Source organism: Papio anubis, chromosome 3, assembly GCF_008728515.1.
Source record: "Papio anubis isolate 15944 chromosome 3, Panubis1.0, whole genome shotgun sequence".
Classification (NCBI taxonomy): domain Eukaryota; kingdom Metazoa; phylum Chordata; class Mammalia; order Primates; family Cercopithecidae; genus Papio; species Papio anubis.
In genome coordinates, this window is record NC_044978.1 from 179,255,150 (window position 1) to 179,325,384 (window position 70,235).

The window sequence follows — 70,235 nt, forward strand, 5'->3', positions numbered from 1 at the left end:
TAATTCCAACACTTTGGGAGGCTAATGTGGGAGGATCGATTGAGTCCAGGAGTTCAAGACCAGCCTGGGAAACATGGTGAGAACTTGTCTCTGAAAAAATAAAAAATTAGGCAGGCATGATGGTGCACACCTGCAGTCCCCGATGCTCAGGATGCTGAGGTGGGAGGATCACTTGAGCCTGGGAGGTCAAGGCTGCAGTGAGCGTTGATGATGCCATGCCACTCCAGCCTGGACAACAGACTGAGACCCTATCTCAAGGGAAAAAAAAACGATTTGGGGTGTCATGAACACAGCACTAGATAACTGAAATATATAACTTATTTGTAAGTCATATTTATCATTACACAATGCTCCTCTTCTTTGTTTCATATTTTAACCTTAAATTCTGCTTTATCCCTTAATTTTTATACATTCCTTGCCACTTCATTATAGGTGTGTTTCTTATATATAACACATACCTTAATTTTAGATTTTAACCCCAACTGCCAGTTGCTATCTTTTAAGAAAAGTTATTGTGCTCACTGACTGGATTTTATTTTATTTTATTTTATTTTTTGGGACAGAGTTTCACTCTGTTGCCCAGGCTGGAGTGCAGTGGTATGATCTTGTCTCACTGCAACCTCTGCATCCCGGGTTTGAGCAATTCTCCTGCCTCAGCCTCCCAAGTAGCTGGGATTACAGCCATGTGCCACCACACCCAGCTAATTTTTTGTATTTTTAGTAGAGATGGGTTTCACTATGTTGGCCAGGTTGGTCTCGAACTCTTGGCCTCAAGTGATTTGCCCACCTCGGCCTCCCAAAGTGCTGGGATTACAGGTGTGGGCCACCATGCCTGGCCATGATTGGATTTTATTAAATATTTCTTCTCTTTTCTATTTATAGTTCGTTTTACTTCATTGTTTTCTCTCCTCATTTTCCCTTTTCTTTTCAATTTTCCAGAGTCCTACTTTCTTCTCTTTTTTCTCCTCATTACTTTGAAAATTCTACTAGTCTTTTCAATTTTTCTAGTAGTTTAGTTCTGGATTGTTTTGGCATAATAATTATAAATAAGCCTCTATTTCCTTTCTGGAATAACAAAATAAAATAATGATTATCTTTCACCACCACAAAGACGGCTTTGTTGCCTGCTGTCCTTCCTCTTTCTCCCATAGCAAGATAAAATCTTTGGACCGTATGTACATTCCCACTCTTCCCATCCATTTATAACTTCAGGCTTTGGTTCTGTCAAGCTGTTCAAGTCTCTGGAGAAGCAGCAAAACAGAAAGTGGAGGAAGAATGGCCGTTTACACGCTTCGGGCCCACAGCAAGCAAAGGGCAAAGGAGAGGAAGCCAGTCTGCTTATGACTTCCCTAGGGACAGACACCAGCTATTAGGCTCTTCAAGCTGATATAACAAATTACCCCAGACTGGATGGCTTAGACAACAAACATTTATTTCTGATAGTTCTTGAGCCCAGAAAGTCCAAGGGCAAGGTGCCAGCAGATCTGGAGGCTGGTGAGGACTGTCTTCCTGGTTTGCAAATGGCCATCTTTAAACTGAGTGGTTAATTTGATGAGGTCTGCCTACCCTGCTTGCTTTGGGTCACTTGCTTTTTGTTATTTTTTCTCCCTTTTGCTATGAAGCTGAAGGTCACAGTAGCTGAAGTATGCATCACTGAATGCTAAAATTTAAACCTTTACTGACTACTTGATTTTTTATTTTACTTTTTAAGAAACAGGATCTCACTCTGTTGCCTAGGCTGGAGTGCAGTGGTATGCACTCCATGGCTCACTGAAGCCTCAAACTCCTGAGCTCAAGCAAACCTCCCACCTTGGTCCCCCAAAGTGCTGGGGTTACAGGCATGAGTCACTGCACCTGACCTTCACTGGCTACTTTATAGATAACATTTGCAGGTCACCATGGTAATGGTTGCTTCAGTTATTTTTCAGGAACTTGGGCCAGCTCCTGTCCAGTTCAAACCAGCTGCAACCACCAACTCTTCAACTGGGCCTGCGCAAGTGCCTGAGAGGTGGCCTTTGGACATCAGAGGGCCAAATACTCCACCCTCAGATCATGCTAACACCACCATTTTCTGTACATATGTCCTATGAAATGTCATGAACCCTGACTACACTTGTGCAAAATGAACCTGTTACTTCATTTTTCCCCACTGCCAATCATCTTTTCCCAAGCCTTAATCCACCCCACTTCTCTAACCCATAAATATCCCTAAGCCTGATTTTCAGAGAAGTGAATTTGAGAGCTGTTTTCCCACATCCTCACCTCGTGCCCTTGAGAATAAATCTCTTTTCTTTTGCAGAACCCATGTCACAGTGATTGATTTACTGCACATGGGCAGAACAGACCTGGACCTGGCCAGTAACAGTCTTCTTGTCGTAGACTCACATAGCGGAAAGTAGAGAGTGAGAGCTCTTGCATCTTTTCTTACAAGGCACTAATCCTGTGATAGGTACCCCACCCTCATGACCAAATCTAACCCTAATCACTACCCAAAGGCCTCATCTCATTCGTGGTTAGGATTTCAACATAATTTGCAGGGGACACAAACATTCAGTCCATAGCACTAGGCTCTCCCCATCTCAGGCAGTGGCACAGCTCAGCCTCTGCATCTGCTACCAGGACCAGCAATGTTGAGCAGGTGCCCCTAGTAGGCAGGACAAGTGAGTCCCAGAATTGGGGCTGAGCCCAGGAGGATTCTTGGCTTTACCCAGAAAATAATTTCTGGGCAAGCCAGTGGTGTTAGCAACTTGTATTGAAGTGGCAGAGTACAGCAGCAGCAGCAGAGGTACCACTCCTTTGCAGAGCAAGGCTGTCCTATAGGCAATGGGCCCAGAGTAGCAACTCAGAGGCAGTTCCACGTCATATGTATACCCACTTTTTTTTTTTTTTGAGGCAGACTCGTTCTGTCACCCAGGCTGGAGTGCAGTGGCACAATCTCAGCTCACTGCAACCTCCACCTCTTGTGTTCAAGCGACTCTCCTGCCTCAGCCTCCCCACTAGCTGGAATTACAGGCACGCGCCACCACGCCCAGCTAATTTTTGTATTTTTAGTAGAGATGGGGTTTCGCCATGTTGGCCAGGCTGGTCTCAAACTCCTGACCTCAGGTAATCCGCTCATCTCAGCCTCCCAAAGTGCTGGAATTACAGATATGAGCCACGGTGCCCAGCCAATACCCAGTTTTAATTATGTGCAAATTAAGGGGGAGATTATGCAGAAATTTCTAGAAATAGGGTGGTAACTTCTGGGCCATAAGGCTGTTGCCATGGAAAGCGGCAGTAACGTCCGGGTGTTGTCATGGCAATGGTAAACTGACATGATACTCTGGTGGGCATGTATTCTGGAGAGGTGCTTCCACCTCTTCCCTGTTTTAGCTAGTCCTCAGTCTGGTCTGACGTCTCAGCCCTGTCTCCAGAGTCCCGCCTCCTGCCGTCTCACTAGGACCACAGGTGTGCAGGCAGCTCCAGTCCTTCCCCAGAGGCTGCCCAGGTGTCCAGGGGTTGTGCTGTCTCTGGGAAGCATTAAAGGCCTCCCCGCACCCCAAGCCTCTCACACTATGCCCTCAGCATCATGTCACCTCCCAAGAGGGAACAAAACAATGCTTTCTCTGCGCCACTCTTCAGTATTTACAGCTGAGCCATAGGACTGGGAGTTCCAATTCTTCCCCCATGTGGCCCTGCCTTTCCTCACCTGGTCCAGGAAAAACCGTTATCCAGTTTCCAGCCTGGGGAAAAGCAAGTTCTGCCTCATGGCAGCATTTACCAGCTGAAATACCCTGGTTTTGTTTGCACCTGTGTTTGTTCTCAGGCTACAGCTAATGAAGCCCTGGGGCTGCCCACAGTCAAACTGGTTTGCAAAACTGCATCTTTGACTTCAACAATTTCTGAAGAATTTCTAAATTTATAAATAATTTAGTCAAGAGAAAGAAAAATGAATCCAGACAAACTCTGCAATGCACCAAAGAAATGGAATCTATGTAGAGATTACGCTATAGATGAACGAGGCAAAAACAGGAAGCTATTGCAACATTGGAGGTGGGAGTTGGTGGACGTGCATAAAGTCCTGGTCCCAGCCTTACAGAATGCTCCCTCTTCTCAAACACACACATGCACAGTGTGCTGCAATTGCCCAGGCCGAAATGTTTACAAATTTCAGAGACTCACTATCAAACTGAACTCCATCTCTAAGTAGAAGACAATTAAGTTAGAGATCAGTAATAGAAGAGTATAAACAGCTCTAATGTGGTTGAAATTTTTAAAACACAGTTTGGGGTTTTTTTTTTTTTTTGGTTTTTGTTTTGTTTTGTTTTTTTGAGACAGAGTTTCACTCTTGTTGCTTGGCTCACTGCAACCTCCGCCTGTTGGGTTCAAGCGATTCTCCTGCCTCAGCCTCCCAAGTAGCTGGGATTACAGGTGCCCATCACCATGCCTGGCTAATTTTTGTATTTTTAGTAGAGACGGAGTTTTGCCATGTTGGACAAGCTGGCCTCAAATTCCTGTGATCTGCCTGCCTCGGCCTCCCAAAGTGCTGAGATTACAGGCATGAACCACTGCGCCTGGCCAAAACACAGTTCTAATGATTTATGGATCAAAAAATTATAATTGGAATAAAAGTACACTTAGAACTAAATAATGAAAATATCAGTATCAAAAGTTGTGTGATGCAGCTTGATGGGAATTTAAGATCTTAAATGCTACGTTAGAAAAAAAGAAACCATTAATGAGTTGAGTTTCACCTAGGAAATTTTAAAAAGAGCACAGAATAAATCAAAGAAAGTAGAAAGGAGATAATAAAGATAAGAACAGAAATTAATAAAAGAGGTTGGGCACAGTGGCTCACTCCTGTAATCCCAACACTTTGGGAGGCCGAGGCGAGCGGATTGCTTGAGGTCAGGAGTTCAAAACCAGCCAGGCCAACATGACAAAACCCCATCTCTACTAAAAATACAAAAATTAGCTGGGCAGGTGGTGGGCGCCTGTAATCCCAGCCACAGGAGGCTGAAGCAGAAGAACTGCTTGAACCGGGGAGGCAGAGGTTGCAGTGAGCCGAGATCACTCCACTGCACTCCAGCCTGGGCGACTAAGTGAAACTCCGTTTCAAAAAAAGAAAAAGAAAAAGAAAAAATTCAAAAGAAATAAAGAGAAAACAAAGAAACGCTAGTGATCAGCCCCCAAATGCATGTTGTGCACCTGGCATTTCTGCCCTGCACAAGAACACCTGGAGGAGTGGGGCCCAATTTAGCCTCATCCCAGGGAAGAAACGCTGTTTTTCAACTTGTGGATGAGTTCATTTGTTTTTTTGGTGGGTTTATTTCCTCCCATTTAAAAAAACTTTAAAGCAGTTTTTGGTTCACAGCAGAAAGTATAGAGGGCTCCCATACAACATCTGTCCCCCAACCTGCGTACCCTCCCCCTTCCCATCAACATCTCCCACACAGTGGTGAGTTTGTTGCAACTGATGCATCCATATTAATGCATCATAATCACCTAAAGTCCTTAGCTTACATAAGGGCTCACTCTCGGTGCTGTACATTCTATGGGTTTGGATGAATGTATAATGACATGTGTCTACCGTTACGGTATTATACAGAGTAGTTTCACCACTGCACTAAAAGTGTTGTGCCCCCCGCCATTCATCCCTCCCAATCCACCTGACTACTGATCTTTTTATCATCTCCAAAGTTTTACCTTTCCTAGAATGTCATACAGGTGGAACTCTACAATATGGAGTCTTTTCAAATTGACTTCTTTCACTTAAGTAATATGCATTTAAGTTTCCTCCATGTCTTTTCATGGCTTGATAACACATTTCTTTTTAATGCTAATTAATATTCCACTGTCTGGATGTACCACAGTTTTTGTATCCATTCACCTATGTAAGGACATCTAGATTGCTTCCAAGTTTTGTCAACTACAATGAAAGCTGGTAGAAACATTCCCCTGCAGATTTTTGTGTCAGCCTAAGTTTCCAACTCATTTGGATAAATATCAAGGAATGTGATTGCTGGATTCTATTGTAAGAATATGGTTTAGTTTTGTAAGAAACTACCAAACTGTCTTCCAAAATGGCAGCATAATTTTGCATTCCCACAAGCAAGGAATAAAAGTTCCTGTTGAGGCCGGGCGCAGTGGCTCACGCCTGTAATCCCAGCACTTTGGGAGGCCAAGGCGGGTGGATCACGAGGTCAGGAGATCGAGACCATCCTGGCGAACACGGTGAAACCCCGTCTGTACTAAAAATACAAAAAAAATTAGCTGGGCATGGTGGCGGGTGCCTGTCGTCCCAACTACTCAGGAGGCTGAGGCAGGAGAATGGCAACAACCCAGGGGGCGGAGCTTGCAGTGAGTGGAGATCGTGCTACTGCACTCCAGCCTGGGTGACAGAGCTGAGACTCCATCTCAAAAACAAACAAAAACAAAAAACGTTCCTGTTGATCCGAGCCCTCAACAGCATTTGGTGGTGTAGGTGTTCTGGATTTTGACTATTCTAATAGGTGCTTAGTAGTATCGCATTTTTGTTTGAGTCACTTATTTTTATTCATATAAAAAGTGTATGAGCTAGCTGTCTCTGATATATCAAGTGTGAACCCCAAATATCTAAGACAGGCATCAGTCAATTAAGAAAGTTATTTTGTGTAATCCCAGCACTTTGGGAGGCCGAGACGGGCGGATCATGAGGTCAGGAGATCGAGACCATCCTGGCTAACACGGTGAAACCCCGTCTCTATTAAGAAATACAAAAAACTAGCCGGGCGAGGTGGCGGGCGCCTGTAGTCCCAGCTACTGGGGAGGCTGAGGCCGGAGAATGGCGTGAACCCGGGAGGCGGAGCTTGCAGTGAGCTGAGATCCGGCCACTGCACTCCAGCCTGGGCGACGGGGCGAGCTCCCTTCCCTCAAGTTGTCCCACCAAACAAAAAGAGAAAGTTATTTTGGCCAAAGTTAAGGATGTGTGTCCGTGATGCAGCCTCAGGAGGTCCTGAAGACATGTGCCCAAGGTGGTCGGGCACAGCTTGGTTTTATACATTTTAGGGAGATATGAGACGTCGATCAATATATGTAAGGTATACATTGGTTCCGTCTAGAAAGGTGGGACAACTCGAAGCAGGGAGGGGACTTCCGGGTCATAGGTCGATAAGAGACAAACGGTTGCATTCTTTTGAGTTTCTGATTGGCCTTTCCAAAGGAGGCAGTCAGAGATGCATCTATCTCAGTGACCAGAAGGGTGGCTTTGAGTTCTGCCAGTTGTCCACAAGGAATTTCCTTGTGAGGGAGGTATGTAGCTTTTTAATCTTAGTAGCTATCTTTTTTAGGAATAGAATGGGAGGCAGGTTTGCCTGATGCAGTTCCCAGCTTGACTTTCCCCTTTGGCTTAGTGATTTTGGGGTCCCAAGATTTATTTTCCTTTCACACAAGTAAACCCAAAAGTTGAGTTTTTACAAGATCAACCAAAATATTAAGAACCTGAGAAAAGTCTAAACAAAACATACACTTTCATTTCTCTGAATCCTTAATTCTGCTATAGTCAAAACTGTGATGTGTCCCTTTAACTGGAAAATGAAAGCCAAATCCATGGGATTTATGCAAGCTGGATTTCTGAAAAGTTTATTGCTGTTTGGGAATGGGACAACAAGCTAGGAAATTAACATCTCTCTCCTCATTCTGTGTTGAGTGGATGTTAAGGCAAGTTTACCAATATGCGCCAAGCTCTGCCCAGGGCGTTAGGGTATTAGGGCCACAGAGCTAAGACCCCAAAGAGCCCAGGATCCAGTGGAAGGGCTCAGAGGCGGTGGACAGCGCCCTGCACCACGCACTGAACATGGGTCTGCTGGGGCCTCAGGACGGAGCAGCCAGGCTCCACCTTGGGGTGTGGGGAGGCCGGTTTGGTGAAAAGACACCCAGACCCTTCTGACTCTCATCCAAGGAAGAAGGAAAACTCTTTAAAAAGGCAGTGAGGGCCGGGCGCACGGCTCATGCCTGTAATCCCTGCACTTTGGGAGGCCCGAAGTGGAAGGATCACTTGAGGCCAGGAGTTCAAGGCTGCAGTGAGCCATGATCCCACCACTGGACTCCAGCCTGGGTGACAGAGCGAGACCCTGCCTCAAAAAAAAAAAAAAACCTTTTCAAATAATAATAAGTAAATAAAATGGCTGAGGGGGCTCAGGTCCCCCTGCGTGAGAGGAAGGGGCTTTAAGCGTCCAGCTGGGGTCCCTGCATCCTCATGAAGGATCCTCCTCTTCTAGTGTGGAAGGCCCTTTTAAATTTTCATTTATATTTTATTTATTTTGCAACGGTGTCTCACTGATGCGCAGGCTGGAAAGCAGTGGCGCGATCTGGGCTCACTGCAACCTCCGACTCCCGTTTTCAAACGATTGTCTCAGCCTCCCAAGCAGCTGGGATTACAGGCGAGCAACACCACGCCCAGCTAATTTTTGTATTTTTGGTAGAGACGGGGTCTCCCCATGTTGGCCAGGCTGGTCTCGAATTCCCAACCTCAAGCCATCCACCCACCTCGGCCTCGCAACGTGCTGAGATTACAGGCGTGAGCCACCGCGCCCGGGAAGTGTGGGAGGTCTTTTTTTAAAATGTAAACTCGCCGGTGAAACCCCGTCTCTACCAAAAATACAAAAAATTAGTCCGGCGTGGTGGCGGGCGCCTGTAATCCGGAGGCTGAGGCAGGAGAATGGTGTGAACGCAGGAGGCGGAGCTTGCAGTGAGCCGAGACCGCGCCACTGCACTCCAGCCTGGGCGACAGAGCCAGACTCCGTCTCAAAAAAAAAAAAAAAAAAGTAAACTCGCGTGCCCGAGAAGCCCTCTAGGAGGGAAACACCCAGAAGAGGTCACCCTCCAAACACACAGTAGAAAAATGGTGACGCATGGAGGTAAGGTGAAGGCGGGAACGAGCTAGAGCGTGTGGGCTTGCGCCCGCGCGTGCCTGCGTGCGCATCCGTGCGGCCGCGACGGTGCCCCCGGCGCCTCTCTTTCTAGACGTGCGCGCGCCCGCAGCTCGCCCCCCTGACCGTAAAGAGGCCCGGCTGTGTCGTGAAAGGGGCCGCAACGCGCAGAACGCTGGTTGACGGCTGGGACTCCATTTTGTTCGCCGTTACTCTACGCGTAAGTTGCTTCTCCGTGGCTTCTCTGAGGAGAAAAGTTGAAAAAGGGTAAAAGTTTTCAGGCATATTCGGGCTCTCTGTTGCTAAGCATAGCGAGTGTCGGTTTTCTCTCTCCAACAGACATCGCTACTGCGGTTCCGAGGCAGTGGGAAGAGATGCGGCCCCTGGACATCGTCGAGCTGGCGGAACCGGAGGAAGTGGAGGTGCTGGAGCCCGAGGAGGATTTCGAGCAGTTTCTGCTCCCGGTCATCAACGAGATGCGCGAGGACATCGCGTCGCTGACGCGCGAGCACGGGCGGGCGTACCTGCGGAACCGGAGCAAGCTGTGGGAGATGGACAATATGCTCATCCAGATCAAAACGCAGGTGGAGGCCTCGGAGGAGAGCGCGCTCAATCACCTCCAGAACCCGGGCGACGCGGCCGAGGGCCGGGCGGCCAAGAGGTGCGAGAAGGCCGAGGAGAAGGCCAAGGAGATCGCGAAGATGGCAGAGATGCTGGTGGAGCTGGTCCGGCGGATAGAGAAGAGCGAGTCGTCGTGAGCGCGGTCGGCGGTAAGTCGGGCACCCGCGCCGGGCAGAGGAGCGGCCCCAGCTTGGCTGCTCCTGGAGAGCGACGATTTCATCAAGATGCACCGGGATCGGGGGTGGGGCGGGAGAATAAAGGCGTGCTCGGGTCAGGGCGGATCTGGGCCCCGTCTTCGCGTTTTGTGTTTTGACGGTGGCGCCGTGGGATAATCAGAGTGGCCGGGTTTGGGCGTGATGCGTGTTCAGTGGAAGGATCATAAATCTCAGAGTCGCCAAGGAAACAGAAAGGGACAAGGTCCCGGGCCATCCAGCAAGCGGGGGTGGAAATAGAGGATTTTCGGGGAAGGCGTTGGACAAGTCAACGTTGCTAGAGACTGGAGGGAGTCAGGTGGTGGCCAGAAGAGGCGGCGTCCTGCACGGTGGTGGTCGTGAGGGTTTGGGGGTCGTTGTGCCCGGGATTAATCTCTCGATGATGAATTTCTTCTCATTGTGCTTTAGGTTTACAGCCAATGGATTCTGGTCAACTGGTGGAGATTGGCTGACACCCTGGAGAAACCGAAACCAGAGAGCCTTTTGTTTTCTCTTTTTTCCTCTGTCTATTGCTCTGTCTCACTTAACACTACGTTTTCTGCTATGGTCTGTGGTTGATGACCTCAATATGAGTTTCGATTGTTACGTGTTTTTGTTTGGAAAGTGATTTTGTTTGAAAATGCTCTCACATACAGGAATTAGGGCCTAGATTGTAAGCTCTTGCAGCAGTCACATTTGTTCCCGGGCTTTGGTGGTTATTTCTAAAGTTTTGAGGTGCTTTGCTCTTTCTTGTGTGACCTGATAGCTCCCTGGAACTTTGGGTCTGTGTGTGACACATGAGACTCACAGTTGGAGTTCTCCAGCTCTGGAGGTGCTGAAGGAGCTGCATTAATTCTGGAAGACGACTCCGTGCAGCAACTACTGAAGAAAGGACCAGACTTCAACGGGGAGTGCGGATGGGCCGACCTGGCTGGGACTCGTGAATCTGGAGAAGAGCTGGAGAATGGATAGTATTGTCTGTGATTGGAGACTTAATTTCTGTGTGAGACCAAAGGAGGAGAGATGTATTTTGTTCAAAGTTTAAATTTTATGTGGTACACTATCTTATGTAACCTGTCCAGTGAGTTTGTTTGGACAACCTAACTCAGCTTTACTTGACATGGAACCTAAAATAGAAGATAAGATCTTGATATTCTGTACAAGTTGATGTAATACCCTGATGCGTTTTAGGGGACTTGGCATAAAATGAAAGTTTTGCAGAGGCCCTTGAGGGGCTCGGGGATGAGAGTATGGAATTGTCTGCATTGGACCCTAAACTGGACTGGAAGAGGCATCTTCAAGGTTCATACGTTGTCCAGCTATCAGTTCATTTGAGTAGCAGACCTAACAAATATTTGAGGTCAAAACCCTACCGTGTTAAAAACAAACAAACAAAACTTACCATGTTAATAAAAGTATTCATTTGCTTGAAAAGACCGAAAGACCTAAAAGGTTATTGAGAAATGTTACTCCTTTAAGAATGAAATCTGCTGTCTCCCAGATTGTTCTCACGGTCAAATGGAGAGTGAACAACTTAACAGTTTCTGAGGCTCTTAGCCTCTAATCAAAGGGAAGCTTTATCTCTGTGTGCTGTTGGGAACTGGGTGAGGAAAAAACACACTTGGTTCTTAGTGTGGGAAGAAACCATATGTAATCCTGTGGTCCAGGCCTCTGCCTTCAGAGAGCCAAAGCACCTTCAGTCTTTCCAATTGGAACGTTGTTTTCCAGGCCTTGCACTGGGAATATAGCGATTGCAGTTGCAGGGTGAGGGATGACATAGAGTGGATGTGATGCCCCACCCTTCTTCCAGAATGAAGCCTTTCTCCCCCAGCTGCTAGTGTTGCTGACAAACACCCCTCAGCTAGTTAGCCCTCTGGGAAGTGCCTTTTCAGAGGAGAGCTGCTTTAGCCTAAGTCATGCCCTTTTTCTGGGTAGCCTACATCTAGTGACTAATGGGCTGGAAATCTCAGGTCGCTATTTCTCTTACCGCAATTTGGGACAACTTTGAGCTTCTGAGCTCGTGGGGTCTGCTGAGGCTTTTGTTGGGATTGCATCACACAGCCCACCTCCTCCCCACTCCCAACCTTTCGTTCCTTCTCTTCCACAAGTGTTAATTCCCAAAAAACGTGCATCTAGTTTTCATCTAGATGAAAGAGTCCACTTTCTGGGGAACCTAGTTGGTAGAAATCAAAAGACAGCCATGTGTCCCAAGCGCTAATAAAGATGGCGTGTCCCAGGAGAACACTGAGGGGGAGGTCCAGGAAAGCTTTTCAGAGCAAGTAACTGGTGAGCTTGGCCTTGAAAGAGGAGCACAGCTTCCAGGGTCAGGAAAAGCTGGAGAGGCATGCTAGGCACGGGAAGCAGAAAATGGAAGACGGTCAAGGTTTTCTGTGTGAGTTCCACACGGAGGAGGGAGAAATGTGTAGGATGGACTTAGGAACTGGGCAACAACCATGAAAACTGCATTTCATACATTTGCCAAAACAAGAAATGTGACATTGGTACAGCACTACCAGCTAGACGACTCTGCTTTCACCAGTTTCCCACTGAGGCCCTTTTTTCTCTTCTGGGATACCACATTGCATTGGGGAGTTGATTTTTTTCAATGAGTAATATTGATAAATGACACGAAAGTGATCCTCTCCCCAGCTTCCTAGTTCCCCTCCCAGGAAACTACAAGTTTCTTGTATATTCTTGGAAATACTAATGTGTTTGAACATATATATAAAACGGCTTCCACCTTTTTGTTTGTTTGTTTTTTGGCGGCGGGGGGATGAGACAGGATCTCTGTGTCTCGCAGGCTGGAGTGCAGTGTTGTGCTCCCTCACTGCAGCCTTGACCTCCTGGTGTCAGGTGATCCTCCCACCTCAACCTCCCAGGTAGCTGGGATCAGGCATACACTACTGGTCTTGAATGCCTGGGCTCAAATGATCACCTTAGCCTCCTGAGTAACTGGAACTACAGGCACGCCACCACTGCGGTTAATTTTTTTTTTTTTTTTTTTTTTCCCGTAGAGACAGGTTTTTGCCATCTTGGCCATTTTGGTCTCGAATTCCTGAGCTCAAGCCATCTGCCGGCCTCAGATTCCCAAAGTGCTGGCATTACAGGCATGAGCCACTGTGCCCAGTCCACCTGTTTTTTTGTTTGTTTGTTTTGTTGTTGTTGTTTTACATTAATGGTAGCACACTGTAATAATCTGTTCCTGTCCTTCATTTGTCTGTTTACTTGGAAGTCTTTTCCTATCTAACATCTAAATCTGCATTCTTTTTTTTAAGGCTGCATAGTGTTCATTCTTATGCCAGAGTTTGAAAACTATTGTCCTAAAATCTTTCCAGTAACTTCTTAGTCCCTCTTTTTTATGATTCTGGTCACAATTGCAATGCAGCCACTAATTCCCAATTGACCCAGCTCCTGAATTTCATACTCCTGGCTTGCTAGCAATTGGAGGAGCCATCAAATCTTGCACTGTATAAGCAAAGAATGTGATAAGAAGCATTCTGAGAGGCAGTCTTACGTGGCTGTACAGTCATTACATTTTCTGGCTGAAGTTGCCATCATTTTTATTTATTTATTTATTTGAGACAGGGTCTCACTCTGTTGCCCAGGCTGGAGTGTAGTGGCACGATCTCAGTTCACTGCAACCTCTGCCTCCCAGGGCTCAAGCAATTCTCCTGCCTCAGCCTCCCGAGTAGCTGGGGTTACATGTGCGTGCCACTATGCCGTGCTAATTTTTGGCATTTTTAGTAGAGACAGGGTTTCACTATGTTGACCAGGCTGGTCTTGAATTCCCGGCCTCAAGTGATCCACCTGCTTTGGCCTCCCAAAGTCCTGGTATTACAGGATGGCAGAGCTGGAAAGAACCTCAGAGAGCACTGAAGCTTTTCTGGGTTAAAATACAGAAGTCATTACTGCTGTTCACCAAATAAATTCCAATTCTCTGCCTTCTAGGCACAGAGTAGGATGGCACTTTCTGGCCCCCTTGGGTTGGGTGGGGCCATGTGATTAATTCTGGCCAATGAGTTACAAAGGAAAGTCACATCTGTTGCATCCAACCCAGAACCTCCAAAGCGACACCCTGCAGAGCTCTCTCTTCCCTCCGGTACACGAACCAGCAACATTCCAGACGATGGCTGAACTTAATGACCATAGTTCCCTGCCAATCTATGATGAGTGTGTGCCACAAACAAGGAAAAACCTTAGCTGTTTTAAGCCCCTGAGATTTGGGGATTGTTTGTTACAGTAACAACTTAGACTAAGATGACTGATGCAGATACTCATTATTTCTTCCATCCCTTGTGTTTTGATGAAAGGGTTGTTCTCCCTTCTACCTGAGGCCCGTTGATCACACCCCTCCCATTAGCCCAGGCATTGTCCAACAGGTTATCTCCTGTCTCTGGCTTTCATGTGTAGCTCTGGCCTTTCCTCTGCCTTCTAATGACTTCGAGGTGAAAGAAAGTGCACGTTCAAACTCCTACTCCTGGCCATTCTCCCCGTTTCAGGCAGCAGTTAAACATGGAGTGGCTTGAGTTTCTACCATCTTCCAGAGATAAATGGGGATTTGTTACCCTGGTTAACACTGTGGCCAGGTAAAGCTACAAAATCCATCCAGGGCCTGCTTTAGTCACTGCCTGATATGGTTTGGCTGTGTCCCCACCCAAATCTCATCTTGTCCTGGGAGTGACCCGGTGGGAGGTCACTGAATCATGGGGTGGGGTTACCCCCATACTGTTCTTGTAATAGTGAATTTCCACTAGATCTGGTGGTTTTATAAGGGGCTTTTCCCCCTTTGCTCGGCACTTCTCCTTCCTGCCGCCGTGTGAAGAAGGACAGGTTTGCTTCCCCTTCTGCCACGATTGTAAGTTTCCTGAGGCCTCCCCAGCCACGTGGAACTGGAAGTCAATTAAACCTCTTTCCTTTACAAATTATCAGTCTCGGATATTTCTTCATAGCAGCATGAGAACAGACTAATATACTACCCAGCATATGTTAGACCCTCCCTGAGTCAATTCTCTTTTCTCCTTCTCTGATTTCCATAATGCTCTGCGGTACCTATTTCCTGATTTACACCCACATTGTTTTCTCCTTCAAACTCTATTCCATGGTTCACAAAATCCTGCATTCCGTTATTCCCAAATTAATCCACATTATTCTTTGCCTCTTCAAAGAACACTTCTTTACCAACTCTTAACAGCTGAAACTAGATTCCCCTCAAGCCCTGGGCTTTCCTGTAGCCTTATTGGTGATGGTTCCTCACAGCACTCACCCACTGCCTGGGGCAGATACTGGGTTCATCAGGACTGCATTTTTGCCAGAAAGGAGTGAAGGAAGAAAAAAAGAGTTTAGAGTTTTGACAAGGACATCACTGCAACAATAGATGATGTACTCTGAGTAGGGAAGTATGGAGGCGAAGAGCAGGAGAGCAATGGGCGAAAGTAGCTGGTAAAGTGAATGGAGGTCCCAGCATGTTAGTGACTGCAGTGGAAGTGTCACCTGGAGGATGGGATGTGGCCAGAAAATAGGAGGGCTAATATTGGAAAGCAATTTATCATATTAAAAACTACTATGATTGTCAAATAAAACGTATCTGTGGATGACATCCTGTGAGCTGTGTGCTTCTGGGGCCTCAGATCAACTCTTGTTTTAACACCTGTGAAGCATTTACTATGTGCTAGTTACCTATAATGCCTCAAAAGCCCCTCACAACCCCTCGGTGGAACAGATGCCATGATTAAAATTAGTCTTGTCTTATCAATGAGGCACAGAGATATTAAGTAGACCAGGATTGAGACAATAACAAGCCCCAAGTCACCCTTGGCAGTGAATGGCCAAGCAGGATGGAGGAGGTCCTTGGATATGAGGGCCCAGGTATGGGGCTGGTGGCTCTGTGAGCATGGAACTTGCTCAGGACAATGGCAGGGCTTAGGGTGGAGGGGAAGGCCAGGAACCAGGTGCCCAAGTTTGCAGTGAATGATGGGACTCCAATGAAGTGGGAAGAGATTGGAGGATGCCAGAGGTGAGAAGAGGGAAGAGATAGGAGGATGCCAGAGGTGAGAAGAGGGAGAGGCAGTCAGATGACCAATGAGTGCTGCCAAGGAGCAGCATTTTGGACAAGAGGGAGGGGAAGTAGGGTGTGGACGTGGCCTGGGAGAACACTGCCCCCAAATTCTGATTGACACGCAAGGGAAATGAGTGGTTTTTCCCTCACAGGCCTGAGGATAAAATAGCACTATTCTCAGGAGTAAGGTAGGGGGAGGGCGTAGCTCCTCCAAGAAGTCAGGCACATGCTGGAGGCCCAGAAACAGGTTTGGGGGTGAAGAGGAGTGGAGAACATCACTGGAAACTTGTCCTAGGCTGAGCTCTCCTTGGTTCATCAATGGGAGAAACAGCAGTGACAGGCTAGTAAGTTTAGTCCTGAATTTAGTCTCTTTGAGGGGGGACAGGCAGGGTCTTGGTGTGATCGCTATGGAGACAAAGAAGTGGCAGTTGGAGATTGTCAGTCAACTGTGCTTCCTGCAGTAGCTTCTGTGAATGAGCTCAGAGAGGCACCACTGCTGGTCATTTGGGGCCTCACAGGCAAGGGGTTCTGCATCCCAAACCCAAAGAGTTACGGGAGATGGCTCCAAAAGAAGCCATCTTACAGGGAAATGGGACTGAGGCCCCAAACCTTTCTCAAGCATCTCCAGTAAAGGTCCTTCCCCAGAGAGTGAGTCCCAGTCATGTGGGCAAACACCAGATGATGACTCTTACCTTCCTGTCAAGGCCACTGGCTCCACAGGGACACCACTGGCAAAGCAGGGGAAGGACAGAGTGCAGTAAGGAAAGCGCCGGCATCTTCAGAATATTTGGGCTGTGGCTACCTGCATGTTGGGGCTGGCTGACAGCAAACAGGCAGGAAGCATCTGAGGGGGTCTTGTCTGTGTTTTTATTTCTTGTTTTGCTTTTGTTTTTTTTGAGACTTGGGGTCTTGCTTCACTCAGGCTGGAGTGCAGGTGTGTGATCACAGCTCACTGCAGCCTCAACCTCCCAGGTTCAAGCGATCCTCCTGCCTCAGCCTCTCCAGTAGCTGGGACCACAGGCATGCACCACCATACCTGGCTAATTTTTTTATTTTTCTTTTTTACAGAGATAGGGTTTCCCTATGTTGCCTAGGCTGGTCTCAGACTCCTGGGCTCAAGCAATCCTCCTGCCTCAGTCTCCCAAAGTCATCTGAAGGTTTTGAAGAAAATATATGGCCAAAGAAATTCCAAGGTGAGTCTGCTAAAACTCGGGGTTGTTCAGCCCCTGAAGGAGGTGCTGAGCCCTGGCGCCTGCACCAGCAGGAAGAGGGCCTCAGAAGCCGCAAAGCCCCAGTAGGGGGCACCCTCTGAGGCACATTTCATATGTGGTCTGAGAAGATGATAGATAAGAAAGAGTTTCTCTGAGGCAAAAGCCAGGGACCCAGAGGGAAGGAGGCAAAGTAGTTTCTTCTAGAGAGCAAGACTTTTGATGATCCCCATAGGCCATAGGCACCATGTATTTCCTGTTCCTCCCTTTTCCTCCCTATTCTATTTGTTAGAAGCAAGCCAGCCCATACTTAGGAGAGAAGAATTATGTTCCACCTACTGAAGAGATGAGTAGCAAGGAGATTGTGGACATATTTTTTTTAATCTTTTCAAATTCCTTTTCATCATGTGGACATATTTTTAAAACCACAACTATTGTCATTATGAGGTAGGGGGTGGGACTCAACTCTGGAGGCGGGGCTTGAACTCCAAACCAGACTGAGGATAGCTTAAACAAGGAAGAGTTGGAAACACCTCTCCATGAGACACGCCCACCAGTGCCATCAGTTTACCATTGCCATGGCAACCCCCAGAAGTTACCGCCCCTTTCCATGGCAATGACCCGATGACACAGAAGTTACTACCCCTTTTCTAGCACTTTCTGCATAATCTACCCCTTAATTTTTTATTTTATTTAATTAATTTATTTTTTCTTTTTATTGAGACAGAGTCTTGCACGTTGCCCAGGCTAGAGTGCAGTGGCATGACCTCGGCTCGCTGTAACCTCCACCAACCAGGTTTCAGCAATTCTCCTGCCTCAGCCTCCCAAGTAGCTAGGATTACAGGTGCCTGCCACCATGCCCAGCTAATTTTTTATTTTTATTTTTTGTATTTTTAGTAGAAATGGGGTTTCACTATGTTGGCCAGGCTGGTCTCAAACTCCTGACGTCACGATCCACCCACCTCAGCCTCCCAAAGCACTGGGATTTCAGGAGTGAACTACTGTGCCCAGCCTTTTTTTTTTTCCTGAGACAGAGTGTCCCTCTGTCACCCAAGCTGGAGTGCAGTGGCATGATATCAGCTCACTGCAACCTCTACTTCCTAGGTTCAAGCAATTCTCCTGCCTTAGCCTCCCTAGTAGCTGGGATTATAGGCATGAGCCACCTCACATGGTGGATTACCACCATGCCCAGCTAATTTGTGTATTTCAGTGGAGATGGTGTTTCACCATGTTGGCCAGGATGGTCTCAAACTCCTGACCTCAAGCATGCCACCCACCTCAGCCTCCCAAAATGCTGGGATTACAGGCATGAGCCACTGCACCTGGCATCTACCCCTTAATTTGCATGTAATTAAAAGTGGGCATAAATATGACTGTAGAACTGCCCTGAGCTGCTCCTCTGGGCCCACTGCCTATGGGCACGCCACCTGTGCTACTACTGTGCACTGCTGTATCAATAACACTTGCCGTCTACCACCACTGGCTCACCCTTGAATTCTCTCCTGGATGAAGCCAAGAACCCTCCCGGGCTAAGCCCCAACTGGTCCTGCATCCGTTATATTCCAACGACATGATGTCTCTGAGACATCATAGATTCAAAAGAATCTAAATTGCCAACATTAATAATAGTCTCTAGAGTTTCAAGGCTTCTTTTTTTTTTTTTTTTTTGAGACGGAGTCTGGCTCTGTCGCCCAAGCTGGAGTGCAGTGGCCTGATCTCGGCTCACTGCAAGCTCCGCCTCCCGGGTTTATGCCATTCTCCTGCCTCAGCCTCCCGAGTAGCTGGGACTACAGGCGCCTGCCACCTTGCCTGGCTAGTTTTTTTGTATTTTTTAGTAGAGACAGGGTTTCACCGTGTTAGCCAGGATGGTCTTGATCTCCTGACCTCGTGATCTGTCTGTCTCGGCCTCCCAAAGTGCTGGGATTACAGGCTTGAGCCACGGCGCCCGGCCGAGTTTCAAGGTTTCTAGACACAAAAATCAATAAAAATCAGTAGTGTTTCTTTTTACCAGAAACAAAGAGGAAATATGTTTTCTGAAAGGTACCACTGATAACAGAACCCAAAACCTTTTTTTAATGGTGTATTTGTTTCCTAGGGATACCATAACAAACTGCCACACATTAAGTGGCTTAAAACAGAAATTTATTTTTTCATAGTTCTAGAGGCTGGGAATCTAAAATTAAGGTGTTGGCAGGGCCGGGTACTCTCTGAACCATCTGGGCAAGAATCTTTCCTCGCCTCTCCCTGACTTCTGGTAATTGTCAGCAATTCTTGGCATTCTTTGGCTTGTGACTGTGTCAGTCCAATCTGCCTCAATTATCACATGGCCTTCTTCCCTTTGTCTTCACATAAGGACACCAGTCATTGCATTTAGAGCCCACTCGCATCCAGTCTAACCTCATCTTAACTAGGTCTGCAAAGAACCTATTTTCAATAAAGTCACATTCTAAGGTTCTGGGCAGAAAACTTTTGCAGGGACATTATTCAACCCAGTACAAATGGTAACTAGGAAAATATATATTAGTATATATGAAATTTTTAATATATGAAAAACCATTATGCATTAAAATGTTGAAATACCTTAAAGAACAACAAAATAGATTAAGAAAATTAGTATTATAATTATTCTCCAAACTGCTCCCATGAATGAGGCAGTCCCAATAAAAATCTCTTCAGATGGGTCTGTTTTGATTGTTTGGGTTGAATTTACAAAAAAATAATTTGAGGGCTGAGTACAGTGGCTCATGCCTGTAATCCCAGCATGTTGGGAGGCCAAGGCAGAAAGATCGCTTGAGGCCAAAAGTTCAAAGCCAGCCTGGGCTACATAGTGAGACCCCATCTCTACCAAAAAAAAAAAAAATTAGTTGGGTGTGGTGGTGCATGCCTGTAGTTCCAGCTACGCAGGAGGCTGAAGCAGGAGGATTGCTTGAGCCTGGGAGTTCAAGGCTGGAGTGAGCTATGATTGCACTACTGCACTCCAGCCTGGGCAACAGAGCAAGGCCCTGCCTCTAAAACTAAAATAAAAATAAAAACCATGAATTTGGCCAGGCATAATGGCTCACACTTGTAATCCCAGCACTTTGGGAGATGGAGGCAGGCAGATCACTTGAGCCCAGGAGTTCAAGATCAGCCTGGGCAACATGGCAAAACCCAGTCTCTACAAAAAATTTAAAAATTAGCTGGGTGTGGTGGCAAATACCTGTAGTTCCAGCTACTCCGGAGGCTGAGGCAGGAGATCTCTTGAGCCTGGTGGGTGTGGGGAGGAGGGTAGGGAACTCACAATTTTGAAATTTAGATGGACAAGCAGAAAGCCAGGGCATTCCTGTAGTAGAACCAGATGGGAGGACTTGCTATACTTTACCAAATATTAATATTTATTATAAAGCTAATTAAGTCAATGGAGTAATGGCCCAGAGATAGGTAAAGACCAATGGAACAGGGTATACAGCCCAGATACAGATATGAGCAAATGTGGACATATGATACCTGACACACGTTACACAGCAACCCAGAAGGAATGGATAAAACAGTCACCATGGGCCCGCCGCAGTAGCTCATGCCTGTAATCCCAGCACTTTGGGAGGCTGAGGCGGGCGGATCACAGGTCAGGAGATGATCAAGACCATCATGGCCAACATGGTGAAACTCCATCTCTACTAAAATACAAAAAATTAGCCGGGCATGGTGGCACGCGCCTGTAGTCCCAGTTACTCAGGAGGCTGAGGCAGGGGAATCGCTTGAATCAGGGAGGTGGAAATTGCAGTGAGCCAAGATCTCACCAGCCTGGTGACACAGCAAAACTCAAAACAAACAAACAAGAGAAAAAAAAAAAAAAAACACCACCACCACCAAAAACAGTCAGCATGTGGGGCTAGGACAAATGGCTATACATGTGGGGGAAACTACAATTAGATCCCTGCCTCAAACATCACAAAAAAATTATTTTCAGATGGAGTAACCCACAGATATAAAAAACTAATTACTTAACTAAATATTTCAGAGAACATAAAGGAAAATTGGTATGGCTTCAGAGCATGAAAGGCTTGCTTAACAAGACGAAAATCAAAAAGCAGAAAAGACTGATATTTTGTCTTCACCAAAACTAAAATCTTAACTTGTACATGAATGCTGACGGCAGCACATACTAGTCAAAAAGCAGAAACAACCCAAGTGGCCACCAATGGAATCAACTGATGAATGAATAAACATTCATTCATAAACTGTGGAATAGCCATACAAAGAAATATTATTCAGCCATAAAAATAAACACAGTATGGCCAGGCGCTGTGCCTCACGCCTGGAATCCCAGCACTTTGGGAGCCTGAGGCGGTGGATCACCTGAGGTCAGGAGTTCGAGACCAGCCTGGCCAACATGGTGAAACCCCGACTCTACTTAAAACACAAAAATTAGCTGGTGTGGTGGGGGCATGCCTGTAGTCCCAGCTACTCAGGAGGCTGAGGCACGAAAATCGCTTGAACGTGGGAGGCGGAGGTGCAGTGAGCCAAGATCACACCACTGCACTCCATCCTGGGTGACAGAGTGAGACTTTGTCTCAAAAAAAAAAAAAAAAAAGAAGAAGAAGAAGAAAAGGCCGTCTTCAAGCCAGGGAGAGAGGCCTCAGGAGAAGCCAACCCTGCTGGCACCATGATCTTGAACTTTCAGGCTCCAGAATCATAAGAAAGTAGATTTTTGTTGTTTTAAACACCCAGTCTGTGGTATTCTGTTATGGCAGCCCTGGCAGACTAACACACGTGACATATACCGACAGGTAAATCTACAGAGACAGAAAAGAGATGAGTGTTGGCCAGTGGGTGAGGGGAGGCAGGATATGGAGTGATTATTATATGAGTACTGGGTTTTGTTTTGTTTTTTTGACACGGAGTCTTACTCTGTCGCCTAGACTGGAGTGCAATGGTGCAATCTCGGCTCCCTGCAACCTCCGCCTCCCAGGTTCAAGCAATTCTCCTGTCTCAGCCTCCCAAGTAGCTGGGATTATAGGCGCCCGCCACCACGCCTGACTGATTTTTGTATTTTTAGTAGAGACAGGGTTTCACCATGTTGGCCAGGCTGGTCCTGAACTCCTGACCTTGTGATCAGCCCACTTCAGCCTCCAAAAGTGCTGGGATTACAGGCGTGAATCACCGCACCTGGCCTTGAGTCTGGGTATTTTTATAGAATGATGAGAAAGTTTTGAAACTAGAGAGAGCTACTGGTTACACAACATTGTGAATCCACTAAATACCACTTAATTATACACTTTAAAGTGGGTAATTACATGTTACATGAATTTCACCTCAATTTTTAAAGAAGCCAGAACAGTCCAATTCATGGGACAGAAAATAGAATGGTGGATGCCAGGGGATGGGAGAGGGAGGATTGGGGAATTAATGTTTAACGGGGACAGAGTTTCAGTTTGGGAGGATGAAAAAGTTCTTGAGGCAGATGGTGGTGATGGTTGCACAATTCAAACGGACTTACTGCCACTGAACTGTACCTTCAATGGTTAAATGGTAAATCTACTATGCCTATTTTACTACAACAAATTTATTTTGCTTTTTTGCATCAATTTTTAAGCTAAAGTATGGTGCTAATCGAAGGAACCATCATCAAAGGGAAAAGTTGACATTCTGTGCTATCTTCTCGATTTTTCTATAAACCTAAAACTGTTCTAAAAAATAAAGTCCATTTAAAAGAAAATAGTCAAGCTTCAATTGGGAGAAGATATTTGCAATGCACACTCTGGAGTAAAATATTAAGGAGAATCCAAAATGTATAAAAAGATAGGGTTAGAATCAGGGTTAGGAGAACCCAGAGGAGAATAAGGTGTGGGCAAGGCTTTGAGGGTCTTGATTCATTTGTACCCATCCTTAGACTATCTGCAGACTAAGCTTCAAGTGTTCAACTGCTGCTACAACAAGTCATCACAAATTAACAGCTCAAAATAACACACACCTATCACCATAGTCCTGAAGGTCAGAAGTCACGACTGGCTTAGAAAGTTTCTCTGCTCTAGGTCTCACAAGGCCAGAATCAAGGTGTTGGCTGGCTGGGCTCCTATCAGGAGGCTCCAGGGAGAAACTGCATCTAAGTGCATTCAGGTTGCTGGCAGAACCCAGTTCCTTGTGGTTGCAGGCTGGGCTTCAGCTGGGGGCCACCTTTAGCTCCTAGAGGCCTCTCTCCTGTCCTTGCATGTGGCCACCTGTGTCTCAGAACCAGCAGTGGTTTGTCAAATCCTCCTCATTGTCCAACCCCCTGCCCCGCCCCAGCCACAAAGCTGTGAAGCTAGGGTCCAAACCCCCTACATCTCAGAGTCAGCGCAGGCAGGACCTGCCATCTCCTGCTTGGAATAGCACAGACTTCTTCTGCCACATCTCTCTTCTGCTTTCCCTTTCTATCGCTGACTCCAGCCCAGGAGCGTTTTCCACTGTAAGGACCCAGGATTAGGCTGGGCCTGCCTGGATAATCCAGGCTATTCATTCTCCTTAAGACCCCTAACTTTAATGACATGAGCAAAATCCATTTTGCCATGTGCAATATGATATATTCATAATTACAAAACATGTCTTATCATTTATAACACAGTCACAGGTTCCAGGGATTAGGATGTGGACTTCTAGGGGGGCCACTCTGCCTACCACACCTCCCTAGAGGTGGTGGTACCCATCTCCACGGAGTTCAGGTGATGGCACAGGCCAAGAGAGCTACCCTCAGGCTGATAGGACCTGGGTCCCCCAGCCCGCAGGTTGTGAAGCCAGGGTGCAAATATTGGATGTAGTTCCCACAGTACTCTCAATGCACTGTGTAGTCTAATGACTGTCAATGACTGTCAGAGTAGCAATGCCACCTGCCTCTGTCTGGTGCTTTGGCAACTGTACAATGCACTGTCATGCCTTTTTTTCTCACTTCTCTAACAGTCACAGGGGCGTACCAGCTCCATTTCACCCCTAGAGAACTGAGTTTCCAATCTGGGCCACTTGTGCAAGCAGGGTCTCCCCAATCTTTACCATTAGCCCGTTTGTGGGCCACAGACCAGGAATATGAATGTATTTTTTTTTTTTTTTTTTTAGACAAAGTCTCAGTCTAGTCACCCAGGCTGGAGTGCAATAGCTTGATCTGGGCTCACTGCAACCTCCGCCTCCCAGGTTCAAGCGATTCTCCTGCCTCAGCCTCCCGAGTAGCAGGGACTACAGGCACGTGCCACCATGCCCGGCTAATTTTTGTATGTTTGGTGGAGACGGGGTTTCACCGTGTTGGCCAGGCTAGTCTCGAACTCCCGACTTCAGGTGATCCGCCCACCTCGGTGTCCCAAAGTGCTGGGATTACAGGCCTGAGCCACCACGCCCGGCCTTAGCATATCTTCGAACCCCCTCCAGACAGTATTCGTTAGGGTAAACAAAATGTACTGAGCCCCTGCTGGGCAGGCAACCCTGGCGGAGACGTGCGGACGGATTCTACCCTCAAAGAGCTATCCTGGGAAATGTCACTGTTTGGTAACAATTTTGTTTCCAAAAACCTCGCCCGGCCTGTGTCGGGCCGGCAGGGCCAACCCCGGCGGTTCCAACCTCTGCGGTTCCCTGGCGAGGCGGGGACAGTTTGAGGTGCAGTCGTGGGTTTCGTGGCCCTGGGTCACGGTATTCGGTGCAACCCTCCGTTTCTGGTGCAAAAATCACTTGCAACTGAGTGTTAAAACCCCAGCCCTGGAATCCCTTTCGGACTCCACCCCAGAACCCGGGCAGGCCAGGGCGCGGAGGGGAAGCGGGTCGAGAGCGCGCCATGGCGCCTGCACTATCCGGGACCCGCCCGAGACCCCCGTGGGCGCGTGGCCACCTGGGGCTGCCGCGAAAGGGGCTTCGAGGAGGCCCCGCGGCGGCTGGCAGCAGGGAGGCCATTTGGCTGTGGATTTCGCTGTTTTAAGGCTGAAAGTTGTAGAGTAAAATTTTATTAAAACTAAAAAGAAGCTTCAGGAACTTGTCGCAGGTGACAGCGAGGCGTCCGCGCACGGCTGGTGGGTGCCCGGCTGGCCCGGGGCGGGAAGGGGCGGCGGCGGCGCTGTGGCCGTGTGTTACCAGGAGGAGGGCCTTGCGTGGGTTGTCCCGGTCCTTGGCCTTTTGAACAAAGCATTGAACAAAACGCACGAAGTAACAAAGGAATGAAACGCAGGAACAGAAGCAGGGAAAGCAGGAATTTGTTAAAGCGAGAAAGCACCCACAGGGTGGGAGTGGGCCCGAGAAACAGCTCAAGGGCCAGTTAGAAAGTTTTCTGGGCTTTAAGTCTTTCATTTGAGGTTCTTATCAGCTACCTTATCTGGATGAAGGTTTTGGTTTGTGGCTAAAGGCTGGGGTGAACTGGTGCCCCATGCGGATGAAGGGACGGTTCCTGCATGGCTCTTGGCCACTCCAAGACACTCTCCCTTTCCATCTGGAAGGAGGGGTGTAGGACGAGTGGCCCTTGATACTTTACTACTCGCAATGGGGAGCGGGGGTTTTTCTTTTTGGTTTGGGAAGTTTGCGTTAATCGGCCTCAGATTCTCTGCCCCAGACCATGGTGTTTTCCCTTGATTCAGCTTTAGGAAGTCAGCAGGAATCGGCCTTAAGTTCCCTGCCTCCAGACCCTATTCTCCTGCCTCACATGGACGCGGACCAGGCGGGAGCCCCACAAGGACCCAGGTGGCCCCGTGCCCCGCGTGGGCGGCGAGGACCTGGCCTTCCTGGAGGGCGAGCTGGCGGGCCCGCAGGGAGCTGCTGGAGATCCAGAGCCTGTTCTATGCCATCAGGAGCAGGTGGAGGCGGAGGAGTGGAGCGCCCGGGCCCCTGCACCCAGCCGGCGCGGCGAGGCTGCGGAGCGGGTGACCAGGCTGTGCGCCCAGGCAGAGAGGAAGGCCGCGGTGGCAGCGCGGATGGGCAGGCGGATCGTGGAACTACGCCAGCGGATCGCCGGCTGCCAGTGCTGCTGAGCCGACTGGGCCGCGCGGGGTGGAGTCCGGCGGGGCTGGAGTCCGGCTGGAGTCCGGCGGGGAGTGTCCCGAGTGGAAGGCGATGGGCAGGGAGGGAGGGGAGCGTAGAGCCGTGCCACACTCTGCGCCGAGATTTACTCTTTTTACGTAGGTAAAAGAAAATAATTTCATTTCTTAAAAAGAAAAAAAAAAGGAGAAAAAGAAACGCAAAGACCTTCAGCAGTAGAACAATAAAGGACATAGAACTGCCATGTCGCTAAGGGGATTAAACCATATCTTCTATGCCATAAAGCTAAATATCAGGCGGGGAACAGAATTTAAAAGTGTGTGAGTTGGGCGCTGTGTTTCATGCCTGTAATCCCAGCACTTTAGGAGGCTGAGGCAGGAGGATCACTTGAGCTCAGGAGTTCCACACCAGCCTTGACGACATAGTGAGACCTCTCTCTACAAAAAATAAAAACCAATTAGCCAGATGTGGTGGCATACACCTGTGGTCCCAGCTCCTCGGGAGGCTGAGGCAGGAGAATTGCTGGAGTCCCTGAAGTCAAGGTTTCAGTGAGCTGTGTTCAGGTCACTGCACGCCAGCCTAGGCGACAGATTGAGTCACCGTCTGTAATTAAAACAAAATGCAGGCCGGGCAGGGTGGCTTATGCCTGTAATCCCAGCACTTTGGAAGGCCGAGGCTGGTGGATCACCTGAGGTGAGGAGTTCGAGACCAGCTTGGCCAACATGGTGAAACCCCATCTCTACCAAAAGAATATAAAAATTAGCTGGGTGTGGTGGCAGGTGCCTGTAATCCCAACTACTTAGGAGGCTGAGGCAGGAGAATCGCTTGAACCCCGGAGACGGAGGTTGCAGTGAGCTGAGACTGTGCCTGTGCACTCCAGCCTGGGTGACGGAGTGAGGCTCCATCTTAAAAAACAATGTGTGAATTGGTGAAACATAAGGCCATTACTGAACATTTCTAAATTTTGCTAGGAATTTGGAGCGTTCTGCTTGCCCTCTGGCAGTCTGCTGGCAGAATTGCAGTGTTCACCCCAGGACAGTGAATTCTGACTCACAGTGTCAAAGATAAGGAAAGCCAGGACACTAATCAAAATGGTAAGGACAGATTTCATTGACTTACAACAGGGAAGAGTCCAGCATGAACTAAACTCAGCTTTGCCAAAGCGAAAGGCAGGAGACATTTTCAAGGTTAGAGGGTGCTAGGGGAAAAGCACTGACGGGTGAAAAAACAGGTTTGATCCACCTGTCTAGGCCATCTGGGTTTGCTAGTTAGTGCTTATCCAGAGGAGGAACAAAGTTCTCCTTTCTTTATGACAGGAGAAGTGGTGAGTTGGAGCAAAGCTTCCACTGAAGATAGGTCCTCAACCTCCCACTGGGACTGAGAGGAAGAAGGAGGTTATCTCCTTACATGTTTGAGTTTCAAGGAGCAAAGGAAGAAAAGAAAGAGGAGGAGGAGGAGGAGAAAGAAGAAGAAAAAGTAGAAGAAGAAAGAGGAGGAGGAGGAGGAGGAGGAGAAGAAGAAAAAGTAGAAGAAGAAAGAGGAGGAGGAGGAGGAGGAGAAGAAGAAGAAAAAGTAGAAGAAGAAAGAGGAGGAGGAGGAGGAGGAGGAGGAGGAGGAGAAGAAGAAGAAGAAGAAGAAGAAGAAGAAGAAGAAGAAGAAGAAGAAGAAGAAGAAGAAGAAGAAGAAGAAGAAGAAGGGAAGAAGGAGGAGGAGGGGAAGGAGAAGGAGAAGGAGAAGAGGAGGAGGAAGAAGGGGAGGAGGAGGAGGAGAAGGAGGAAGAGAAATAATTTTTCTTTTTTTTTTGAGATGGAGTCTTGCTATGTCGCCAGGCTGGAGTGTAGTGATGCAATCTCGGCTCATGGCAACCTCCTCCTCATGGGTTCAAGCAATTCTCCTGCCTCAGTCTCCTGAGTAGCTGGGACCACAGGCATGCACCACCACGTGGGCCCAGCTAATTTTTGCCTTTTTAGTAGAGACGGGTTTTCATCATGTTAGCCAGGATGGTCTTGATCTCTTGACCTTGTGATCCACCCACCTTGGCCTCCCAAAGTGCTGGGATTGGAGGCATGAGCCACCGCGCCCAGCCGAAGAAGAATAAATTTTAATCACGATTGTCCATTGATGAGATGGTTGGTAATATTTTTTGTTTTGAGAATTTCTCAATAGTTTTAACTTTTCCTGCTTCTGTGCATTTTCTTATGTCACATGGGACCTAATCACGGCTGGAGACTTTGGGACAAGCAGGAAACTTGTGTCCGTCCTCAAACCACAGAGTTGTTGAAGGAGCTCCACCTGTTCCTTTGTAAGATGCCCCTGGGAAATGAGGTGGAAGACAGTTTTGTACGCAGTTTAGAACTTTCTCTGTGAGAACAGACGAGATTTTTCCTCTGAAGTTAAATCATGTCATTTGGTGCATATTGTGTGACTTCGCAGGTCAGTTTGGACAACCTAACTACATCTAATTAATTTGACTTGAAACCTACATGTGATGCTTTCTTGTGTTTTGTTTGTGGTTTGATTTAGGGGTCAGCTTCATTGACAGATCTCCCAAGTGAATTTCAGGCCCTGTGGGGCATAGAAGAAGAGAAGTCTGAAAAGGGCCTTGAAGATCTCTGGGAAGGAATCGTGATGGTGGAGCTTTGGCCTTCCTTCACAGGGTCATAACTTACCTAGTTAGACCCATTTGAATAGACCCCAGAGGGATCTGAGGTTAAAATACCATATGTGGCTGGGTGTGGTGGCTCATGCCTGTAATCCCAGCACTTTGGGAGACCAAGGTGGGAGGATTCCTTGAGGCTAGGAGTTTGAGACCAGCCAGGGAAATATGGTGAGACCCCCCTCTCTACAAAAAACAAAAAATTTAGCCAGGCATGGTGGCACTCACCTGTGTGCCAGCTACTCAGGAGGCTGAGGCAGGAGGATCGCTTCAGCCTGGGAGGTTGAGGCTGCAATGAGCTGAGCTCATGTCACTGCACTCCAGCCTCTGGGTGACAGAGCAAGACCTTGTCTCAGAAAACAAAACAACAAAACAAAAACACCACACCCATGTGTAATAATGGTTGTTGCTTGTAAAAATGTAAAACCTAAAAACCTATTTATTATATATATTTGTCCAAATGAACCAAAGCCCTTAAAGTTCAGGAAAAAGAGAATAAAACATGTTTCTGAAGATCACAGTGTCTGCCGCATTGTCATCAAATGCAGTAAACTGCGGGTTATAATGCATTCGGTGAAGCTGCAATTGGAAGGACAGGTGATCCCCAGGCACAGAAATGAGGTTGAAGCAAGAGAGAAACAGGCACACTTCAGGCCCTAGGTACCTGTGTTCAAAAGCACTGGCTACACGATGTGCCCCAGACCCTGGGCACATTCAAATCCAAAGACAGTGTGCCAGGTGTCACACATGAGGCAGTAACTCTATTGAGGGGCATCTTACATGCCAGTTATTGTTCTGAAATAGAACAGTGTTACCGCCCTGATGAAGCTTACATTTTAGAGCAGGGAACCTTTAGAAAACATATAAATGTGTCCTGTGGTGATGTGTTTGGTGGGTAACAAAAGGCACTGTGCTGCTGGTAGACACGTAAGACGTAGGATGAGGCTGGAGTGAGGATGAGGTGACCCAGACTGCGGCTGAATCTCCGGTCCACTGCTGACTGACTGACTTTATAATGTTTCACAAGTCTCTTCACCTCACTTTACCTATCTATAAAATGGGTGTACTCAAGAGTAGCTACCTCATAGGGATATCACGAAAATTAAATGAGTTGATACTATGTCAGATGGGCTGAATTTGGCCCATGGGGTGGGCCACAGTTGGCTGATCCCTGGGTAGATTCCTGTTGCAGCAAAGAATTCTCTGAAATGTCATTTAGTTAGGAGGGTTATTAGTGAGTGCTCTTGGGATCCACCCCTGTGGGAGGGAAGGAAAAGAACCAGGATGGGGCAAAGGAGAAGTCGAGCTGTGGTGAAGGCTCAGCAGATGCCTCAGCCCACTCTCTAGGGAGTTCTGAAGACAGCGTGACAGGCAGCCTCTAAGATGGGCCACAGCAATCCCTGCCACCTGGCATTCAAGCCTTTATAGAATCTCTGTTTTGAGCGTGGGCCAGAGTTATTGACTTGCTTCTAGTGGATAGAATTCTGCAGAAGCGGTGGGATGTCGTGGCTTCCACTGTGTACGCCCTCTCTCCCTCTCAGCATTGCTCAGCCCGGGGTTAGCAGACACTGTGTTGTGGAGCAACCCAGTGTAAAGGCTGTGTGGTTTAGGACCGAGGACTGGCAACAATCACAAGCTTGATTTTGGAAGAGATCGCCCCTCACCATCCCAGTTGAGCTTTCAAACTACAGTAGCCCAGCCAACATCTTGACTGCAACCTCAAGAGACCTTGAGCCAGAGGCACCCAGCTAAGCCCTGCACAGCTCCCTGACCCATGGAAACTGTAAGATAATAAATGTTTGTTTTAAGCTTTTAAGTTTTGCGAAAATGTGTTATGCAGCAATGGGCAACTAGGACAGTTTGATGGCTCTTCGGAGCCCTCCCCACGTTGGGGTGAGGGGACTGGGCTTTCTATCTCTGCAGGGATCAATCATCAGATGCAGCTGCTCCAGGAAGGACACGGTGACAATCTCTGAAGATGGCTGCTGGCTTGGGGCTGTCTCAGCAGCTGGAATAAGACTTCACTCCTGAAGGGCAATCTGAGCCATGTATCCTCCCCAGCTGCCAACGTTCTGAGACTCTAGACTGTCCCCTGCTCAAGTTCACCAAGGTTTGTAGACGCCGTTAGAGCCAAGGCTGGCGCGAACGCTCCCGTGCTTGGATCACCTGCTTATTCTTTTTCATGTTTGGCCTCTAGGGAGTCCATATTTTTTTCTTCCAGCTCAAGTCCTGGACAGCAGCCGCGCATGGGACGGTCGCCCTGGCCGCTGGCCACCGGGCCCCACGGCCTCGTCCGTCCGCGGCCCCGCGCCTCCCTGAGCCTGCGGCCCGGGCTCCCTCCGGGTGGACCCTGGGCCTGGCGCGAGGGGGCGCGGACACACGGAAGGGGAGGCGGTCACCGGGCCGTGAGGCGGGTGCGCCGAGGACCCTGGGTTCCGGGTCCTGCGTGCCCCGCTCGCCCACAGCCAGGAATGCTCGCCTCCTGGTGGGGCCCTGAAGCCATAGCGGGGATCACTCCCCTGTCGCCTCCTGAGGGCGCGCGCCTCGTGACAGGGGCCCTGACCTGGTAATGTCAGAACTCGGGGAGCTCTACCGCCTCCTGGCACCTAGGTCTCCCGGTCAAGCCTCCGCGGGCCTCCTCCCTGCCCTTCTCCCGGGCTGATCCTACTTTTTTTAAAATTCTGGCCTGGCGCGGTGGCTCATGCCTGTAATTCCAGCACTTTGGGAGGCCGAGGCGGGCCATCACGAGGTCAGGAGATCGAGACCATCCTAGCTAACACGGTGAAACCCTGTCTCCACTAAAAACACAAAAAAATTAGCCGGGCGTGGTGGCAGGCGCCTGTAGTCCCAGCTACTCGGGAGACCGAGGCAGGAGAATGACGTGAACTGGGAGGCGGAGGTTGCAGTGAGCCGAGATCGCGCCACTGCACTCCAGCCTGGTGATGTGCCAGACTCCGCCTCAAAAAAAAAAAAAATATATAGAGAGAGAGAGAGAGAGAGAGAGAGAGAGGCGGGTGATGAGAGCCGGAACCACAAGACTGGACGGGCTTCCCATGCGGCCTAGAGGTGATGGCAACAGATCCTGAGGAAGGTGGCTCAGCCTTGCCCTGCAGCGCCTCCCAGGCCTCCCGCTCCCTGCTCAGAGCGGCTCTGGCTCGGCCACGCACGCTCACACAAGCATTCACGCACACTCATCATGCCCACTCACACACACTCATGCTCTCACACACACACTCACACTCATGCTCGCACGTGCACATTTACACACTCATGCTCACACACATGTTCACACATGGTCACATACACACATCCGCTCACATTCATGCTTACATGTACATTCATATGCGCTCACACACTCACACTCATACATGCTCACATACATATTCATGCTCACACTCTCATACTCACACACACGCTCACTCATGCTCACACACAATCGCTCACACTCATGCCCACACATGTATGCACGCTCTCATGTGTGCTCACACGCTCACACTCATACATGCTCACACATACACATACTTACACATGGTCACTCACACACATACACACATATTCACACTCACTCACACTCATGCTCAAGCATGTATGCACTCACGCACACTCATATGGTCACACTCACCCACACCCACACACACATGCTCACACCCGTTCTTACTCATGTTCACACACACACCCGCTTACGCTTATGCTCACACCCATACACACTCATATGTCCACTCAAGCTCACACTCATACAGGTTCACACATACACTCATGCTCACACACTCATGCTCACTCCCACACATACATATGCTCACAGTCACACATGGTCACACGCACTTACATGCACATTGACATACATAGACACCTGCTCACACCATTCACACATGCTCACACTCACACACGCACTCATGCTCACTCACATACATGCATATGCATCCACACGCTTGGTCACACACCACTCATGCTCACACACATGCACACTCACACTCACTGACTGATAGCGCAGTCTCCTCCCAGGCCTCCTTCCCGCTCTCCGCGGCGCTTTTATCACAGTTCCCAAGCCTCAGCCAGTTGACTGCAACTCAATCCCACAATCCCAGGCTGTTTGCCCTGCCCTGCGGGGAGCAGCTGCTGGCGCCCCGGAGGGTGTGCCCTGAGGGTTCAGCGTGGGTGGATAGACCATTCCCAGAGGGCAGCCTCACCCTGTACGACCTTCACAGGCCAGAGATGCTGCAAATCTGGTCTTCTGAGTCCACCCCAGAGGGCATTCTGAGCCCCTCTCTCTGTTGCCCACCCCGGTTTGTCTCCATGTTGGCTCCTGGCCTCCTCTGCACCTCGGCTCTTCCTTTAGGTTCCGGCCCCACTCGTCACCTCAGGCCCCGAACCTTTGGAAGCCTTAGTTCCCCCACAAGGTCTTAACAAACTCGCCCTCCTCCACCAAAGGGGAAAACGGGATGGATGAGGGGACAAGAAAATCCTGTCTCGTAGCAAGAACTTTTAAATATACTGAACATGAAGAGGAAGCAGTCAGCCTGTGTGAAGACAGGGATTTGTGGTCATGCCTTTGGTTTCATTTTTAAACCATGTTCTCCTGATAGCACCCTAGGCTTATCTCTGTCCAGAAACCATTTCTTAACGTTAGCATTCCTTGCCATCCTGAGAGGCTGGGAGGGAGAAACAGTGGTGATTACAAACCCGCAAGCCCCAGATCCTTCAGAGTTAAGAGTTTCGCTTGCATTTTACTCTAAGCAGCCAGAGGTCAGGCAACTCTTCAGCAGTTCCTGGAATCTGGTTCATAGGTACATGCTCTCTCTTCCACGTTTCCGCAGAGTTCAGGTATTGCTGAACTCTAATTCTATGTAACAGAAACCCCTTTCCTCCTATTACTGGCTGTGCCCCCTCAAAATCCATGTTGAAATCCTACCCGCAATGTGATGGGGTTAGGAGGAAGTTTTGAGGGCGGTAAGGTCATGAGGGTGGAGCCCTTATTAGTGCCCTTATCAAAGGGACCCCAGAGAGCTCCCTCGCCCCTCCTGCCATGTGAAAACACAGCAAAAGGGCCACTGAATCTGCCAGTGCTTTCATCTTGGACTTTCAGCCTCCAGCACTGTAAGGAACCTTTGTTTCTAAGCCCCCCAGTCTATGACATTCTGTTACAGCAGCCTAGTGGGCTGCAGCACCTCCAGATGCCTTGCTGTTCTTTTGGTCTCCACTGAGAGCCTTCTCAAGTCCAACAGGCTTCCTTTGTCTCTTCAGCAACCTTCGGCAGCACCCCATTGCCAGATACAGATATCTCTTTCAGTTATCTTTCTTTTTTTTGAGACGGAGTTTGGCTCTCGTTACCCAGGCTGGAGTGCAATGGCACGATCTCAGCTCACTGCAACCTCTGTCTCCCAGGTTCAAGCGATTCTCCTGCCTCAGCCTCCCGAGTAGCTGGGATTACAGGCGCCCCACACCATGCCCGGCTACTTTTTGTATTTTTAATAGAGATGGATTTTCACCACATTGGCCAGGCTGGCCTTGAACTCCTGACCTCAGGTGATCCACCTGCCTCAGCCCCCCAAAGTGCTGGGGCGCCCGGCCAGGGATCTTTTTACATAGTCTCCACAGCATGGCAATTTCAGGGGAGCCGGACTTTGTATATGGTGACTTTGGCATCCAAATGTACAAAACCCAGGAGAGTAAGCATCAGAAGTCCCATAGCATCTCTTTGCCGTATCACCTTCACAACGTCCCGCCAGGCTCAAAGGGAGGAGACAGACTCCACCTCTTGATGGGGATGGCAAGGTTCTGGAAGAGCAGGTGCAACTGTTAGTAATTGCATTGTGGCTGTTTCTTGAAAATACAAGGTGCAAGACACCACGTTTTACTGCCCCACCTGGCTAGCAGTGGACATGGAGACAGCTTTGTCATCGTGGCTGTGATGCGTCCCACACTCCAGTGGTTCGCTTTTCCTGTACCAGACACTCCATTATGGTTGCTGCCTTTGGTGGAAGAATATAGGCTGGCTCAGAATTCTGTCGAGCCCAGAATCTTACCAAACCCAGAATCAACATTTTTTCAGATAAATAAATAGTAAATTCTTTTATTATTCCTAGACTATTCGTGTAATGTGGGCTAAGTAACACACAATGTGGTCTGACCAGTTATTATGTGTAATGAGTGTTAAATGGAGTGTGGAACTTACCCAGATTTTCTGAATTAACTCTGATAGATAGAAATAAATTCCACTTTCTACGTCTTTGTGCTGTTGTTTGTGTAAAAGAGACCATCCTGTGCCATAATTAAGCACTTGAGGGAAGTGCATTCTCCCAAATGGGCTGAAAGTTTACAGATGTGAATCACACATGATTGGTATGAACTAAATGGCATCGGAAGAGGTGAAATTAAGGACTTTTTTTCCTTTTGCCCTGGTTACCTCTGTCCGCATCCCCTCTTCTCAGAGTCCGATGTGGCCTACAGCTGGCAATAGCTTTGTAATCTTGATTGTAAAATGTACAAGCTGGCCGGGCACAGTGGCTCACACCTGTAATCCCAGGACTTTGGGAGGCTGAGGCAGGCAGATTGCTTGAGCTCAGTTCAAGACCAGCCTGGGAAACATGGTGAAACCACACCTCTACAAAAACTACAAAAAAAATCAGCCACGTATGGTGGTATGTGCCTGTAGTCCCAGCTATTCGGGAGGCTGAGTTGTGAGGATCACCTGAGCCAGGGAGGTCGAGGCTGCAGTGAGTTGTGATCACACCACTGCATTCCAGCCTGGGCAGCAGAGCAAGACTCTGTCTCAAAAAAAGAAAAATAGGACACAGAAAAAACTTGGGTTTGGGTTGCAAAAGGGGTGAGAAGAGGTTTTGGAGATACAAAAGGAGTAAATATTGTTTGCTGAAGAGGGTTCTTCCAGCCACAATTTCTAAAGAGAAAATCCAGAACCTCTGGGCCTCTAAGCAAGATCCCTTCACCTGAGACTGAGCAGATGAAGACATGGGGGAAAGAAGAGATTGGCATTTTAATGTATCTGGGATTATAATCCCACCTACGGGCATCAATTGGCTTTTGCTGCATGAGCCACCCTAAATCTCGGTGACAACAATAAACATTCCTCATGGTCTGCAGTTTGGTTGAGAGTTGGATGGTCCAGGCTGGGCTCAGTAATGGTCTGTGGGCCACCTGGTCTAGGCTAGGCCTGTCCAGGGCAGCTTGGTTCTCTGTTTCTCTCACCATCTTCCCAAGAACAGTGAGGTGACCCAGCCTGTTCTTCTCATAGCGAAGGCAGAGACGCAGAGGAAAGCAAGCCTAACTGCGAAAGCCTCTTTCAAACCTGTGCTTGTGTCCTCTCTGTGAACCTCTCATTGGCCAAAGCAAGACACGAGGCAAAGAACACGGATGCAGGAAGGGGTGGGGAATTGGGGTCACTTATACTACCTACCACAATCTGTGCCCACTGCCCCCATTATTCATGTAAAATTTGCTCCCCTTCATCTAAGGACCCCCCTCCTAGTTTCTTCCAATCACAGCCTCAAGCAAGAAGTCTAGGATCTTGTGAGCCACATCAGGTCCTAAGATGGCTTTTACTGGTCTAGAAGCTTATGAACTTTTTGAAAAGACAAGTTATTGTCCACTTAGACCCAACATACAGTGACAAGACAGGGACAGGATAAGGCCCATTGGCAAGGGAAGAATGAAGGGGTGAAATAGTAGTCACATAGCCATTTTGAAACTCGTGGAGTCAACATTGCCAGGTCCTCTACTTTAAAGCTAGGGAATGTAAGGCTTTGGTTCTGCAAACTAGAAGTGGCATAGCAGCACAGGAGTTGGCAAACATTTTCTGTAAAGATCTAAACAGTAAATAGGCTTTGTGGGCCACATACAGTCTCTATCACATATTCCTATTTCTCCTTTTCTTTTTTAAAGATATGAAAGTCTTTCTTAGTTTAGGAGCTGCAGTTTGCCATTGGGCCCCACACACTGGCCTGCACTGACACATCCTTCTTTCTCCGTCACACTTCTGAAAAGGGCATTTTAAAATGCACCAATTTGGGCTACTGAGCCTGCTTTCTGCTGGTGGAAAGATTGGGAGTCTAGAAGTCCTTTGACACTTTGAACAGTTGCAGTCTCTTTCCATTCAAGCTAGAGCATTTTTGCTAATCTGTTCACCTTGAAACTTTTGTGAGTTTCCGTGTATTTTATTCCATTCCACTCATACCAAGAGACAATTCTTTTTGAGGTGTGTTTAGCTCTCTAGACTTAATTACTGCTGTGTTTGTCACATTGGCTGCAGTGAGATCATGACATTAGGATTCCTGGGAGCCTGTGGTGGGCGGAATTTAAGACGGCTCCTCCATGATCTTCACTCTCTGGGTGAAAACCGTCGGTCAGCCCACACCCAGGATTGTTGATCAGTGCTGAAGGTCCTGAGGCTGTTTTTAGCAGAGTCTAAAACTTAAGCAAAGCAGTAATTATAATTGAGCAAGCAAAATTGTCCTTTAACATGGAATCAATGCTGTTACACAATCACATAAGCCCTATCTTAGTCCGTTCAGGCTGCTCTAACAGAATACCAGAAATTGGGTGTCTTCTAAATAACAGAAATGTATTTTCTGAGTTCTGAAGGCTGAGCAGTACAAGATCATGGTGCCAGCAGGTTTGGTGTCTGGTGAGGGCCCACTTCTGGTTCACAGAAGTCCATCTTTTTGCTGTAACCTCCCATGGCAGAAGGGGTAAGGTGGCCCTCTGGAGTTGTTTTATGAGGGTGCTAATCCCATTCATGAAAGCTGAGCCTTCATGACCACATCACCTCCCAAAGACCCCACCCCCTAATATCATTACATTGGGGATTGCTTTGCAACATATGAATTTTGGGGGGACTCACATATTTGGACCATGGTGAGCCCCTTAAAAGCAGAGTTTTCTCCAGCTGGGAGCAGAAGGGGATGACAAAGAGCCTGGAAGGATAAGAAGGATCTGACATGCTCTTACTGGCTTTGAAAATGGAGAGGGCCACCTGTAAGGACCAGAGAGTGACCTGTAGGAGCTGAGAGTGACCCCTGGCCATCAAGCTTGGAGGGTCCCCTTAATTTTCTGCTAGAGGTACATAGTGAATGAACCCAGACACAATGACATGCAGTGGGTGCTTAATAAAGATCTCTTGGGAAATTAAATGCTCTTGGGAGCATTAAAGTAACATTTATTGGGCTCCTGCTGTATGCCAAGCCCATTTCGAGCTGTGAGGAAACAGAGCAGAGGCGCTTATACAGTCCAGTGAAGAAAGAAATCTTCCAGAATGATTCATAAGGACATATTCAGAGCCTGGCAGCCCAAATATGCTCTGAATAAGGACATATTCAGAGCCTGGCAGGGCTGAGGAAACAGCAGTGAATCAGACCCACTTTGGCCTTGGGGTGCCCACGGTGGGTAAAGCCAGACTCCGACTCACACCCAAAGTCCCAGGCAGAGTGAAGCTTATACCTTTTGGAAAAAAGTAGGGGGAGGCTGGGTCACAGAGGTCAGCATCAGCACCTAGGCCGCAGCTCTGTGTTCCAGGAGCATTTGCCCGAGGCAAGAGGGAGCAGAGGCCCTGGCTGGGGGGCAAATCCCGACGCTATGAGGACCTGGCTTCGCGGAGCCTGTAATATTCTAACGGGACCACTGAATTCGGTTATTATTTTTATTTATTTATTTTGAGATAGGGTCTCGCTCTGTCACTGGGCTGGGGTGCAGTGGCACGATCAGGCGTTCAGAGCTCACTGCAGTCTCGACCTCCTGGGCTTAAGCAATCCTCCCGGCTCAGCCTCTCAAGCGGCTGGGACTACAGGCGCGCGCCACCACGCCCAGCTAATTTCTTCTGTTCTTTTGTAGGATTTTTCCCCTTGTTGCCCAGGCCAGTGTGGAACTCCTGAGCTCAAGCGATCCTCTCACTTCAGCCTCCCAAAGTGCTGGGATTATAGGCGTGAGCCACGCGCCCCGACTGGGTGTTTATGATTTAGAATGTTGGGAACTTAGAGCAGTGCTTGGGAAACGGTTACCAGCGTCAGCTATTTCCTTAAACTAACGTGAAGTCGACTTCAACCTTCTAGCAGTGTGGCCCTAGAATCAACACCCAGGGAGCAGCGGCCCTAGTGCGGGCGGGGACGCGGGGTGCGCATGCGTGCGGGGGTACGCGAGTGCGCGTGCGCGTCCGCGCGCAGGGCCGCCGAGGAGGGACCCAGAATGCGGTTCTCGCTCGCTGCGTGGCGGTAAAGGACCCCGGGTGTCGTAAAAGGGCCGCAGTGGCAGCGCCCCGGCCGACGGCTGTTATCCCATTTTGGACGCCGTCCTCGCTGCGAAAAGTTGGGGCAACCTGTTGCTAGTCTGTTCGTTGGTGACAGCTAGGCTTCCGCGCTCGCTGCTGGTGGGCAGCCCCGCCGTGGCCCGCGGGCTGGAAGAGGCGGCGGCGTGATGAGGCCTGTGGACGCGGACGAGGCGCGGGAGCCCCGCGAGGACCCGGGCAGCCCGCTGAGCCCGGTGCCCCGCGCCGGCCGCGAGGACCTGGCCTCCCTGGAGCGCGAGCGCGCCCGGGCGCACTGGCGGGCCCGCAGGAAGCTGCTGGAGATCCAGAGCCTGCTCGACGCCATCAAGAGCGAGGTGGAGGCGGAGGAGCGGGGCGCCCGGGCCCCTGTACCCAGCCCGCGCGCGGAGGCGGAGGAGCGGGTGGCTCGGCTGTGCGCCGAGGCGGAGAGGAAGGCCGCGGAGGCGGCGCGGATGGGCAGAAGGATCGTGGAGCTGCACCAGCGGATCGCTGGCTGCGAGTGCTGCTGAGCCGGCGGGGTCGCGCGGGGAGGAGCCGAATCCGGCGGGGAGTGTCCCGCGTGGAAGGCGCTGGGCAGGCAGGGAGGGGAGCGCAGAGCCGTGCCACTCTCTCCGCCGAGTTGGTTTCATTCTTTTTTCATAGGTAATTAGAGAAAATAATTTGATAGGTTGTTGTAAAGAGTCATGACCACTTAAAGTATTTGCAGGACGTAGACCTGCTCTGTCAGTAGGTAGGGGGAGAGAGGTGTGAAGCGGAGGTACATGCTGGAAACCTGTGAATGTTATGAGATTGGAGCGTTTGCGATGACCTTCCTGCAGGTGGTAGCATTGTGCACAGGTGGTTGGGTTTGTTTGACTCCTGGATATGAGAATATCAAGCTCAAAATTTATGTTGTGATGATGAATTTCTCCCACTTGTACTTTAGGTGGCCGACTGACGAACCGTGTTCACCTGATAAGGATTCCTGGCCGTTTGGACAGGCTCATACCAAGAGAGCCTTTCGTTTTGTCTCCCCTGTTTTTCTGCCTGCGTTTTCTCCACGTTAGCCACTCAATTTCCAGTACCATCCTGGCGGATGACTTCAGCATTAGATGGTCAGGTGTATTTTTTGATTAATAGGTGCATTCAGTTTGGAAAAGACAGCTTTCATTAACGTCCCACGTAAAGGAATATGGCCTATACGGTACGTACGCTGCTGCGTGGTCATATTTGTTCCTGTGATCTTACTGTATTTTCTTTTTTTTTTTTTTTTTTTTTTTTTTTTGAGACGGAGTCTCGCTCTGTCGCCCAGGCTGGAGTGCGGTGGCCGGATCTCAGCTCACTGCAAGCTCCGCCTCCCGGGTTCACGCCATTCTCCTGCCTCAGCCTCCCGAGTAGCTGGGACCACAGGCGCCCGCCACTTCGCCCGGCTAGTTTTTTTGTATTTTTTAGTAGAGACGGGGTTTCACCTTGTTAGCCAGGATGGTCTCGATCTCCTGACCTCGTGATCCGCCCGTCTCGGCCTCCCAAAGTGCTGGGATTACAGGCTTGAGCCACCGCGCCCGGCCACTGTATTTTCAAAGTTTGGAAATATACATACCGTGTGCTTTGCAATTGTTTTATGCTTCCTGGAATTTGGGGATTCACGAGAGACTTGAGGTTAGAGTTCTGCAAGAGAGAAGACACTACATGATTGCAGCTGCTACATCAAGAACCCAAGCCCCAGTCAAGGTTGTGAATACGACTTTGGATGAGATTGAGAAGGCCCAGTGGACGGTTGGTCTTGAAGAGTGGCAGTGTATGGACTTGAGGACCTCTGCAGACCATCAGATCAAAGGAGGAGAGCTGTTTTGCGTGGTTTTTTGTTGTTGTTGTTTTTATAGCATTTTGCTTTTTCCTGGAATGTAATTTTCCTATGACATGTTAACCGGTGCACATCGTGTAACCTGTGTGGTGAGCAACCTACAATTGGGATGAGTTCTAGGTACATGTGTTTGCTGACTTTGGGGTAAACTTTGTTAAAATACAGTCTCTGCCACAAGTGCATGTGACCTGTTCAGGGGCCCAGAGTGGCGGAGGAAGGAAAGCTTCAAGCTGGCCATGGGGGTCCCAAACAGTCATTCCAGGCTTAGATGATGACTAGCCTAGGTCATTAGAGCCCAGACTCCACAGAGACTAAAATCAGAGCTCTGCCTTGTTGTGATAAAGTTCGTTTGCTTGGAAAAACAAATGCTGAACGCCAGTTTTTAAACTCTTTGTGCAGATGACCAAAGCAATTGACTTGGCCAGGAAAAGGTAAGATAAATAAACATTTTTCAAAATGAGTTTTTTTCCTTGATAGTGGTCACTGTCAAATGGAGGTGAATTGCTTCTGACTTAGGAGTTGTTCAAAGCCTGTAGCCCAGGATGGGGTTTGAGCTGCAGCAGGGGAAGAAAGCAGACCTAGGGTAGGAAGCGGGTGCCTCATGAGGCCATGTGGTCTGGCCCCAGCCTTAGGAGAGCTGAAGTCCATTCAGGCAACTAGTATTCCTGGTGACCACAGAGCTCCACACTATGCCAGGCACTAGGACTTTCTTGGAGAGACTATCTAGCGGGTTGAGACAGGTCTGAAAACATAATTACAGTAGTGTTCGCAGTGCTGGTCTTTGATTCAACACATAAATTGAGCACCTACAGAGGCTGAGGCTACCTGACTGAACAGAGTGCTTGTAAAATTGGATCTGAGGGCCAGGCACGGTGCCTTGTGCCTGTAATCCCAATTCTTTGGGAGGCCTGAGCAGGAGGATTGCTTGAGGCCAGGAGTTTGAGATCAGCCTGGGCAACATGGTGAGGCCCTGTCTCTAATAGAAAAAAAAAAGTTGGATCTGTTATTCATAAGATGCTTAGTATTGTGTCTGGCCATAGTAAGTGCTGCCTAAGTATTTGTTAGATAATCCTTAAATGAGGAAAGCAGGAAAAAAATGATATGTACCCATATTAGATAGTGTAAGTTCTGTGGGGGAAAAAATGGCATTGGGGGATCGGGTGTGGGGTTTCTAGTTGATTTGCATGGTCAGGTGACATGTCTGATACGACATTTGAGTGAAGGCTGATGTGTGGAATATACATAGGTGTCTAGGGAAAGAGTCTTCTAGGCACAGGAATCAAGCAGGGTAAAAAGGAGAGGGACAGCATGAAGCCCCAGTGGGAAGGGAGGAAGCGGTGGGCACTGAGGTCAGAGGGAGAAGTGGCTGGATGCGAAGCTGGTGGGGGTTGCCAGCCGAGGAGCGATGGGAGCTGACCATCTGTGAAGAGGTGGCTGCCGTGCTCAGGCCTGATAGTGGGAGACAAGGACAAGAGTGGGGGCAGCGTGGGGAGTGGGGGGCAGCGCGGGGAGTGGGAGGCGGCGCGGGGAGTGGGGGGCGGCGCGGGGAGTGGGGGGCGGCGCGGGGAGTGGAGCACGAACTCTGTGGGCGGTGGCGGGTGTGGACTGCATTGGGAAGGTGCCGAGGGCCTGCCTGTGGACACGAGAGGATTCAGCAACCGTTCTGAGGCTCGGGACCTGAGCACCTATTTAGTACCATTTGTCAAACAAACTGGGCCACTTTTGAAAGTGAAGGGTGGCTCTCTTAATAGAAATTCATTTGGGACTGCAGATGTAAACAAGGACTTTCACAGGCAAAGAGGTACTTACTCTGTTTGGTGGGAGGACTTAGGGAGGAGTCCCCTGAGACCCACTGACTCTTGCTCTGAGCAGGAAGCATGGGTGCAGCTACACAAACAGCACCCCAAGCACAGGGAACACGAAACAGGCCAGGGACCTAGCGCGGCCTGCAGAGGCCACCAGTGGGTGGAAACAGGGCGGTGGGGAATGGGGGGATCCTTCTGGAGACCTGTCTTTGAGTCTTGTCTCTCAGGTAAGGCAGGCGTGCTTACAGGTAAATACCTTTCCTTTTTTTAAAAAAATTATCGCTGGGATTGTTAAATTTGCTTTAGCAAACTCATAAAGAGGAACATCATTCTATAGGATGTCAGTGGGATGGAAGGAGTAGAAGTCTAAGTAATGGTAGAAGTCAAAAACCACACAAAGGGGCCAGAAGGGAAATATTTTGCACTGGCCTATTGCCTCTGTTACCTCCCAGCCCAATTCCCTAAGCTCCCGCCAGTGTCAGGACACTGAGGATGTGCAAATGAGAAAACAAAAACCTGTATGACAAGAATCCACTTAGGATTAGGCACTTAACATACCTTATCTAATTTTCACAAATATCAGAGGTCATTTTATTATCCCCATTGTTCAGGTGAGGAAACTTCAGCCGAAAACAAAAGAGAAAACGAGCCTCAGAACTTTGCCTGGAAGAATTCAACTGGTGCCAAAGCTCTGTCACAACATCAGTAGCTCCTGGTGCGCCGTCTGCTTCCTCGACCCCCAGCTGGCACATCGGTCATGATGGTTTTCGAACCAATGGTTCAGAATGCTGAGTACTCGAGAGAGGGCTGCAGCAGCAAGCTTGGGACTGAGTTTCTGGCCTCATAGAATGTTCCATGACAGACCCTCTTTGACTGACAAGGTGTGAGGTGTCGCTCAGGCTGAGTGAGATTCAGGGGCGTGAATGCGGGCATCCACCCTCTGCTCATGTCCCATGTTCCAGATGTCTTCTGGACACCAACCAGGGGATGTCATAGGATGGATTCACTTCTTTGTTGATGTATTCATCCAGTGTGTTTTGCTGGCGATATACTAGGTCCTTGGGACACCAAGGAGCAGTTGGCTCCTTGGCACTGGAGTCATTGATTCATTTGTTCAAGTATTCTTTGAATAGGTACTGAAGACTTAGCATGCACCAGGCCTGGAGTAGACATGACAGCCATCCTCTTGCACAGCTGCTGCCTTCAGAGGGTTTGCACCCTAGTAGGTGAGATGGCCACTTAGCAGCCCCTGCCTGTGGGTGAGAAGTGCTGAGCGTGAGCAAAGCCTAGGGTGGGTGGTATCTGCCCAGCCAGGCAATAGACAAGGCTCCTTCCCTGAGGGGTCACAGATCATGTGTTACATGGTTTAAGCCATGTGGGGATGTGGGCAGGGGAAGGGAAGGTATGTGGAAGGTTCCAATCTGACTGGGTGCAGTGGCTCATGCCTGTAATCCCAGCACTTTGGGAGGCCGACGTGGGCAGATCATGAGGTCAGGAGATCGAGACCATGATGGCTAACACAGTGAAACCCCATCTGTACTAAAAATACAAAAAATTAGCCAGGCATGGTGGCAGGTGCCTGTAGTCCCAGCTACTTGGGAGGCTGAGGCAGGAGAATGGCGTGAACCCAGGAGGTGGAGCTTGCAGTGAGCCGAGATCGTGCCACTGCACTCCAGCTTGGGCGACAGAGCGCGACTCCATCTCAAAAAATAAAAAAATAAAAAGGTTCCAATCTAACTGACCCCATCCTCTCAGCAGAGAACAGCTGAGGCCCCGCCCTCTACATTTGCACGTTTCCTCATCCTGCCTGACTCCTTTGATGAAGGCGGTTTGGATCTTGGGTGCCATGATGGTAAGAGCTAAGTTCGTGAACTTTGCATCTTAGGAGTCAAGGGCAATATCCTGTGTATGAGCCTAGAGGAAGGGAACACACTTGGGGAGGAAGAGCCCCGACCCCGCTGTACACCAGACTGCAGACAGCACACAAGGTGTGGACCGGGGTCCGGAAGGCAGTTCCATTCCTGGCTGTGCTGATTACTCACCCTGTGGCCATCTCTTTGGGGGCCACCATAAAATGATAGATTTGCACTGTGTTTTCTCTTGAGTTTCCTTGTAACCTTGACATTTCATTTGACTCAGATTCATGTAAAGTAACCAGCCACCTCTTGGGCAGTTTTAGCCTTGCTCCTTGAGGTAGCACCTTGAAGACTGGTATCTGAGGCCCTCTCAGAGACTTGGAATTTCATTGTATGGTCTAGCCACACTAGCACTTCCAAGTAGGTCCTATATTGGGACTAAGAGTCTCATTAGCAGAAGATTCCTGGGTTCCAGAGATGCCCTGAGACTACAACTGGATAAAGATTGCTGCAGATGAAATTGATATTTGATCTTTCTCCCCATTGATTATGTCATATTACAACATAATTCTTGGGTATTCAAAGGCATCCTGGACTTGGGTCAGGGTGTGCCCATCAGTCTTATTATTTGTTCCATGTCCTGTAAGTCAGACACGTTTTTCTGTGTTTCTTAATTCCCACAGTCATGGTTGCACATATACTCTGAGACATGGAAGAATGAAGAGTTCCTTAATATGGTCCCTTGAGTCATTGCACTCTGACAAACCAGTCCTCTTATCTTCCTCAGGTTTGTTTCCTCTCTTTCTTGAAAGAATTTTGCTGGGTATATAATTTTAGGTTGGCGAGTAGTTTCTCTTGGTGTCATTAACATATTATTTCACTAACTTTGGCTTCTATGGTTGAGAATTCAGCTGTCACTCCAGTGTTTGGCCCTTAGAATGGAATTGAAGTCTGGGCCCCAGACCACAAAGTGCAGAGTGCGCAGGCTTCTGCGGCCCCCCAGTCCAGTTTCTCGGTGCTCCTTCACTCCTGGCCACCTGGCTGCTTTGCTGTTTCCTGGCCGTGGCAAGCATGTGGTGTGGCCCCAGGGCCTCTGCCCATGTCTAATCCCCTGACTGGGACACTGCTGCAGCTGAACCATAGTAAAAGTGGACAGAGAAAACACGAAGCATTCTTTGGAGAAGTTCTGCTGTGACGTGGCAGAGGAATAGGGTCACTGCAGAGGTAGCTGAAGGGAGGGTGTCTTTCTGTGTGTGACCATGTGTGATGTGGACAGCTGCACCAACTGACGGGACTGACCTGGTGCTGCAGGACAGACGGGATGCAGGTGGCACAGCTGCAGGCAGCAGGCGGGGTGGCCCCTGCAGCTCCGCCTGCAGGTCCTTGCCTCCCTCTGCACCTTGCAGAGTCCCTTCTCTGGTGTCAGCCAGTTCCCATAACCCCATCCCCAACCTAATTCAATGAAGCCAGCAGCCAGAGTGCACCTGCATGGACACTTCATTTCTAGAACATTTCCTTTGGGAACATTCCAACCACGACCCAAATGCTGCCCCCCCAAACCCCCAGCCCTCTCCCTGCTTTCCCCCAGAGTCCTGAACTTCAAGTTCTAGGGCACCCCAAGCAGCTTAGGCTCCCCTCATACAGCTTTCCCCACACTTCAGTCCGCCAAACCTTCTGCGGCCTCTCGGGGCCCTCACCCTCCTGGGGCAGTCCAGTTTGTTCTGAAGTTACATGTTGGATGATGATGGTTTATGAGCCCTGACCCATGAGCCTTTCCCCCAGAGGGAGCTGGCCTGAAAAGCTTCCACAAAAAGGAGGCCAGGTTCTGTCCTCCCCGAGTGGCGTCAGTGCCCTGGGCGCAAGGGCTCCCCCTGCCGGCTGCCCCCAGCCCCTGTGCAGCCCTCTGCTAACGGTGGAGAGCCCTCGCCGCCATTCAGCAGGCTGCCCCGAGTGCATTCAGCAGGTGCGCCTGCAGCGTGGAGGTGTGCAGGCAGGTGCAGTTCATGACTAAAGGATGGTCGTGCTGTTTCTTAGTGAAGCTCACAGAAGCCCAGGCTCACTGTGGATCCTTTCTCGCCCCACTCGGATCACAGGCAGCAGTCCTCTCAAGGCCCTGAGCACAGATGATAACAGGTGGGAACTTCAGAACCCTTATCCGTGTGCAGTCTGGGGGACACGTGGTGGACAGCCTTATTGGGGGGGGATGTTTGATGTGCTACTTAGAGTCCACAAAGGTCCCTTTGGAGGACTCATCCTGCAGGTCCGCTTTACTGGAGAAGGCACCAGTCTCGTCAGTGGCCAATCCAAGGAGCATCATTTCCCAACTTTTTCATTATTCTCAGGATGCTACCAGCCCAGCCCTCCTGAGAGGTCCAACAACTGTGGCTGGAAGAGGGGGGCCCTTGTTAAAAGAAGACATTCCCAGCTGCCATCCAGAGCTCATAAAACCAAGTGTTCTGGGGCTGTGGGGCGGCTGGGCAGTGTTCTTTGCATTTCTTTGCTCTGGGCCTGGTGTAGATGGAGGGAGGTGAGCAGAAGATACGTTCCCATTGTGTCTCTGCATCTGTGAGCTGTACAGCTGTGGGGAGGGCACCAGGCCTTTCTGAATATCTCTCCCCACCCGTAAGATGGGCATGGTACTCCCTGCCTGTATCCCTGCCAGAACTGCTAGGATGACTGATTGGAGAAAACTTTGCCCTAGATTAGGGATTAAATTTTTCGCTAAGGAGCCAGATAGTAAATGCCGTAAGAAGACCGGGCGTGGTGGTTCATGCCTGTAATCCCAGCACTTCAGGAGGCCGGGGTGGGTGGATCACTTGAGGTCAGGAGTTCAAGACCAGCCTGGTCACCATGGTGAGACCCTGTCTCTACTACAAAAAAAAAAATACAAAAATTAGCCGGGTGTGGTGGCATGCACCTGTAACCCCAGCTACTCAGGAGGCTGAGGCAGGAGAATTGCTTGAACCTGGGAGGCGGAGGTGGCAGTGAGCCAAGATGGTGCCACTGCACTCCAGCCTGGGAGACAGAGTGAGAGTCTGTCTCAAAACAAAACAAAACAGAAAAAGTAAATGCTATAAGGTCTCTGTCACGGCTGCTGAACCTGAATAAGTCCAGTAAGATAATGCACCCCGGCCGGGCGCGGTGGCTCACGCCTGTAATCCCAGCACTTTGGGAGGCCGAGACGGGCGGATCACGAGGTCAGGAGATCGAGACCATCCTGGCTAACACAGTGAAACCCCGTCTCTACTAAAAAAATACAAAAACTAGCCGGGCGAGGTGGCGGGCGCCTGTAGTCCCAGCTACTCTGGAGGCTGAGGCAGGAGAATGGCGTAAACCTGGGAGGCGGAGCTTGCAGTGAGCTGAGATCCGGCCACTGCACTCCAGCCTGGGCAACACAGCGAGACTCCGTCTCAAAAAAAAAAAAAAAAAAAACCCCAAAAAATACAACTGTTGGGAATACTCAGTCACCAGCAACAAGAATCCCGACAGCGTCTCCACGTGGCTGCACGTAGCGGAGGGAGATCACGCCCAGGATTCGTGCAGGAAGAAAGCAGAGGGCTGAGGGCCTCCTCCTGTATTCAGCAAGGCCAGGCTCCGTAGCCCTCAGGGAAACATTTGACCAGAACTGTGGTGTGTGGGCCCTACTGGCTGCTAGAGAGCCTGAGAGATGAGTCATTGGTTTCTAGCCTGGAGAAGGAGGCCTGTGAGATGAGACTGTCAGGGTCTCTGTGGCCCTCCCCAGGAGCTGTGTCCCTCAGGTGAGACGCTGCCCCTGCCCTCACAGCTACCTGGTACATGACCCCTGTGTCCAGCCTGTCCCTGAGAAACTAATTTCCTCCCCTCTCTCAGCCTCCTCCCTCTTCAAATATTTGTCTGAGGCATTATCAAGGATCAAACCGGTTTGATCCAGTGCAGTGCAGGAAACGTGGGCAGGGTGGAGGGGCCTGGGCTTGCTGAGCAAGCTCCTCGCTCTGAGCCTCGGTTTCCCCTTCTGCAAAGCATGGAGATCGCATCAGGTGATGAGTGAGGCCCCTCCTCTTCCTTCAGTTTACTGCTCCTGCCAAGGCCTCCACCAGCTCCCAGTGTCTTCAGGCGGGCGCTGCAGGGACTGTGAACTGCACATGGCTGGGGGCTTCTCACCCTGCAGGCTCTCACTGCCTTCTCACCGTGCACATCCGCCTCTCACACCAGCGGCCATGTGGGCCTCAAAAGGGCAAACGTGATGGTGCCTCTTGCCCCTGAAAACCCTCCAGACCATTGACCTGCCACAACAGGATCACCTGGAAGGCGCTGGGCCAGTCTGGCCACTGAAAGGGGCAGCTCTGCCTGAATGCGGCCCGGCAACAGCTAGTTCTTAAAATCACCCAGGAGCTCAGACATGTGGCTGGCGCTGCAAGGCCCAGAACTACAGGATCAAGCCTCTGTGGGGCCAGCCTGGGGGGCCTTCCCTGGTTGGTGCCCTCCTCCCCCTCCAGCCCATCTCCACACTGGACCCCTGCTGCCCATCCCAACTTCTTGATTCCCCAGAACACTGGTTCTTTGTGCCTTGTTCCTCACTGTCCCACATCCCAAAGGCATCGACTCCTCCAAGCCCGCCTCCCACTCCACTCCCACTTCACTCTCCCCGTGCCCTTCCCAGGCATGGGTCCCTTCACCCCCCAGCACAGGCCCCGCCCTCCTCCTGGCCTCCCTGCTTCTCCCTCCCCAGTCACCTCTCCTTCACCACATCCTCCGTGCACATGGCGCCCTCTGTGGCTGATGACTCCCTGGATCCCAGGGATCCCAGCCTGAATCCCAGCCTGGCTCATCGTGCATCTCCCAGCCCAGGGCAGGGACTGGAGAGCTCGGATCAACTTATGGCCCCCACCTGCTTGGCCTGGTGCTGGACCTGGGGCCACACTCAAGTGGCTTTCTGTTGTATCTGCTGAACACAGACATCCGGAGAAGGCCCCATCTGGTCCAGATTCCAGAGGACAGAGGAGTCACTTCCAGAGCTGTTCTCATGACACTCAGGACAGGCTGGACAGGCCGAGCCTCACCTGCCCCACTGCATAACTTGTGTCTTCCTGAAACCTCCTGATCCCCACCTGGGCCCGACTGACTGGGGATGTCTCCTGCCTGCCCATCTCTGTGGCGATAGGGCAGCCTTGCCAAAACAGGGCCACATCCTAGCCTTCCCGGGGGCTGACTGTTGGGCCCCTTCCCGTCAACGGTTGCTCTTTACCCTGGTTAACATGTGGAAACTTGTGGTTTGAGCTCTTCATCTGGCCTTTTTTTTTTTTTTTTTTTGCGACAGAGTCTCACTGTAGCCCAGGATGGAGTGCAGTGGTGCGATCTCAGCTCACTGCAACCTCCACTTCCCAGGCTCAAACAATTCTCCTGCCTCAGCCTCCCGAGTAGCTGGGATTACAGGTGCGCGCCACCATGCCTGGCTAATTTTTGTAGTTTTAGTAGAGACGGGGTTTTGCATGTTGGCCAGGCTGGTCTCGAACTCCTGTCAAGTGATCCACCTGCCTTGGCCTCCCAAATTGCTGGGATTACAGGCGTGAGCCACTCCCAGCTGCCTCAAGGGCAACTCCCCCACATGGCAATAATCAGGACTCCTAGAGCAACATTCCTGAATAAAGTCAGAATAATTTTCTCTTTAGTCCTCTGACTCAGAGGTCTGAGTTGAACCCTTTCTTGGAAAATGCCGCCTCCCTCCTGAGAAGAGTCTCCAAGGGGGCTTGTCCCCAGAGTTACCCAGGTGAGTTACTCCAACAGGGGCAGCCCTGGTGGTTTGGTGACACTCCAGTGGCCTGAGCAGGTCGGGGGGTGCAGCAGTTTCCACCTGATGGATGTCCTGATCCTTCCTCCCACAGCGGTGAAAGATTAAAGTGAGTGATCGGGCGTGGTGGAGCGCCCCTGTAGTCCCAGCTACTGGAGAGGCTGAGTTGGGAGGATCACTTAAGCCCAGGAGTTGGAGACTGCGGTGAGCCGTGATTGTGCCACTGCACTCCAACCTGGGTGAAAAAGCAAGACATTGTCTCTAAAAATAAATAAACGGGGCCGGGCACGGTGGCTTATGCCTGTAATTCCAGCACTTTGGGAGGCCGAGGTGGGCAGATCATTTGAGGTTAGGAGTTCAAGACCAGCCTGGCCAACATGGTGAAACCCCATCTTTACTAAAAATAAAAAAATTAGCTGGGTGAGGTTGTGCATGCCTATAATCCCAGCTACTCAGGAGGCTGAAGCAGGAGAATCACTTGAACCGGGAGGCAGGGGTTGCAGTGTCAGGCCTCTGAGCCCAAGCCAAGCCATCGCATCCCCTGTGACTTGCACGTATATGCCCAGATGGCCTGAAGTAACTGAAGAATCACAAAAGAAGTGCAAATGCTCTGCCCCGCCTTAACTGATGACATTCCACCACAAAAGACGTGAAAATGGCCGGTCCTTGCTTTAAGCAATGACATTATCTTGTCCCTGGCTCATCCTGGCTCAAAAAGCTCCCTCACTGAGCACCTTGTGACTCCCACTCCTGCCCGCCAGAAAACAAGCCCCCTTTGACTGGAATTTTCCTTTACCTACCCAAATCCTATAAAACAGCCCCACACTTATCTCCCTTCACTGACTCTTTTCGGACTCAGTCCCCCTGCACCCAGGTGAAATAAACAGCCATGTTGCTCACACAAAGCCTGTTTGGTGGTCTCTTCACATGGACTCTTCACATGGACGCGCATGACATTTAGTGAGCCAAGATGGCGCCACTGCACTCCAGCCTGGGTGATAGAGCGAGACTCCATCTCAAAAAAAATAAAAATAAAAATAAATAGATAAAAATTTTAAAACAAAGTGATGACCAGACTGGCCAACATGGTGAAACCCCGTCTCTACTAAAAATACAAAAAAATTAGCCTGGTGTGGTACACGCCTGTAGTCCCAGCTACTCAGGAGGCTGAGGCTGGAGAATTGCTTGAACCCGGAAGGTGAAACTTGCAGTGAGCTGAGATCACACCACTGCGCTCCAGCCTGGGCAACAGAGCGAGACTCTGTCTCAAAAAAAAAAAGAAAATATATATATATACACACACACACATATATATACACACACACACGTATATACATACACACACACGTATATACATATATACACGTATATACATGTATATACATATATATGTGTATGTATACGTGTATATATCTCGCAGTGAACGCGCTTCCCGCGGAGCTCTGCCTCTGGGGCAGGGAGTCTCCTTCTCTCTCCCGATCCTCTGGCTGAGGTGGTAGGATGGTGGCCTGTGCTGTGCGACCTTATCCCAAGAGGGAACTTCCCAGCTCAGGAGTGAGCAGAATGGACCTGTGCCTGCTCCCCAAGGGGTCACCAGTGGGGCCACTCTGAGCGTCCCCCACAGGACACCTGGGCAGAGGCAGTGTGTTCTGAGAAAGCCGGCCCTTGTGAGACCTGCTGCTCCCGTGTGCACCAAGGGTTTTCTGTGTGGAGCCACAGCCCCGCGGACACAGGCCTGGCCCATGTGCTGGTGGAGGCTGTGTTGGGAGAGGTTAGGGAACTTGCTGGAGGCTGACCCTCTGGAAGGTCTCTACCGAGAGAGGCCTTTGAGTGTGGGCCTACTTTGACTGGGGCAGGATGTGAACACAGGCCCCTACCTCCATGCTCCTTACCTCGGCGCTCTCCAGGACTCTCTCAGCCTCCCATGCACAGGCCCTCTGAGTGCCTCCACTCTAGAGATGGGGAGGGGTGCTACCGTGCCTGAGACCAGAGTCCCTGGAGCCTTCGTGCTGTCTAAGCCCTGTGACTGCTCTGGGTTTGGTAAGTGCCAGGGCTCAAAAAATAACACCCCAACGTGTAAACCTCGGAAGCAAAAGTTTCTCTGTCCTGCTCCCACCCTCCTGTCTCCAACCCCTCCTTCTCCTCTGAGAGGCTTCCCCAAACCCTGCCGTAAAACCCAGAAATACGACTCCAGTTCTCCACTCCCTTCCCTTTCTGTGTAGAAACCAGCCTAAAGAAACCCTCTGGCCTGCTTTATTTGACTGTAGGTCATAAGAGCTCCATTCCAGAGAGGGTCTTACCCCACACCTAGAAGGAAGGAGAGCTGCTCAGAGAGGCCTCAGGGAATCTGACCCGACAGGCCCTGCCGGGTTCTCCTCCTGGTCTACGAGAGTCTGGCCGGGTTTTCCTCTTGGTTTATGAGCGTCCGGCCTTACTTTTGTGTCCAATCATATTTCCATACTTTGCTGAACTGTGTTTATGTTTGTAAACATGGACAGTTTCCCCCAGATCCTTGGGTCTTCATCTTGAAGGCTGCCGTGCCACATAAGCAACCATCAAATACATCTGTTATGCTCTTCTCCTATTCATCTGCCTTTTGCCCGTTGATTTTCAGTGAACTCCCAGAGGATGAAGGGGAGTTTTCCATTTGGCCCCACAGGGGAGGAGCCAGCGCGATTGAGGTGGAAGCTGGGCCTCTGAAGGACACAGGGTGTTCTAAGAAAGGGGTGACGGGGCAGATCCGTGTTCACACACACGCCCAGGGTGAATTCACTCTCAGACGTCTCCTCGTGTCAGCACGCTGGTGCCAGAACACTCTGATGTTGACACAAAGGGCCACGGAGTCACCACTCACTCCTCACACACTCACCCCGTGGCCGCTTACCCAGGGAGGGCCAGGGATGAGGACACCACTGTGGCTCAGTGATGGCCCCAAGACACAGGTGAACACTGTAAAATGCGGATGCCTGGAGGCAGCCCACACCCTGGGCCTTGGCTGGGAGAAAGGTTCCAGAAAGATCACAACGATGCATTTCATCAGAACTGAGCACATGAATGGGGAGGGGCAGGACTTCCTGAATGTCCCAACCCCACTGTCCCACCCTCTGTGTCAATATGAGGTTGCCTTATAAAGCACAAGAGGATGCCAGTGCAACATTTTCTCGGCCCTGCCAGCCCCCAGGAGGAAGGTTTGTCTGAATCCAGCACCATGACGGAACTGGAGACAGCCATGGGCATGATCATAGACGTGTTTTCCCGATATTCAGGCAGCGAGGGCAGCACGCAGACCCTGACCAAGGGGGAGCTCAAGGTGCTGATGGAGAAGGAGCTACCCGGCTTCCTGCAGGTGAGCCCAGGCCAGCAGTGCTGGACTCAGCAGGGCCTGGGGAAGAAGGGGAAGGCGTGGCAGGCAGAGGGCCGAGAGCTGCTGCGGTGGGGTGGGGTCGGGTCGGCAGTCAAGGGGCTCAGAGGCAAGAGGGACAGATCCTGAAATGCCCTAGAAGCCCAGCCAAGGAACGGACCGACCTTGGCATCAAGGCAGGGGACGCCGGAGCATCTGAGCAGGGAGAGGGTATGGTCAGCTTGATCCCTGAAACATGGAGTTGACCCCAGTGTATTTGTGACAGGCCTGGTGGGAGAGTGGGACTCAAACCTGTGCAGTGCGGGCAGGGGCGGAATGCAATCCAGGGCCGCCATTTGCAAGTTTGCCAAGCCCTCGAACCCTCGGGGCTGTCCTTCAAAGCTGCCAGCCATAAACGCCCCAGCTCCACCTCCCACTTGTCCGCCTTCCCTGCTCCCATCCCCAGGCCCCTTGTTGCCTGGTATTAGTAGGGCCGGCAGGAAGGACAGGAGGAGGCTCCATCCTGGCACCTGTCTGCACAGAGCTGCGGACCTCCCTTGGGCTCCCTGCCAGGGAGAAGCCACTGGCCTGAGCCTCACAGAAGGCCCCTTGGGGTGGCCAGGACCAGCTTCCTTCCACCTGGGGCAGCCTCCATCTGGGCTGAACAGAAGCCCTCCCCTCTCCGTTTCCCCTTCTCTTTGACCCCTGTCCTCTCCTTCTTTCTCACTCCCCCACTTTCTTCCTTCTTTCCCCTCCCCTTTGGGCCCCACCAGATTCTGCCGACCTGACCTACCGTCTAAGGGGCTGACCCACATGGATGCTGATAATCGAAAATGAAAGCCTGACATTTTCAGCCCTAGAATCACTTCAAAGACATGAAACACTTAGGAACATTGCTGCTTTTCTTTTTTCTTTCTTTCTTTTTTTTTTTTTTTTTGACAAGCTGTCACTCTGTCGCCCAGGCTGGAGTGCAGTGGCAGGATCACGGCTCACTGCAGCCTCTGCCTCCCTGGGCTCAGGTGATCCTCCCACCTCAGCCTCCCAAGTAGCTGGGACTACAGGTGCATGTCACCACAGCCGGCTAATTTTTGTATTTTTTTTTAGAGACAAGGTCTCACCATGTTGCCCAGACTGGTCTGAAACTCCTGGGCTTAGGCAATGCATCCACCTCGGCATCTCAAAGTGCTGTGATTACAGGCGTGAGCCCCAACACCTGGCCTCATTCTATTTTCTAAATGTAAATTCTGTAAAGGTATCTTTTAAAAATAAAGTTCTGTTTTTGGTAGAAAATGTAAAAACAGATAAATATGGAGGGAAGAAATCCCCCCTGGAATACAGACTCTTCCTCTCCCTTCCAGTCTTTTCCCCATGTGAACGTTGCTGTGAGTGGGATTTATATGCAGTTTAATTTCTTTGTGAGCTTAACATTACAGCATAAAATCTCAAACTCTGATGTTCATTAAACACCCCAGCCCCATCCTCGGAACTTGGGCTTGGGACTCGGGGTGTTCTGATAATCATCAAAGGATGAGAATTGAACCCATGAGGACTTTGATCCAAGACACTGGGGTGTGGGGAAGCGCAGGTGTCCTGGGAACACACTTTGAGAAGCAATGGCTAAGCTGGGGGTCCTCAAACTTGTGTTACATTAGAATCACCTCAGGGATCCCAGGCGCGGTGGCTCACACCTGTAATCCCGGCACTTTGGGAGGCCGAGACAGGCAGATCACGAGGTCAGGAGATCGAGACCATCCTGGCTAACACGGTGAAACCCTGTCTCTACTAAAAATACAAAAAATTAGCCGGGCATTGTGGTGGGCGCCTGTAGTCCCAGCTACTCGGGAGGCTGAGGCAGAAGGATGGCATAAACCCGGGAGGCGGAGCTTGCAGTGAGCCGAGATCGCACCACTGCACTCCAGCCTGGGTGACAGAGCGAGACTCCGTCTCAAAAAAAAAAAAAAGAATCACCTCAGGGAGGCCCCGGGTGTCCTTCTCAGCCCTGCCTCCAGATGCTGCTGAAGCCTAGCAAAGCTGGAGTCGGAGTCAGAGAACAATGTCTGCCTGAGGGCAGGGCTGGGCTGGCCTTGTGGCCTTATCTGCTCCATGCCCAGCCCAGGCCCCACAGTTGGAGCTTTGTAAATACAAGGTGACTGGCTACAAACTTTGTAAACATCACTTGAAATGGCCGCAGGGTATTGTGACGTGGCCAAACCACTATTTGTTTGCTATTGAATTTATACTTCCCTGCCTTACTTTTGCTATTGCAAACCATGCTGTCACTAAGGTTTTCATGCACACAGTTGTGTCTTGGTCAGACGATCTGTGTCTACCAATTTTAATTGTGTTTTTTTCCACCTGGACACACGGCTCTCTGGCCCAGGGCTGGGTCATCAGCACCCCCTGCTGCTGCTGTTCAGATCTGCTTCCTGGTCCCGCTTGGTCCCATAGTGAGAATGCTTTGCCATCACATGGGCAGGCTCTGAGAGCCCTGCCGGCCTGGCCTTCTCAAAAAAGACCTGAGAGCTTGGGACCCCAAGCCAGGGTACCCAAGCAGAGAGGAATAACAGGGCTCAGGGTGCTCCGTGCTCGCTCCACACCTGGGGCTCAACCCTGGCTTTCCCTGGCTCCCTGTGTGACCTCAGGGCAGGCCCCTTGGGCCCTCTGGGCCTTATCGTCTTCATCTGTAACAGGGCGATGCCTCTGCCGTGCCTGGTGGTGTTGAGGAGTTCATGTTTGTGTAAGCAGCTAGTTCAGTGCCAGCACGAGATGGGATGCCCATGACGTTAGCAGTGCACAAAAATATAAGAGCAAGGACTGGACGCATTTCCTGAGAACAGCCATCACTGTAAAGCACATTACAAATCCAAAGACAACCCCCTGCAAAAACTAAAACTGAAACTCCTTCTCGCAGAGCACAACACAGTTCCCATTTGCTCTAATAACATTACGAGTTAGTTCATGTCATGCCAGATAGCTGAAGGCAGCTCACAAGGTAAGGCCAGGAACGCCATGTGTCTGCTATGCACAGCTGGGCCTGGCCCTGAGCCTGAATGATAGCAAAGGTGATGCAGATGTGGGTGCCCTGCTCCTGCCCAGCAGTGGTGCTTGGTGGAGGCTGAGGCCTGCACAGGGCCTCGCTGCTGACCTTGGTCCTCTCTCTCCTCTAGAGTGGAAAGGACAAGGATGCCGTGGATAAACTGCTCAAGGACCTGGACGCTAATGGAGACGCCCAGGTGGACTTCAGCGAGTTCATCGTGTTCGTGGCTGCAATCACGTCTGCCTGTCACAAGTACTTTGAGAAGGCAGGACTCAAATGATGCCCTGGAGATGCAGATTCCTGGCAGAGCCATGGCCCCAGGCTTCCCAAAAGTGTTGGCAATTATTCCCCTAGACTGAGCCTGCTCATCTACCTCGGATGAATAAATGCTCATGAAATGATCCTGGTCTCACAGAAACTGGCTATTCCTTAAAACTTCAGTGTCCTCTCCCCACAAAACAGAATTCACTAATTAAATCTGTCATTTCATTAATCTGTCATTTCATTACTCTTGCCTGCCTACAGTGGTGAGACAGATGAAGAAGATGGGGCAGTCGATAAGAATCCATTTGTTGGCCATCTTCTGAGTGCCCACTGAGACGCAGTCCCATCTTCTGCCGTGTGAATGCCACCATGTCCTGAACCCGAGGGAGGCTCCGGTACACACATCCATGTATTCATCTACTTAGCAATTCATTTAGTCGGTCACGTAGCCACCCATTGAACCTGGGCCCCTCCATCTCTCCAAGCAGCGTGTTTCTTTCAAGTAACATACTTTTATTATTTATTTATTTATTTGAGATGGAATCTCACTGTTGTTCCCCAGGCTGGAATGCAATGGCGCGATCTCAGCTCACTGCAACCTCTGCCTCCTGGGTTCAAGCAATTCTTCTCCTCAGCCTCCTGAGTAGCTGGGATTACAGGTGCCCGCCACCACACCTAGCTACTTTTTGTATTTTTAGTAGAGACGAGGTTTCACCATGTTGGCCAGGCTGGTCTCGAACTCCTGATTTCAGGTGATCTGCCCACCTCAACCTCCCAAAGTGCTGGGATTACAGGTGTGAGCCACTGCACCCGGCAAAGTAACGTACTTTTAATGATGCAATACTATTTTTGCCACAAAGACCAGGAAACACCATAACAGAGAAACAACGCATTCCAAGAGAGTATTAGAATCATCAGTGAACAACTGCTCACATCACCCGTGTTTAGTTTCATGACACTAATGTTGGGAGCACCCAAAACGACTCAAGTGAGGTCTCGGATGATGGACAGGTAACTGGATCTGGTTTTAGGGCTCCTATCATTTTTTGGATACCCAACATTTAAAGCCTCTTCCTATGTTTGAAGACATTTTCACTAGAGAAGGTCTATCACCAAAAGATCCTAAACTTGGAGGTGAAATAACAATATGAGGCTTTGGTGGATCCCTCTTTGGGGAAGGGACTGCAGATTGCAAATGCTTTTGCTAGAGAGAGAGTTGTGTTAGGTTAGATGGGAGCAGATACACATATTTAAATGAAGTAAAAACTAATAATGGGGGAGAAGTAAAGTTAATAATGGGGAAAACAAAAGGGTGGACTGCCAGAATGGAAACCTTTCTTTTTTTCTTTGAGAGACAGGGTCATGCCCTGTCACCCAGTCTGGAATGCAGTGGTGCTATTGTGGCTCACTGCAATCTTTTTTTTTTTTTTTTTTTGAGACAGAGTCTTGCTCTGTTGCCCAGGCTGGAGTACAGTGGCGCGATCTCAGCTCACTGCAAGCTCTGCCTCCCAGGTTCACGCCATTCTCCTGCCTCAGCCTCCCGAGTAGCTGGGACTACAGGCGCCCACCACCATGCCTGGCTAATTTTTTGTATTTTTTAGTAGAGACGGGGTTTCACCATGTTAGCCAGGATGGTCTCGAGGCTCACTGCAATCCTAAACTCCTGGGCTGAAGCGATCTTCCTGCCTCAGCCTCCCAAGTAGCTGGGACCATGAGTACGCACCACCACGGCTGGCTAATTTTTTGTAGAGACGGGGTTTTGCCATATTGCCCAGGATGGTCTCGAACTCCTGGGCTCAAATGATCCTCCCACCTCAGCCTCCCAAAGTGTAGACGTTACAGGCATGAGACACACGCCCAGCCTGTTTTTCTTTTTTCTTGCTGTTTAACAAATTAGCTGCCGTCCTGTAAATGACAAACCACCCAGCTTATCAGTTTTGGGGGGAGGCAGAGCTCTCACTTCCCAGCCTCTCTCATAGCTGGGGTGCAGGCACCTGACCGGGGCTCTCCGAGACTCTGTTCTCACCCCAGGCTTGGAATTGGACAACTGACACAAACAGGCAGGGACCTGAAAAACCTCTTATGGGTTTTACAGCAGTGCCATATGGGAGGTTTCTGGCTATGTAGCTATGAACATCATCCTCCAGGACTCTTAAAAGAAAGAAGTCTTTTGTAAATCAATCACCTAGGCTGGATTTCTGTGCTTTGTGACTAAGAACCGGACTACTGGAGCAGGAAAACAACAGCGTGCCACTTCCCCCAGTGTCCTTCCTGGGTAATCTCTGATGGGTCTTGGTAATTCCTGACCTTTCCTTATGGAGACGACAGGGTCCATCCCTCCTCAATCTTTCTTTCATCTCTCCTCAATCTTTCTTTCATTTCATCCTAGCTTCTTGCTCTGCACCAAATAGGAGATTACGTCTGGTTTGGAATTCAATTCCCTGCCCCAAGACGGCAGCCTCCCATGGTGCTCTGTCATTGATTTCTGTTCAGGGTCTTCTGAGCAGGATGCAGATGCCTCGGTCCTGGAGGTAAAGTCCACAGTCACTTCTCTGGAGTTTATACCAGTTCTGCATGAAGCAAAAGCCAGGCCCAAACAGTACGGATTTTTTTGGTTGCTGTTGTCATTTTGTTGTTTTGTTTCCTTTTGTTTTGAGACAGGGTCTCACTCTGTTGCCCAGGCTGGAGTGCAGTGGCGCGATCACAGCTCACTACAGCCTTGATCTCCTGGGCTCAAGTGACCCTCCCACCTCAGCCTCCTGAGTAGCTGGGACTACACGCATGCGCCACCACACCCAGCTAATTGTTTTGTTGTTTTTTTTTTTTTGCAGAGACAGGGATCTCACTCTGGTGCCCAGGCTGATCTGGTATTCTTGAGCTCAAGTGATCTTCTCACCTCAGCTTCCCAAAATGCTGGGATTACTGGTTTGAACCAATGCACCCAGCCCCTAAACAGTAGGTTTTAATGGCTGCAAGGAATTTATTGGAATGAGGGCACCATCGTCTGCTCATTGTTAAAGGTACTGTTCTTCATATTTTTGAGAATGTATGTTCCTATTTTTGTTTTTAGAAAGTATGCTACAATTAACGTTTTCATGTATAAAGCTTTCTTTTGGGTTTTTATTTGTTGTTGTTTTTTGTAAGATGGGGTCTTGCTATATTGCCCAGGCTGGTCTCAAATCCCTGGCCTCAAGTAACACTCTTGCCTTAGCCTCAAAAGTGTTGGGATTACAGGCATGAGCCACTGTGCCTGGCCAAAGCTTTGTCTCAAGCTCAAATGATTTCTCAAAATCAAATTCCACTTTTTACCTAGGATTACTGGATCAAAGGATAATATTTTATTGTGGCATCAACATAAAATTTACCATCCTAACCATTTCCAAGTGTACAGTTCAGCAGTGTTAAGTGTACTCACATTGCTGTGCAGTCAGTCTCCAGAACTCTTTCCATCTTGTAAAACCAAAACTCTATCCCCACTAAACACTCACTCTCCATCTCCTCCTCTGGCCACTGGCCCTGACAATTCCCCTTTCTGTTTCTATGAATTTGACTCTAGGAATGTCATATGACTGAAATCACACAGGATTTGTCCTTTTGTGATAGCCTTATTTCACTCAGCATCATGTCCTCAACGTTCATCCGTGTTGTAACATGTGTTAGAACTTCTTCCTTTGTAAGGCTGAGTAATAGTCTACTGTGTGTATGCAACAAACTTGCTAATTGCTAACTCATCTTGCTAATTCGTCTGTTGATGGACAGTTGGGTTGCTGCCAGAATTTTCATTTTATTATTATTACTATTATTATTATTTTGAGAAGGAGTCTCGCTCCGTCACCCAGGCTGCAGTGCGATGGCACGATCTCAGCTCACTGCAAGCTCCGCCTCCTGGGTTCAAGTGATTCTCCTGCCTCAGCCTCCCGAGTAGCTGGGATTACAGGCTCCCGCCACCACACTCGGCTAATTTTAGTATTTGTAGTAGAGATGGGATTTCACCATATTGGCCAGGCTTGTCTCAAACTCCTGACCTCAGCTGATCCGCCTGTCTCAGCCTCCCAAAGTGCTGGGATTACCAGCGTGAGCCACCGCGCCCGGCCTATAATTCTTTTTTAAACAAAATATTTAACCAAGTGTTTCTCCACTGCCCCGCTTGGAAACCAATGGGGCAGCCAGTCTCCTTTGTGATGCTTTCCTGTAGAACGGCAGCCACCTGAGGCTCTCCTGGCTCTTGAGAACTCGCCAGCGCCACCTGCAGCTGCTTTGCAGAATTGCTGCTCGGGCTAAGCTCCCTCCTTTACTTAGCCAACGCATTTCCACCCTCCAGAATGTGAGATGTTTGGGTGCTGGTATTGCCATGGCCTACCTAACTGCTCAACAAGCACAATTCTTTTTTTTTTTTTTTTTTTTGAGACTCTGTAGCCCAAGCTGGTGTGCAGTGGCACAATCTCGGCTCACTGAAACCTCTGCCTCCAGGTTCAAACGATTCTCCTGCCTCAGCCTCCGGAGTAGCTGGGCTACAGGCACGTGCCACCACACCCCGCTAATTTTTTGTATTTTAGTAGAGATGGGTTTCACCATGTTGCCCAGGGTGGTCTCGAACTCAACTCCTGAGCTCAGGTAATCCACCCGCCTCAGCCTTCCAAAGCACTGGGATTACAGGTGTGGGCCACCGCGCCTGGCCAACAATTCTGAATTAAAATTTGAAACTTACAGAAATAACAAACTTATGGAAAAGTTAGAAGTACAGTACAAATATCTTTCTGAATGATTTAAGAATAAGCTGATGCACCACCCCTCAATGCATTAGTGTGTACATCCTACACACAGGAAGATTCTCCTAATCACCACAATGCCACCATCAAAGTGAGAAAATCAACACTGACACATCACTACCACTGAATCTTCAGCCAAACTGGAATGCATTGGCGTGATCTCAGCTCACTGAAACCTCCTGAGTGGCTGGGACTACAGGCACGTGCCACCACACCCAGCTAATTTTTTTTAATTTTTAGTAGAGATGGGGTTTCACCATGTTGGCCAGGATGGTCTTGATCTCTTGACTTCATGATCCACCCGCCTCGGGCTCCCAAAGTGCTGTGATTACAGGCATGAGCCACCACGCCCGGCCATAATGTCTTTTATAAAACAAAAAGGTCACTTTTGTAGCAAAAAAGCATCATTTCTGCATTTAGTTGACAAATCTCCTTGGTCTTCTTTAATCAGGTACAATTCCTTAGTTTTTCTCAGACTTTTATGACCTTGACACTTTTGAAAATCACAGGCTTCCCCCATATGTAGAATTTCCTTCAGTTTAAATTTGGCTGATGTTTCCTCATGATTCGGCCCAGCGTATGTATCTTCGGCAAGAATGTCTTGGAAGCGATGCAGTGTTCTACTCATTGCATCATATCAAATGGCACAAAATTTCAAGTTGTCCCATTGCTGATCACATTTATTTTGTTCACTTAAGATGGTGCTTGAAGAAATAGCCGTATTATCCCAGAACTGGGACATGGAAAGCACAAGATATATCTAGAACATCTATCTGGCTGTGACACAAAGCAAGAGTGTGTTCAAAGAATAACTGGGATATGTCAAAAAGACACACCAGCCAGCTTGAATGGGCTCCCACTGGTCAAATCAAAGGCTTTTCCACTATAGAGTTTTTTTTTTTTTTCACTTTTTAAGAATACTTTTTTTTCGGGGGGGGGGGACGTAGTCTCACTGTCTCTCAGGCTGGAGTGCAATGGCGCCATCTTGGCTCACTGCAACCTCCACCTCCCAAGTTCAAGCGATTCTCCTGCCTCAGCCTCCTGAGTAGCTGGGCTTACAGGCATCCACCACCATGCCTGGCTAATTTTTGTATTTTTAGTAGAGATGAGGTTTCACTATGTTGGCCAGGATGGTCTCCAACTCCTGACCTCAAGTGATCTGTCCACCTCAGTCTCCCAAAGTGCTAGGATTACAGGTGCGAGTCATCATGCCTGGCCACTTTTTAATAAGTATTTTTAGAGAGGAATTTTGAAGCTATGTATATATTCTGTTCCTCATCAAGCATTTAATTTATTCATGTATTCATATTTGTGAACTCCTGGTTTCCCATATTATTCAGTGGGTTGTAACCTGTTACTAGCATTATTTGTTCTGATGCTCAAATTGTCCCTGATCTGATCACTGGGAACCCATTTCAGCTGGCTTCTATTAGGCTCTGACATGTTCCCAACATTCTCTGAACACATCCTTGCCTTCTGTCATCACAAATGTTCAGGACACATCTTGTACTCTGCTCGCCCTAGCTCTGGAACTGGCCATTTCTCCAAGCAGCCCTAGTTTCTCGTAGTGGAAAATGCTATTTAGAAGTCAACATCTGGGAGCTAGGTGTGCTCATTGTTCAACTGAAGTGTCACTGCTCCCAGCCTCTCTAAGTGGAAATAAGTAGGGAATATTTGTAAGTATATACATAACTTTAGATGGCTACACATACCTATAGCTCTATATATCTTGTAGATATCTAAAGTGTGTGTGTGTGTGTGTGTGTAACCACAAGTTCACACAGAGACTTCCATTTTCAACACAATACCACAAGATCCATTCCAGTTTTCTTTTTATATTTCTCCCCCTCTGCTGGTACCTGGTCTCCTGCAGAAACATTTTCCCTGCACAGGTTCTGAACCCCATACCAGTCTGCCCCCTGCACAGACACCCTCCTTGCCTCTCAGGCTGAGTCAGGTGAAGGACTGACCTCTGTGGGTGCCCATCTCTCCCTGCTCAAACTGCAACAACTGTCCCCATGCGTGCATGCTCTCTGCATCCCACTGGGCTCACTCCCCAGAACATCCCCATGGGAACTCCCTCCTCACCCTGCCTGGGCTCTGACTTCCCAGGCTAGATTTCCCTTCCCCCAAACCCACCCCCACATGGATGTCGTGCTCACACTGCTCAAATCTGGTCTGTCCACACTGGAGACCATCCACTGCCAAAAAAAAAAAAAACAGCAAAACCATACACACACAGACACCCTCTTCACCCTGCTCAGAGGACTCTGACCCCCACACCAGGCTCTGAAACCCTCTCCTTCCCGCCATGGGGATGCCTTCTCTACCGTTCTTGAGCTCTGAGCCCTGATCTGGGCACCATGGCTTCCCACTCCCCAACCAGGACACCTACATCATTATGTGTGTGTGTATCCTGTCAATCTTCATTATTCATTATTTTGTATTTGCAAATTCATCCACTTTCTAAAATCTATATGTAACCCCAAAATCAATACTCTTGGCACCTTCCTAGTCATTTGCAGGGCAGCAAAAAATTTGAGTCATTTGACATGCACATTCCCAGTTGGGGGTCAAACAAGGTGACTCTGCCTTCTTGTTTCAGCTCTTATGCTGTAACAAGTGTCCTTTTCACAGTCTACTCAGTGCCACATTTTCCTTATTTGGGTGCTTTTTGTTGGTTATTTTGCTGTTTAAAATGACCCTTAAGTCTCATGCTGAAGCAGTCTAGTGTGCCTAAGCATAAGGCGGCTGTGATGTGCCGTACAGAGAAAATATGTGTTAGACAAGCTTTACTGAGGCATGAGTTACAGTGCTGCTGGCTTTGAGTTCAAAATTAATGAATCAATAATACATGTTAATTACAATGCCTTTAAACAGAAACACAAGGTTAAACATGGTTACGTATGGATCAGTTGATGAAAAATGCAGCCAGGGGCTAGTGGGAACCTAATCCTCTATTTCCTTAGGGGCAGTGAAGTATTATAGTATTTGCTAATTCAGTATTTATGGTGACTTTATATAACTACTGCAAATAATGAGAACTGACTGTATACAAACATACACACAGGCACATTTTAAAGAAATTGCAACTGCCTAACAAATTGCAGCCCTGAACGCACCTCAGTATCCACATTCTCCGCGGCTTCGCCCAGAAAGCTGACAGTGTTTGGGGGAGTTGCACATGGAAGCTGTGGAGGTTGGGGTTCAGAGACAGCCAGACCTCGGTTGAGGTAGGTATTAGAGGAAGTCTGCAAAGAGGTGGAGGACAAGTCAGGAGGCAGGAAAGCTGGAACATTATGAAGATGAAAATTTGGGAGAGGACCAGGGAGAGCGTTTAAATTTAGGGTTACTGAGGAAAACTAGGATAAGACAGCTCTGGAGATGGCAGAAATTCTTGAATATATTCTACTATATATGTTGAATACATACATAGCCTTAGCACTTATTTACCTTGCTTATTGTGTTTCTCCACCACTAGAATGAATCCCCAGAGGGTAGAACTTTTGGACTATCTGCTCAGTGCTGTATCCCTCAGTGCTTAGAAACAGTGCCTGGTATATAGTAGGAGCTAAGTTAATGCTGATGAATAAAAACATCTGTGGCAAAATAATAATAATAATAATAATAATTTAAGAGTTTCAAGCAGGGAATTGCCATAACTTAATTCACTCTAGCTACTTTGTGAAGGAGAACTGGAATAAAACTGAAAGCTGCAAGGCCAGTTAGGAGACTGCCACACTAGTGGCTTGGAGTAGGAAGGAAGGTAGATGAATCCAAGGTGTATTCTAGGCAGAACCAACATGCTATAGTGCTAGAAGGGATGGAGAGGGGATTGCTGAGGAGGGGCATTAAGAATGACACTAAAGTTTCTGGCTCAGAAAATTCACCTGAGTTAATTGCATTGGTAGCAGACAAAATTAAGTTAATCTACATACTTAATTGGCACTTACTCATTCAATGATTATTAGGTACCAACCAGGTGCCAGGCACTGCTCTAAGTGCTAGGAATTCAGCAGTGAATAAAGTCTCTGCCCTCAAGGGACTGACATTCTACAGAGAGAAGTCAGAAAATGCACAATCACACATTAAGTAATGAAAAGAAAAATAAAATAAGACAGAGAGTAATAGGGGATGGCAGTGCTATTTTAAAAAGAGTGGCATGGGAAGACCTCTCTGGTATTGTAACATCTGAGCAAAGACTAGAAAAGTGGCACAGTGAGCGATATGGATATTGCACATTAAAAATATTTTCAGAAAACACAAAACTCTGGGATGAAGCAGTCAAACAAAACATTATTGAAGACTCAGCCATCACTAGCCAGCCGATGAAAGTGAAGGTTAAAGAATTTGCCCAGTCTTTTGGAAGAAAGCACAGAATTTCAGATTTTAGAGCAAGGGGAGGTTGGGCATGAATGACTCACACATGACAGACCAATGACTTTCAGAACTACTAACAGAAGCCAATCCAAATTTTCTAGATGACTTTGAAGTTGTTAAAATTCCACTGATAACATCATTCAATGAAAGGAAAATGTGTAAGTTAAATAGGAAATCGAGACAAAACTCTCAACGTCTCTAAATTATTTTTTCATCACAGCATGGGTTAAGACAATTAGCCTGTCACTACAGTGCTCTGCCTAAGAGTCAAGGCTCAAAAATGATTCAGAACACTCTTTAGGCTCTAAATTTGAAGGAGACTTAGGAAAGAAAAAAAAAAAAAAAAAACCCTAGGATACTGAAGAGATGAAATGCAATCCTACATATGAATATAATCTATGGTCAGTTAATCGAGGGGAAAAACATACATATACATAGTATATATGCACACATGTGTATGCATATAGCACATATACAATATGTGTGTGTGTGTGTCTATGAGTGTGTATGTATAGGACTCAGTTTTTTCACCCCCAAAGCATTTAAATCTGTCAGGTAACTTGTAAATAACAGCTTTCGCAATCAAGATCCACAATATCCCAAAGAGCAGCTGCTCCTTCAGCCAGCTCCTGGAAGTAAGAGAATATGGAACAACTCACCTACAATGTATTAATAGATCAATATGAATAAGAAAAAAAAATCCTCGGGTGTTGCAAGCCACTAAGGCTTTGGGGTAAACTGTTACAGCAGTTTAGTCTAGTTGACTGATACAGAAAGACACCAAGTCTTGGCTCCAGAAAAGCCTAGCTGGTCCTTCCCACTCATTCTGCCCCAGTTCAGGCCCTCACTTCCCATCTCTACTTCTGCACCTGCCGCTACCTTATAGCCCACACTCACATTAATCCATACCCAGTCTTGAGTAATCTTTCTAAACTACAGATGTGACAGCCATTCCCCTGATTATCAGAAATTATGGCTCCCCAGCCGTACTTCTCGTTTTTACTGAAAACAGACAGGCAGGCACGTGAGCAAGGATCTTAGATATCACGACAAAGCCGGAAACAACTTCTGTGATTTTTCTGTGCTCAGGTACTTGATTTTTAAAATGCCTATTTTACACATTAATCCAAACGTGTATCTGAGCTTATTACGATCATGTATCTATTTTTATGAAATTAGATGTAGTAATTGTGGAAACTGTACCATGCCTACGCTATGGCTCTGAGCATCCACTAGCACTCTGTGAGAAAACATTCCAGGGTGAAGAAACCTCACTGAAGTACAGGTTTATGAAGATGAACTAATTCCCTAACGAAGATCTCCTGGCCCTGCCTGCCAGTTTCACTCTGTCTCCCACAACCCCCTCCACGCTCCTTAGCATCCAGCTCACTGGCCGTCTCCCCAGTGCTGGAACTCAAAAGGCTTTTGCTCACTTTGATCCTTATGCCTTATATGTCTTCATTCATTTCTACTTTTCAGGCCCAGGTAAGTCACCTGCTCTGAATTCACACACTTCCCTACTAAGAGTTGACTCCCTCCTCAGGGCTCCCACATGATATCCACACACTCTATATCGCAATTCCTTGTTTCCATTTCTGTCCCACACCTTCGTCCCATCCATGTCTCACCTTTATGTTCCTAGTGCCTTGGATAAGATATGAAGCACGTTACATTCCCACTGGTTGACTAAATACACTTCTGCTGCTGAAAAGCAGGGGCTTGGCCCAGAGGATAGCCGAAAAGTTTTTCTCTTCAGAACTGAGTGTTCCGTCAGCTCATCTCTACAGCACCTTCCAGAAATAATTCTCCCTCAGTTAAAGGCTTACCAAGAGCCTTTAACTACAAGCAGTTCAACCCCATTTGATGACACTCAGTGAAGAACATCCATTTCAAAAAGATTGATTTATGATTCTTTTATTAACACACACAGGAGGGGCTTTGGTCATGTGAACAAAAAATTTATTTTTTAAAAAAGGCTTTTTAGGTCTTTGTTTTTCAAGGCAAATTAATACTTACTATACGTTTGACTTTGACCTCCCATCTGACAGGTCTACTACCCTGATGAACTGGAAGAGACTTTCCAGGCCCTGATAATGTCTTTTCCTTTCTCTGGCCTCTTAAAGCTCTTTGTAGACTGTCTCTTCGATGCCATTCTCTGATGTCCCTGTAATGTGTGAGGGTATTACGATAGTTCCTAATCAAACTGCCTTGTCATAAAAAGTCAGCTATGTTGTCTAAATCAACTCACCTGACAGGTTACACAATATATATCAGACAATGTGCCACAAAACATAGCTCTCCTCTTTCATCTCACAGAGGAACTCAAGTTCCAAAATATATACAAAACCACCTTCCATCTCCAACTGTCTTCTCGTTCTTCCCAGCTTTATGCAAAGCAGTCTCATTAATACATTCTTCACCAGGCTCAACCAGGCAGCGTAGTGTCTTCCACTGCACCTCTAAAGTTGGAAGATTCTGATCCCAAGTCTTGACGTGTTCCAAAAAACGATCAGGTCACAAAGGTAACAGCAAAATACAAGGCCATGCCCAACATTTCAAAAACACAGCGAAGTAACAAGAATAAACGTGACCACGAAAACAACTTAATTAAGCCCCATTTCTCTTGTGAAAGTATTTCTTCGACAAAAGTTGTATCTCCAGAACCAAACACATTTGATGATCTAAATCCATATCGAGGTCATCAATCACTGACCATAAGGGAGACTGTTACATGGGGGTAAAAAACATACAAAAACAAAACAGAGAAAATGACAAGCTGTTTCAGTTTCCTCAAGGTGTCAGTTCATCCTTACCAGTTGACTACAGTCCTCAGCTGTGAACCTAAAGCACAATTGGGAGAAATTTACCATGAAGACATTGACTCTCAAAGTTCCATATCTTGATGTTAAAAATAAATGTGAACCACCCAGAAGAATGCCACTTCTTTGAGACACGGTCCTCTGACATACCTGTCTCATAGAACAGTCTGGAAATTTCAGGTAATGGCCTCTGGCTTTACTCTTTATTTCTTTCCCTGCGTTCTCAGCCTGCGTTCCATTGTGCTCCACAGCCTAGGTCTTCTGTGGCTTTCCCCAAACTCCCTTAGTGCCTAGACAGGTCTACTTCCTGGCGACTGCCCTATTAGAACTGACTTACGTTTCACAAAAACAAACCCGAGGTTACTTTTATTTTTCTGTGATTACCAGTGTGGGAGGGAGAGGCCACAAAAAAACGGTATACTAACACCTAACAAAACCAGCAAGCATTCTTTCCTCTTGACCCCAACTTTGTTCCCAATGCTCAATTTTCGATGCAATAAAATGGGGGATGCAGGCCTAGAACATAACTTTTTACAGGGCGCGGTTTAACCATGCTTAGGGCGACTACTGAGTTCCATCCAAGCTCCCGCGAGTTTCCGACCTTACCGCCGATCTCCTCCTTCAAGACGACTCGCTTCTCTCTATTCGCCAGACGAGCTCGACCAGCATCTCTGCCATCTTCGCAATCTCCTTGGCCTTCTCCTCAGCCTTCTCGCACAACTCCGACACTCTCTCGTCGGCTTCGCCACTCGGGTGCTGCACGTGATTGAGCGCGCTCTCCTCCGAGGCCTCCACCTGCGTTTTGATCTGGATGAGCATATTGTCCATCTCCCACAGCTTGCTCCTGGTTCGCAGGTACGCCCGCCCGTGCTCGCGTATAAGAGACGCGATGTCCTCGCGCATCTCGTTGATGACCGGGAGCAGGAACTGCTCGAAATCCTCCTCCGGCTCCAGCACCTCCACTTCCTCAGGCGCTTCCACCTCGTCTATGTCCAGGGGCCGCATCTCCTCCTGCCGCTTCTTCAGTACCGGAGGGGCGTTCTTCTTACCGGAACCCCCCAGGGACTGGAGATCAGCAGTGATTGCTGGAGGCTGAGCCCACACGCTTTGTCAATAGTACTCCCGAATTATCTTTAATTTTTTTCTTCCTTTTAATTGTAAGCCTTTAGCTTTAGAACTCCGTGGGAAGAATCGCCGTGGATACACACAGCAAAGCGACCTGCGAAATGGAGTCGCAGTTGTCAACTCGCCCTCGGCCTTTTTGCGGCCCTTTCACGACAGAGCCGGGCTCCTTTACGGTCACGCCTTCGGCGAGACCCAGTAGCGGGCGCGCGCACGTAAAGGGGTCTCGGGCGCGCGCATGGCTATCCCCGTCAGCTTCCCGGCGCCCCGCCTCGCCGTCTTCTCTAATTTAGATTGGTGGCGGCAGGTTTGTTCGCGTCTTCCCCTAAAGCTTCCCTTCAGAGGGGTTTTACTTTTATTATTATTTTTTTAAAGTAAAGGTG

General features: G+C 48.9%; 4 protein-coding genes across 5 annotated transcripts; 3 read left to right on the top strand and 1 right to left on the bottom strand.

Moving 5' to 3' along the window:
* The first annotated feature begins 9,000 nt into the window (after window positions 1-9,000).
* On the top strand, window positions 9,001-11,137 carry MRFAP1 (Morf4 family associated protein 1). Of its 2 annotated transcripts, XM_009206489.4 has the most exons (3): window positions 9,001-9,108; window positions 9,228-9,658; window positions 10,130-11,137. In XM_009206489.4, the coding sequence occupies exon 2, from the start codon at window positions 9,263-9,265 to the stop codon at window positions 9,644-9,646; it is 384 nt and encodes a 127-aa protein (XP_009204753.1). In that variant the 5' UTR covers window positions 9,001-9,108; window positions 9,228-9,262; the 3' UTR covers window positions 9,647-9,658; window positions 10,130-11,137. The 2 variants fall into 2 exon arrangements, with proteins under 2 accessions (XP_009204753.1, XP_017814044.1); XM_017958555.2 differs by having other exon boundaries at window positions 9,084-9,658.
* A 27,588-nt stretch (window positions 11,138-38,725) lies between these two features.
* On the top strand, window positions 38,726-40,111 carry LOC101019021 (putative MORF4 family-associated protein 1-like protein UPP). Its single transcript, XM_009206488.4, has 2 exons — window positions 38,726-39,492; window positions 39,776-40,111. The coding sequence occupies exon 1, from the start codon at window positions 39,000-39,002 to the stop codon at window positions 39,357-39,359; it is 360 nt and encodes a 119-aa protein (XP_009204752.1). The 5' UTR covers window positions 38,726-38,999; the 3' UTR covers window positions 39,360-39,492; window positions 39,776-40,111.
* A 13,121-nt stretch (window positions 40,112-53,232) lies between these two features.
* Window positions 53,233-56,991, top strand: S100P (S100 calcium binding protein P). Its single transcript, XM_009206487.1, has 2 exons — window positions 53,233-53,467; window positions 56,629-56,991. The coding sequence occupies exons 1-2, from the start codon at window positions 53,264-53,266 to the stop codon at window positions 56,776-56,778; spliced, it is 354 nt and encodes a 117-aa protein (XP_009204751.1). The 5' UTR covers window positions 53,233-53,263; the 3' UTR covers window positions 56,779-56,991.
* A 10,818-nt stretch (window positions 56,992-67,809) lies between these two features.
* Window positions 67,810-70,036, bottom strand: MRFAP1L1 (Morf4 family associated protein 1 like 1). The gene is made up of 2 exons (XM_003898444.3): window positions 69,337-70,036; window positions 67,810-68,752 (listed from the first exon to the last, which is right to left on the bottom strand). Exon 1 carries the CDS (start codon window positions 69,733-69,735, stop codon window positions 69,352-69,354), a length of 384 nt encoding a protein of 127 aa, XP_003898493.1. The 5' UTR covers window positions 69,736-70,036; the 3' UTR covers window positions 67,810-68,752; window positions 69,337-69,351.
* Window positions 70,037-70,235: the final 199 nt, after the last annotated feature.

What these genes read in the sequence shown, in the direction of transcription:
- MRFAP1 (XM_009206489.4), top strand. Translation starts at nt 9,263, where the DNA reads ATGCGGCCCCTGGACATCGTCGAGCTGGCGGAACCGGAGGAAGTGGAG.
- LOC101019021 (XM_009206488.4), top strand. Translation starts at nt 39,000, where the DNA reads ATGAGGCCTGTGGACGCGGACGAGGCGCGGGAGCCCCGCGAGGACCCG.
- S100P (XM_009206487.1), top strand. Translation starts at nt 53,264, where the DNA reads ATGCCAGTGCAACATTTTCTCGGCCCTGCCAGCCCCCAGGAGGAAGGT. An exon ending in AGCTACCCGGCTTCCTGCAG is followed by an intron (nt 53,468 to 56,628) that starts GTGAGCCCAGGC and finishes TCTCTCCTCTAG; the next exon opens with AGTGGAAAGGACAAGGATGC.
- MRFAP1L1 (XM_003898444.3), bottom strand. Translation starts at nt 69,735, where the DNA reads ATGCGGCCCCTGGACATAGACGAGGTGGAAGCGCCTGAGGAAGTGGAG.